Source organism: Pyrus communis, chromosome 10 (genome assembly GCF_041283825.1).
Source record: "Pyrus communis isolate YQ-2024b chromosome 10, ASM4128382v1, whole genome shotgun sequence".
NCBI classification, from domain to species: Eukaryota; Viridiplantae; Streptophyta; class Magnoliopsida; order Rosales; family Rosaceae; genus Pyrus; species Pyrus communis.
This window is the reverse complement of record NC_142574.1, coordinates 16763389-16825576: the sequence shown is the minus strand read 5'-3', so window position 1 is coordinate 16825576 and position 62188 is coordinate 16763389. Positions and strand designations below refer to the sequence as shown.

General features: G+C 38.8%; 2 protein-coding genes and 1 pseudogene across 2 annotated transcripts; 2 read left to right on the top strand and 1 right to left on the bottom strand.

The window, feature by feature from the left end:
* Positions 1 to 19979: 19979 nt before the first annotated feature.
* LOC137728232 (uncharacterized) lies at positions 19980 to 21633 on the top strand (annotated as a pseudogene).
* Positions 21634 to 38469: 16836 nt separating this feature from the next.
* LOC137730207 (uncharacterized) lies at positions 38470 to 41375 on the top strand. Its single transcript, XM_068469278.2, has 3 exons — positions 38470 to 38600; positions 38820 to 38910; positions 40330 to 41375. Exons 1-3 carry the CDS (start codon positions 38539 to 38541, stop codon positions 41119 to 41121), a joined length of 945 nt encoding a protein of 314 aa, XP_068325379.1. The 5' UTR covers positions 38470 to 38538; the 3' UTR covers positions 41122 to 41375.
* A 2105-nt stretch (positions 41376 to 43480) lies between these two features.
* LOC137728749 (uncharacterized) lies at positions 43481 to 47927 on the bottom strand. The gene is made up of 5 exons (XM_068467506.2): positions 47351 to 47927; positions 44701 to 44997; positions 44345 to 44563; positions 44065 to 44193; positions 43481 to 43929 (listed from the first exon to the last, which is right to left on the bottom strand). The coding sequence occupies exons 1-5, from the start codon at positions 47594 to 47596 to the stop codon at positions 43717 to 43719; spliced, it is 1104 nt and encodes a 367-aa protein (XP_068323607.1). The 5' UTR covers positions 47597 to 47927; the 3' UTR covers positions 43481 to 43716.
* Between the last annotated feature and the right edge of the window lie 14261 nt (positions 47928 to 62188).

Below are 62188 nucleotides of genomic sequence, written 5' to 3'. Positions count from 1 at the left end.
CTCTGATGAAGTGCCTTCGACACAGTTAAAGATCAAGTAACCACAAGACAACTATGATGCCTCATGTCAAATGACTGCATTGCATTATCCCAACCATGAGTTCTCATGTGACATAAGTATGAAAACTCCTTACTGATCGCGTTCAGTGGACTCATTCTCTATTGAGCACCTACATACTTATCATGGTGTCAATCGCACCAATGACTCGAGACCAATCACTCTCCTGGAGAGAAGATATAGCATGTACTGATCTTAATAGGTCATCAATGTCCAATTGGCAATCCTATAATCAAGAACGCTTAGGATATGCAAAAGAAAATGGTCTCATGAATCTAACTTTTTAAAATCACATTCTCCTAATTACATATTTCTTGAATTAATCGTTTAAGGGTATAAAATTCAAGGAGATGGCTTAAAATAATAATCTTTGCCCTTAAATTAAACTAGTTAGTTAAACATGTCATCCTATTATTGGGTTTAGGGTACAATTCCAACACTCATCAGTTACACCTTTGACAACCTTTGCTACCATGTCTGTTTCTCTTAAGAATAAGTTCATAGTATTTATAGGTAAAGAATTGGGTTTGGTATGGAAGACCTAATTTCAATCCCGTAATTTGTGGGATTAGGTTCTAATTTGATTTAATTTGAGCTAATTATTTAATTAAGCTCTTCACTAAATTAGAATCTTTAATTTAAGAAATTAAATTGTAATTGATATAATTTGATCGAATTAGGGTTAATTTGTCCCCTTTTGTATTTGATAAGTTAGACTAGTTGGTTTAATTTAGTTATTAATTAAATCAGAATCGTAAATTAAATCAAAATCAGTAGTTTGGAATTAAACCAAAATTGAGGGATTTGATCAATTAGGGTTAATTTGCTCTTTTTTACTTAATTTGATTTGTTTCACGGATGGCTCAGACATCGACATGTGTCACTCTTGATGACTCATTCGACTTTAATACGTCACGCGTATGTGCGCAATTTGGCAAGACCCATGATGTGCACCACATAAGCCCTAGCGAGTCAAAATTTAATTTGTTGGTGAACATTTATTTCAACAAAATTTCAATATTTATATGGCAGCAAATCTCCACCATCTTCAATCTTGACGAAATTGTACGTACAAAACAAATAACACCTTTAATCAAAGACCAAAGTTTCACGCACCCACGAGGTGGGGGGTGGGGGAGGTGTTTGGCCAATGGATCTCCGATGCCTAAGTCAATAACTCTGAAAAAAAAGTGAAGTTTAGGGTTTGTATGGTTGCGAAAGCTTACCAAAATCTGGAAGATATGAGGTATTTATAAGGAGGTGGCCGGCTTAAGTGTAGGGTTTTGCCCTATGTTGGGGGAATTTTAGGTCAAGGTGGACTTGGGCTTTGAGAACATCCTATTGTCTCCATTGGTTCGGTTTCATACCAAAACCTGGAATATCTCGAAAGAATTAGCATATCTGAGGAAATATCTCAGTTGGATCAATGACTTGAAGATAGTATGATTAAGCAAATAATGGCTTGCTCAAGTAAGGCATGGTGTGGAAGTTAGAAGTTCATCAATTTAACATGTTGAGAGAGAGTTAGCATGGTTGCATGGCATTCTTGGCTGAACGATTTGGACTTTCCTAGGGTGATAACAAGGGTTACGATGGCTAGGATTTTTAGTAGAAGGTTGTGGAAAATACTAAGGTTGCATGGATCATGATTCTTAAGGCTGAATGGATGTTTATGGGCTAATGAAGTTCTCTGGGTATGTTTCCTGGGTGGTGCTCCTTGGTTCTGTCCCTGTTCTCCCTCCTCCTACTTAATGGATCATGCCCTCCTTTTGTAAGTGAATGGTCCTGCTCTAGGCTTCAAAGGGATCTCCTTTTGTGGTTTGGTCTTCCCCTTCCTTTCTCCCTAGCTTTCCTACTATTTTCCTTTTGGTGTAAGTTACATGTACTGTTGAAACCTACATTTTGCTTCCTCTCGAGGCGCGGCTTTCCTGCGCTAGCTTTCAGCATGCACTACTTCAAGTAACGTGCCTCATGGCTCTCGGGCATCGGTTGTTTGTGCAAGCTAGGAAAGGAAGGTCAACATTAAATGCTTGACTTGCTGGGCTTAGAGTGCCTTTAATGTTGGAATCTAGTTTAGTCCTAACTAAGAGGGTTGGCTAGCTAGGAAGAGGCAAACTAAGCTAGTTCTCTCTCAAACTTACCCATGCGGAATACAAAGGTTATGGACTTGGACTTTTGGGCTCCCAAGCAACCCAAAGTCTTTCACAATCTTGACTTCACCTAGGCCCAATGAACTTCTGCAACCATACACACTACAATTCACTTGAGAAGCCTCGTGCATGTGACTTGGGCTTGAATAAAGGGTTGCACGACAATTGGGTTTCAAGGCTTGGTCGGGCTTGCGTGTGACAGTTTTTGGCCTCAACACCCTACATGTGGCGGACCAAGGTTATGCATCCATAGGAGCAATGAGGAAATAATATTCCCAATATATCAATTAGGAGATAATATCTTGGGATGACGATGGAAGTATCCTTGATTAATTATGATAAAGATTCCTTACTTGTTTGAGTTGATCTTCAATTGGGAATGTGTTAAAGATATTATTTAGTAATTAATCCTATATTCAATGCCGTTGACTTTTCCATGTCATGAGCTAGGGAGTGTTGAGATGTCGTCGTCCGCTGCTTGAACTTCTAGGGGTACTCAGCTGTGTGTGGGAATATAGGCGTGCCTTGCCCATTTAATGAGGCCAATCTTGTCTTCTTCGAGATACAATCCACGTGTCGCCTTCAGGATTTTTGGGATCATTTTTGGCTCCACAGTCTACAATATTCTATGTTAATGATATTTTTTTGAATTAAGTACCTAAAACCCTTCAACCTTTTAGTGTAATTCTAAATTGGTCTCAATCTTTTTAAACATTCTAAACAAGTACCTAACCTATTGAAAATGTCACATCCGTTAAAAATCTGCTAAATTAACTAGGGTTTACTTTGCCTCCAAAATCAATACAAAGTCATGGAAGCATAACCTCCACCACCCCATAAGGCCATCACCTCCAAACCTAATGCAAAACTACCAACTCTGCCCTACAACTCAAGTCATCAACATTGAGAAGAAGGTCATGGAGGTTGCTTAAATGGTATGTACTGCCATGATGCGGCCACCACCATCTTCACCGCCCACAAAGAAGAACTTGAAGCTTTCCGAGCCAAGAATTGATGAATGAGGAAATCGCATGAGTAGAAACATGCTCCTTGAAACCCTATCTGAATTTTTAACCCTCTTCCATGTTGGAAGATTGCCCTTCTGATGTAATTTCAATTTGGTTCCTTTTTCAATTCAATTCAATATTTGTTTGATCATTGGGTTCCATATTTTATAATCTATGTTTGAAATTTAGATTTTGAAGCAAGCGATATTGATGTTGACCATATATACTCAACTGGTGGGTTTTGCATATAATCTATGTTTGAAAAATTTACTGGGCTTAGCGGATGTGATATTTTCAATAGGTTGAGTAATTGCTTGGAATGTTTAAAAAGGTTGAGACCAATATGGAATAACACTAAAATGTTGAGGGTTTTTAGGTACTTAATCCTATTTTTTTTATACAACAATATTCTATTTTAAATTGGTGAAGAAGAATCAAGTAAGGTTACACAATAGGTTAGTCGCTAACTAGGTATTGAACTCAACACAAATATAACACGTCATCATCATCTATGTGAGTTGAACTTGAAAACTCTCACTTATAGCTAGTTATAAGTGAAGAGAAATATCATAACTCCGTAATAATAAGTGGTCTATGTTGTGTTTGGTTATCAATATCGTAGAACACCTTAGTATTAATGTTATTTGGTTTAGCCAAACTTGCTATTATTTTGTAGTGTATTTAATAGTAGTCTTTTGGAGCTTATTTGGTGGGCTAGTTGGAATATGTTGTGACCAATTAAATTGGACTTGAGTCCAATCCTTCATTTGTTGTTTAAAAATAAGAGATTGACAGAACTTGATGTGACGAGTTATGAATCCACAATAGAGTAGGTTGTCTAATCTATTTTTATATATGGTTTACAAGTTCTATCTTACATTGCTCTGCCAATCCAATTTTTTACCTAAAGTCCACTCTCTCTTCCAACCCACCAAACAGGCCTTTATAATAAAGGGTAAACGAAGAGTTTGTATTTAGATGTGGATGAATTCACGAGTCAAGTACGTATTAGGCTTTTATGGTTGAAAGACCTCGTAGCAAGATTATAAATAAATAAAAGAACCCCGTTTCGTGAGAGAACTGGTACTATTACTTTATGGCAGAAAATTTGCATAAATACCACCTGGACTTTTAGAGCGATCAGTGAGCAAATACCACATACACTAAATTTTTGTTTATAATGATACGAAAGGACAAGAGACTGTCAAAGAGGATGCATGCATGTATATATTAATTAAGCTGAGATAGACACTAATTAATGATGATAATTGAAGAAAAATAAAGAACAAATTATGAATTAAATAGCAACAAATTATATATGATCAGGAAAATAGTGTGATTAACATTATCCATTGGCATTAGTGTTACATTGTACAATCAGCAAAAACATTAATTGGAAGATAATTACAGTTCACATATATGTAAAAATCCTGTGAAAACATGTACTAAAAAGTAAAGTATTTGTAATCAAGAAAACCATCAAGACCACAGAGCTGCATGGAATGGCTTACGTATGTTGTTGAAGAAAAACAACTCACACACACTCAAAAAGCAGGCATATGGGGAAAAAAGTTCATATTTATTTTTTCATGAGTACTGTGTAAAAACTAAAGTTTGGGAGATGAAAAATATCAAAAGAAGGAAGAGGAAATGTGATGGTTTGGGTTTGGAGTTACCATTTGGCAATGTTGGGAAAGTGTCTGATAAGGGCATCTCACAGTTTTCCCCATTGAAATATACTCTTCTGGGGAAGGCCCGTCCATTTTTGAATGTGAAGGAGTCTGAGTTCTTTTCCAGAAGTATCTCTGTTGAGACTGAACCAACTTCATCCTCAGTAGTTGTAATCAGCTCTTCATTGAAGTAGGGTATGCCCAGTAGAGGGCAGGTGCATCTGCAAGAGTCCTTATTGGTTGAGAAACTAGAATTTGTTTGATTAAAGTTGTAATAGAATATATGCGGTAAAATTCTATTGTCAGACTTATGTCACCAGACAGAATGTAACTTTCAACCGTCAAAAGTTGCCTATTGACTGAGGGTTTAGACTATCTTGTGAGTCTTGGCCAAATCATAATCAATCTTCGGCCTCTCTATCTAACACCGTAGCAAGGTAACCTCACAACATCATGGTTCCACGTCATGTGAGAATGTTGAGGGGAAAAGAAAAGGTTGGTTTCTAAAGTATTTTGTCATATGATTTGAAAGGATACATGAATAGCAACCCATAATGGCAAACACGGTACATTATGTAGTTATTCGACTATTTAGCAAGACAAGACTGAATTTAGATTATTGATGAGGATGATTCTATTTAAATTTGTGACCCAGATTCACAATGAAACACGATATAAACATATTTTATCTACTTAAACTTAATCTACAAAACCAACTTGATCATGTTCAACATTTCTTAGTTTTACTATCAATATTATTGAACAAAAAGTAAATAAGTACCTCTAAACCTAGCATGAAGCATTATACTGTTGAAACTGTATGCTTTTGTTTCCTCGCTCAGACCAGGGTGCTGACCCAGTACATTCCAATTTGAGAAGTTTTTCATATAGTTGTAGTTAGTAATTGTAAGTTTAACTCCCCAGTGAGTCAAGTAGTTAGTCTTAACATGCCAGTGAACACGAATTGGGCACATACGATCAGTGCATTTCACCGTGTCGAGACCATCCCCAAAATCAGATTCTACTGAGGGTTGCATGTTATCATAAAGAGGAGAGAAATATAGAAACGAAGGATTAGTAGAATTCAAATTAACTTGCATATTTGAAGTACAAAACTTAACAGCGCACCAAATGCATGTATCCATCTTTTTGTCTGTAACTGTTATGCATCCACGGCTACACTTGGGCCATGATTTGATCCCAGGATTGTAAAATGAAGAGAGTGAAACACAACAGACTGGAGAATCGTTAGCTAAAAAACTGGAATAAGTGCATGTTGCTTTCCATGTTCCTGGAAACAAGTAATTGGTGATGTATTAACCTGACTATATATATAATCAACGATTTTGATTCACAAATTGTCAAGCAAAAATCTCACATTCCATATCAACAAGTATATGTAGGGTACATAATGTTCTCTTAGTAGACTTGTTTCTAAGCATATGCGATATACCTACATTAAAAGACTTTAAACATGGACCACACATACGTTCTAACAAAATTGACTAAATCCAGTTTTCCAGTCTTTGACATATGCATTTTATGTTATCAATTAGTCTGACAACAGAACAATTTCATTTGTATATATGCATGTATTGGCCAATTAAAATGCTTACTGAAAACTTGACGTTGGCGTCTACCCCCAAAATCCCTAGAAACTGTCGGATCAACATTCAAAAGAGGTCCACAGGTGTAACCAAGACCTGGTGCCTTCAAAGTAAGATTGAGAGGTGGATGTCCGTCAAGAGGTTGCCCTCCCAAGTTTCCAACATTAATTCCAAAGGAAGAGAATGACTTGGAGCCCAAGCATCAAGTACACCGCCCGTGCAGCAGTCCTCCGATTTGTTCTCCGACAAGGCATCTGGCGTGAGATCAAGTATTTCAGGATTTTTCTTGCAGGATTGTGGTATATCATTCTTTTGTACCGAGCAATTTCCTTGATCATTAGCAAACGCACCGCTCATTGACCAAATCACCTCATTCTGTTGCCAAACCCATCCAAGCTACCAACCAGGCTTGTCCACATGACGATACTGATAGAAATTTTGGATGGTTACTTTTGCTTGCACCAAAAGTTTCTGTTACTAATTTGCATATTGGTATTATGTAAGTTCGAAGACTTGAGAAATCCAAAAACAAATATACACTAATATGATAAAGATGTTAAAAGGGCAATCATCAATTCTAGATGTAAAATTGCAGCCTCGTACTTTTCCCAATAGTATTAAGGGTCATATATAAGTGCTATCTGGATAAGCACATGAAAAGGGCTTCTTCAATAAACACTTCCAATTGCTTTTCCATTAAGGACTAGCGGCTCGTTAGGAATACTTTTAAAATTACTGAAACCGTATTTGGTAAAATTGATTTTGAGTAGTGCTTTTTGGAAGAAGCACCAAATATGTGTTTCTTGCAGGAAGCGTACTTAAAGTGCTTTTCCAGGATCCATTTGGATTTTTAGTAAGAGTTGGTTTCAAAAAAAAATTTCATCAAAAGCTCTTTTAGTCATATATAAAAGCACTTCCAAACGAGCCGGACTTCCAATAAAAATTTAAAAATGTTTCTAATAACAAAAATGCTTATGAGCAGAAGTGCTTCTGAACAACTATAAATGGTGCCTAAAACAATCTTTTCCCACAAATATAATTGAACAAAAACTCCATGTAGGGTTTGAGCAGAATCACAATATAGTATACTAACCAGACAACCATCATCTGTCCAATCGTAAGTGTCTAAAGTAATCGTGAAATTTCCATTTGGATCTAAGGGGCACTGTTCTAATGGCGCTAGGCGGCTAGCCATAGTCCTAATTAATGTCTAAGCATTTGAAATTAAAGAAATGGCGCTTAGACCACCTAGGCACCCACCTAACCCATCCAAACTCGCCTAGGTACCTACCTAAGCACCTACCTAGGTTGCTGAATAATTAAATGAACACACCTTATATGCTTGTTCCCTATGTTTTCATTATGTTCCAATACTTCATAATATATATGTCATTCTATTATGTAGTTTATGATGAAATTATATATATTTTAAGTATTAAACAGACACTTATTTACACGAAATGTAATGGATTTACTTAAATCCGCCTAGTCTGCCTAGACCCCGCCTAGGCACTAGGCCCCAGCCTATCGTCTGACTCGCGCCTAGCGTCTTTTAGAACCTTACTAAGGGGTCATAGCAATCTACAAACCAAACAAAGCATCATCTAATTTAGCCAAAACCATTCCCACCCAAAATCTGAAACAAGAAGCAGCACATAGGATTATGATCAATATGATGGCTCATGTTCATGCCTGATAAATTGCACATAGCAAATAACAACATGGACACCATTGCAAAAGGCCACAAGCAAAAATGGATGAGAGCCATTTTTGGGTTTGGGAATAAGCACAAGGTGGAGATGGAGGTTGTTATAATGTAATGACTAGCAACCTGTTACCCGAAGTTGACTTTATAAACACGAAGTTAAAGTTCTACATCAATCTAGAAGGAAACCCAAATTCCTGTAACATTCAAGATTTCGGTTGCTCGAATCAAACAAGAAACATCGAAAATATCAACTGTATATGAGCAAAAAAATCCAATTGAACTAGTTCCTTGGAGATGGTGAAGCCCGAAAATACCATGTTGTACACATTCTGTTTGGGTTAATATTTGAACATTGGACTTAGATGAATGAAAGCCCAAGGATGCCAACTAAAAGGGGACTTGCCTGAAGCCCAACACCAAGCCCAAAGGCAAAGTGAAGCCTTCTCAGCCAAGATATAAGCCACATGCTTACCATTGAAGTGACAAGTGATGGAGACTAACCTGCTACTAGACAAAGAACACTTTTCAGTGGCATTACAAGTAAAAAGCTGATGACTTACTACCCGCCAAGTGTTTTCGGGCAAGAACAAAATCACAGCAGTTGGGCTAATTTGCCTATAAAAGGAGGAAGAGGTCCCAGAGACAAGGACACTCAACCAATTAAACAAACAAACATACAAACTTTGCTCTGAAGCTAGATTTGCATCCAAAAGCTAAAATCAATCCAGATTCAGTCATTTTTAGCGACAAGCTATCTCTTGTCTAGTTTAAAGCTTTGTTATCTCCCTCAGTGGCGTAGTATCAATTCCATTGTGTAAACTTGTTTACCACCCATCCCTTTATAGCACATAAACCCCTGTTAATTAAAAGAGAAGCGATTGCAAAAGGTTCAACCTTGCCAGACAAGGTGAAATCTTGCCCGAGGCTCTATGTTTGTTTTCTAAATTTGTAGATCTATTACTTAATGCATTCTCCAGTATGTATTCAAGTTATTTCCATCAGTTTTCCTATCTTAAGATTTCCATTTGCATATGGATCTGGTTAGTTTAATGGATGTGTTGTCATTAAAATCAATCAAGAACCACGTAAATGGCTTAAAAGGGCCTGGACTCCCTTCATTTAACATACAAGACTATGAACTAAAAGTCCTTGTTTACAAGGCAAAAAAAAGAACTTAATGTGGACTTAACCCACCAATCCTTTGATAACAAGAAGTCTGAGTAATTTGGGGCGCAAGTATTCAATTAAAAACACACTTGTTCTACATCTGCTATACTGAGATAGCAGTGGCATGCTTAGCACTTAGTTAGTTTTGATTACGAGCCTCAAGACCTACACCTAAGACCCCACAAAGGCACCTTTCAGAACTAACTCTATCATCTTCTTGTAGCACATCAACAAGTAAGAGCCCGGCTACACATCCAAAGTGCCAATCCCTTGGGGAGTTGTGCTGAGGTCCAAGGATCATTCTCCAGAGAAATCTTTGTCCGAACATAGTTTTGGCATGCCCAGTGGGACATTGATAGTCTTGTATTCCAAGAATAAGAAGGAAGGAGAAAACCTTCAGGTGGAACATAAAATACGGGCCACCCCAATGTCTACCAAGATCAAGCATGACAAATCATCTAGAGGATTTTCCTTCCCTACAAGGACCAGCTATTCTAGAAAGCCCGACTTCATCCAGGAAGGTAACCAATGAAGATTTGCAAGCTACCATGGTACAAATGCTGAAAAGTATAGAGAATATCACTCTGGAAACTAGAGGAGAAGTAACCAGACTCTGTTCCTTAAGTCTGCAAAGAAGATTATATATGGAGTACTCTACTCCAAAGAATGGTTATGCTAGGGAAATGATAAGGGAATAGAGCCCTGAGAAAGAACCAGTTATCCCCCTATTTCATGTGCTTGAGGAGAAGAGGGATAAAGGAAAAAACAAGGAAAGATCTAGAGCTAAAAGCGAAGTTGCCTGACCCTCTATTATTTTCACTTGGTAGCAGGGGGCAGAGCGGGCAAGAAAGAAAAAAGTATGGGATGCCCTATTTAATCGGAGAATCCAGTGGAAAAGGCGAGCCTACCAAGGTAGACAAGGCTCATCCTTATAGGCCCCCACCATTAGCCAGTAAGGGAGGGGATGCCAAGTGGAGACAACCTGACCCAAAGAAGGAAACCTTTTCGATTAATAATCACAGCCCAAAATGAGGAGCCCCACATACCCCATACAACAATACAGCTAATCAGTAGCTTAGAGATGAGTTAGCTGAGTTAAGAAGGATGGTGGCCTAGAATGCTCAACCTCAGGTTCGCTCGTTGTTTAGGATCACTTACCAAAAGCCATACTCGGAGTATATTGATGAGCATAATCCTTTTCCACTCAACTTCAAGATGCTTGCATTTCCCACTTTTAGCGGGGGAGGATGGCAGTGTATCCTTTAGAAATCACATCTTCAAGTTCTCCAATCATTGCATGGCATTCGAAGACAATCCTAATTATAAGTTAAGATTGTTTGGGAACTCATTGGTTGGCCCAGCATCTCAATAGTATTCTCTTTTGCCTCCCAATTCTATTGCTAACTAGAGGCAAATGGAGATGGCTTTCCATGAGCAGTTCTATAAGATGGAGCCCGAGATGTCTATCAATGACTTAGTGGAAATGAAGCAATATGAACATGAATCTACAGAAGACTTCATGATGAGGTTCATAAGGACAAGAATGAGGTGCCAATTCCCTATCAATCATGCCCAACTTATATCCATTGCTCAGAAGGCTTTGAGGCTGCTTTTGAGAAAAAAGTTTTGTGATGTACAATTTAATGAGTTGCAAGAATTGGTAATTGCTGCCACAAAGTATGAGAATCTGTTCCTTGAACAACAACAAGTGAAACACTCATCTAAGGTGCCTTTTTTTTTTACAAAAGTAAAGCTGCAATTCACCAAGTAGAGTTTGAAGAGGTAGAGCTAGAAGAAAGTCATGGCTATGGAAGAGAAGGGGTGGACATGTATGCGGTAAAGATGACTACCCCCTTCAAACCTTTAATAGTAAAGGGGTTAGTTCAACTAATCAAGGATCAGAAAGTGGTGATGAATGATGGTGGATTTATCCCTATGAAGCCCCCTAAATACCAGAGTTATTCTTTTGATTTAACCAAGGCCTTGGAGATTTATGAAGTGTTGGTGCGGGCAAAAGTGATTGTGCCCGATAACACCAAAAAGATGCCTAAGCCAGAAGAGCTAAAAGGAAAGAAGTATTGCAAGCTGCACTATACCTTAAATCACTCCATAACCAACTGTGTTTGGTTAAGGGATTGGATATAAGACCTAATAGTGAAGGGAAAGTTATTGTTAAAAAAAACCACAGGCCAATATGATGATTGACACGGATCCCTTCCCAGAAGCCCTAATAAACATGATCAACCTAACTTGGGCTGAAAAGGGGAAAGGAAAAGCCATCTGGGAAGTGAAAGCAGAAGGAAGGCAAGTTGACAGACCAACATAAGGAACTATCAAGCTGCCCGAGAAACCCAAAGCAGTTATAATTAAAGGGTTAGTGTTGCGTAGCAAGTGCCAGTGTGAATGTGAGTTAGAAGTTCCAGTATCAGGAGTTATTATTGATCAAGAATTGATCAGAAGAAGAGAGAAAGAGGAACAAGAAGTCCGCAGAAGTATCATGGGGGTAGTTGAGAAAGAAACTTCTAGAAATGTTTTCCAAATGTTGAGGGGAGATTCTCAACCAAAAGGCTTATCAGAGGTATTCAGAAATTATGAAGCCTCCGAAGAGGTGGAGGACAAAGAAGCCAAAATACTAAAATGGGTGGATTTAAGGCCTCCCCCAACCAAGTTACAATGATGTCAGAATGAAGGGAAGAATAAAGTGCATTATATCCCCATTCACCAAGAAACATTATGCCTGACTCAGGCGGAAATGGTACGTAGTAGGAAAAGATGGGAGGCCTGTCAAAGAAATAGGAGCCTCTATGATCAGGAGAGTTTAGAGGCAGTACAAAGCCCACATGAACTCATTAAAAGTCCTTGCCGCCTCAGAAACTTTTGGAAATGTGAAGTTTGAGAAAGTACCTTATGAGGGAAGAAATCAACTTCCTTAGAGAAGCAAAAATGAGGTAGAACAGGCAAATAACAAGATTGAGGGAGAATGAGATCATGTGCCACAGAGCCCTTATCCTGGGAAGTACAGAATCCTAATGAGAGCTCAAGAGGACATGGTAATGATACCAACACCAAGATGGATCTCGGAGCCAATATGTTTTGGAACTATCTCGCCTGAGAGAGGAATGCCTCCACCATTGCTGGTTGATACTCTCTATGAAAACCTAGTGCAGGCACAGAACTTTGGCATAACTCGAGAAGAAAGGTTACCCGAGCTGATGTTTCCAAAAGAAGCATAGGCCTGGTTAGATGAATTCATAGACCACATTAGGGGCAAGAAGGAAGATCTACCTGGGCCTACCAACTTCCATGTAAACATGACCGTTGTTCTATCTGCCATGCTTTGTCCCAATAAACATGATCAACTTACCACAATGGAGGGTGATTACTTTGCAATAGAATCTATGATGGCACATGTCAGTGTTGAAGAAGTGGGAAAAGAGGAGTTGGGCATAATAGGTTTGCTGGAGCTCACAAAAAATAGCCCGAGAGAGTATACTTAGACAGAATAGTCTTCAGTTGCCCAAGTTTGGTTCTAGCTAACCATTTTAAGCCTATATATGTAATTGCTTATCTGGAGGAAGTACCCTTCAAGAGGGTTCTGATTAATGGAGGAGTTGCGGTCAATGTGTTACCATATAAGCAGATGAAAATGGTGTCTAGAAGTGAGAAAGATCTCATCCCCACAGATCTAACAGTTTCTAGTTTCTCTAGAGCCTTCACTAAAACTTATGGGATATTCCCCCTGGTGGTTGACTTGGGCTCTAAGCAAATCTTGCTATGCTTCTTTGTTGTGGATAATACTTCCATTTATGGAGCTTTACTAGGCCAAGATTGGATTCATCAGAGTCTCTATGTACCTTCCACCCTACACTAACAGGCAGCAGTTTACCACGAGGAATGAGTCATGAAACAAAGATTTTGGGAAATGGTAGAAGCCAAGTCATGGCCATTCTTCCCCACTGAAAGTGTGGTAAAAGCTAGTTTTTATAATCCTATATTGAGATTCTCCAGTGCTTAGGAGCTGATGAAAACGGCCGCCGACTAACATGATGGCCCAAAAGCTTTTGGAGCAAGGATTGTTCCTCACAATGGAAGAATGAGATAGACCCCATATTGTCTCAACTCCCCAACACCAGTAATGTCAGAACAAAGAAGAAAAGACTAAGTAGTTGCAGTTAGGCCTATTGGTGTATGAGAGAGAAAGAAAGTAAGAAAGAGAGACCTTAACCGAGGAACAAGAGAAGAATCTTTAAGCAACCAGAGCAAAAGTGAAGAAAAGTTTTTTGGAAGAAAGTTGGAAGTAACCATACAAATGGTTGAATGCATATATGACTTGGATGAGCCTGAAAACTTGCCCGAGAATCCAAAGTTAGTTGAATTTTTGTGTGCAGAACCTGACAAGCCACCACCAGAGGTATAAGACCCCTTAGAAACCACTGATTTAGGGACTAAGGAAGATCCAATGCCTATACAGATCAATGGCCTATTGGAAGTTGAAGGTTGGGCAAAGATAGTCAGTCTTCTGCATAAGTTTAAAGACTGTTTTGCTTGGCATTACACTCAGATACCAAGTTTAGATTCAACCTTAGCAGAGATTGGGAGGATGTCAAACCTATGACGCAATCACCACGGACGATGTCAAAAGAGATTGAAGAAAAAGTTAAAGAAAAGATTAGGAGGTTGGTAAAAGCTGGATTTATTAGGCCTGCCAAATATGTCGAGTGGTTGGTCAACATTGTGCCTATATTAAAGGCTATAACTAATGCGGTTCATTGTTGTGTTGACTATAGAAACATTAATGGAGCTACGTCTGAAGATGAATATCCCATGCCCATGCCTGACTTATCCATAGATGTAGTTGCCAAACACAAAGTCTTATCTTTCATGGATGGGAATGCTGACTATAATCATATAAAAATGGCTAAAGAAGATATGCACAAAATAGCTTTTATGTGCCCAAGTCATGTTGGAGTGTATGAATACTCGGTAATGTCATTCAGGCTAAAAAATACTAGAGCAACCTATCAAAGAGCGATGAATGCCATTTTTCATGACTTGATCAGCCATACCACGGAAGTATACATTGATGACATCTTGGTGAAGTCTAAAACTAAAGAACAGCACTTGGTAGACCTTAGACAAGCCTTAACAAGAATGAGGATCCATAAGCTGAAAATGAATCCAAAGAAATGTGTTTTTGGGGTAAGGTCGGGCAACTTTTTGGGATTCCTTGTTCATCAAAGACGTGTAGAGGTTGACAAGAACAAAGCTTGGGCAATAATAGAATCACCTCCTCCTACCAACAAAGTACAGTTACAAAGGCTGCTAGGTAAAATCAACTTTCTAAGGAGATTTATTGCTAACTTGGCGAGCAAGATTTAGCCGTTAACTCTTCTGCTAAGATTGAAAGAAAAGAAGAGTTTGAGTGGGGCCCACCACATCAAGAGGCTTTCGACAGCTTAAGGGCTTACTTGACTTCTCCACCAGTGCTCATGCCACCTTAGAAAGGGAAACCTTTAAAACTTTACATTTCTACCTCAAAGAAATCAATGGAAAGCTTGTTGGTTCAAAACAATAAAGGCAAAAAAGAACAAGCAATCTACTACCTTAGTAGAATCCTTACTAAAGTAAAAACAAGATACACACCATTGGAGAGGTTATGTTTGGCTCTATACTTTACTGCTTGCAAGCTAAGGCATTGCATGTTGCCTTACCATATCCACATTATTGCTAAGACAGATGTGATCAAGTACATGTTGTCAAAGCCAATGCTGACTAGAAGGATTGGAAAGTGGATTCTAGTACTATTAGAGTTCAGCTTTCAATATGTGCCTCAAAGAGCAATCAAGGGACAAGCAATTGCAGACTTTTTGGCTGAGCACCAGGAGTCTTAATAAGAGATTATCAACATCCCAAGAAGTTTAGATGCTGCCAGTGTGTGGATCTCATTAAGCAAAGCCTTCTCCGGCAGAAAAGAATGGATCCAGCAAGAGATAAAAAGAATAACTAACCTTTAGATCACTCATTGGAGACTGTATTTTAATGGTTCTTACACTCAAAATGTTGCTGGAGTTCGGATTGTCATCATTGATCCCAAAGGTACTCACCATTGTTATTCATTCCTCCTAGATTATCAAGAGACTACCAACAATCGAGCAGAGTATGAGGCATTGATAATTGGCCTGGAAATCTTAATAGAGTTAGGGCCAACTAAAGTTCAGGTGTTTGGTGATTCAGAATTGGTGATCAATCAGTTAAATGGAGAGTAAAAGTGCAAACACATCACCATGGTAGGTTACTGTTTGGCATCTACACAACTATTAAGCTATTAGGGCACTGAAATATAGTCAGCCATATCCTCAGAGAGTCAAATGCAATTGCCAATGAGATGGCACAATTGGCTTCTAGAGAACATATCTAAGAAAAGAAGTTTAAAGGGGATATAGAAGTTCAGAAAAGAAATCTCCCGTCTATCTTTGAAAGGGGATTCAACCTAGATGTGATGATTGAAGAAATGGAGATAAAGGATTCGATGACACTTATTATTTAGTATTTGAAAGATCCATCTTTCCCCACAAGTAAGAAAAATAGACGACAAGCAACTAAGTATGTTTTGTGGGAGGAAAATCTACTAAGAAAGACTCCAGATGGACTGCTGTTGAAGTGCTTAGTTTAGGAATACTTAATGAGGGTAATGGCTGAAGTATATGAAAGAATCTGTGGGGCACATCAAGCTAGAACTAAGATGAGATGGTTGCTTATAAGATATGGCAATTTCTGGTCCGAGATGGAGAAAGACTGCAAAGCTTATGCCCGAGGGTGTGAAGAATGACAAAGACATGAACCTCTCCAACATGTGCCCTCAGTACTCTTGAACCCTGCGGTCAAGCCTTGGCCCTTTAGAGGGTGGGCAATGAACTTCATCGGGCAAATTTATCCAGCTTCTAGCAAGGGACACACGTTCATAATTGTAGCCATGGATTACTTTACCAAGTGAGTGGAAGCTTCATCTGTAAAAACTATCACTTCAACTGCTGTCAAAAAGTTCATTGAAACCAAAATCTTACACAGATTTGGGGTGCCCAAAACAATTGTCACAAACTGCAGGCCATCTTTTATTTCAAGGGAGTAGAGGAGTTTGCAAGTAAGTTCAAGATAAAGATGATTCAGTCCAGTCTTTACTATCCTTAATCAAATGGTCAAGTAGAGGCTAATAATAAGATCTTGGTGAACATTATTAAAAGAATGGTGGCCGAGAGTCTAGAGAAGTGGCATGAGAAATTTGGAGAGACTTTGTGAACTTATAGAACTTCCAAGAGGACAACAACTAGAACTACTCCTTATGTTCTAACCTTCGGGCAAGACACTGTACTCCCCATGGAGATTAATGTAAGTTTTGTAAGAATTCAGAACCAATTTGGGCTACAAGTGAGGAATACATTCAGGCTATGTGTTAAGAAGTTGAGGACTTAGATGTAGCACGTATTGAAGCTTTAAATAAGATTCAAGAAGGAAAGAAAGATGTTGCTCGAGCATACAACAAAAAAGTAAAATTAAGAACCTTCAAGGAGGGGAGTTAGTATGGAAAGTAGTGCTACCTTTGGGAGCTCAAATCAGAGGCTTTGGGAAGTGGAGTCTGACTTGGGAAAGTCTTTTCATTATCAACCAAGTATTAGATAAATGAGGATATTACTTGGTAGATGTGGAAGGAAGCTTACAGAGGCATCCAATTAATGCTAAGTGTTTGAAGAAATATCACCCAACTTTGTGGGATGTTAGGGATTGTTACATTGAAGAAGTTTATACATTGTAAGAGATTCAAAAGTCAGATTATATGCTCATCATAGTTGAGTTTCAAGGAGGAAATGCAGGCCAAAGTGGATTAAAGAAGTCATTTTCAATTCATTGAATGTTGAACATAAGAATCAGCTCAATAGTTTTACATCTTTGGTTAAGGCAGCTATTCTAGAATGTTATGTTTGTATAACAGTGAAGATTCTACCCAACTCCTCCAAAGCAATGTTATTATTAGCTAACTGTGCTTCAGCATCTTCAACTTCAACATTTACTTTCTTGACCTTTTCAATCTTCTAGTGAAGCTAGTTGGTTAAGGTCACTTGTTTGGCATTAAGTACAGACAATTGTTTCTCCAACCTCTTAATTTCAGAAGACACCTCTATAATCCTTACCTCCATAGCAAAGCTTTCTTACATAAGTCCTACCAAAGTCTTTGACATTGATCCTAAAACCAACAAAGTCGTGGTAGTTGATCCCGAAGCATACACATATGATGATGAAGTGATTAAGAAAGCAGAAGCTATGGGGAAGTCTGGGCTTATGGATATCAGTCCAAAGGAAGATAGCTTTATATTCATAAGTGGAATCTACCAATATAATTAAAGCTGCTTGGCTACTCCTCAATGACATAGAAGTCTTAAAACAAAAGCTGGATGCAGTACGCCTTTCTATACTGTCGAAGCCAATGAACAGTCGTGGGTAACGTCCACAATTATACCCAAAGGCCTCAACCTGAAGAACTGCACCATATCCAGGATGGTTGGGGACATAAGGCCCATCCTGAAGTCAAAAGTGTTGGTGCCCGAGTTCCAGAAGAGGAGAGTCGTAGTAAGCAACTCGGGCTTAGCAATCACAGTCAACTTGGACAACATTATCAACTCATAAATTTAGTTATTCATCTATTTCCTTTTAAAGATCGGCTCGAGCTCGTTTATGCATTATGTTTATGCCTCATCCTTCATGAGTGAGAAGCCAGGATGGTGGTTTGACCATTTAGAAGACGAAATGCCCAACTTAGCCTAAAATGGGTTGGGGGTATACCAATTCTCCTTGGGCATATTGTTTTCTATAGCTACAGGGACCTGAGAAGTCCATGCAAGCCCCAAGAAATGTACTCCTCCCTCCTCGAAGAAAAGTTCAGTATGCAGGCCTGCCCAAAGACAATGAAGGTTGTTGAGCAAGCGGCGTATGGCGGAAATCCCCTCACCAGTCTCACAGGGAGATTGAGTTCGAGCAACTTTGGGTGCCATTGGATGATTTCGAGGAGAAGATGGGAAGAAAATCGGAATTAGGGTGCAAGAACTGAAGAATGAGAGAAGTTTCTAGAAATTTTGAAAGCTCTGAGAATTTTGGGATGTTCTGGGAATTCAAAGGTTTGAAGTTGCTAAGGTATTTAGCTAAAGGGTCTAAGTGAGAATTATATAGTAAGTGGTTACTTAATGATGGAATTCGTGGGTTAGTGCAAAGGTTTAGTAAACAACGGCTTTGTTAAATGGTGCAAGTCCCGAGTAAATGAGGGCAACGGTTATTTAATCATATTAGCGTCTTGGGTTCCAGACTCAACAATGATTAAAGGGGGCATTGTTTGGGTTAATATTTGAACATTGGACTTAGATGAAGGAAAGCCCAAGGAAGCCGACTAAATGGGGACTTGCCTGAAGCCCAGCACCAAGCCCAAAGGCAAAGTGAAGCCTTCTCAGCCAAGATATAAGCCACATGCTTATTGTGGAGCCAAAAATAATCACAAGGCAACACGTGGATTTTTGGACAAAAGAGGACAAAAGTACCCTTGAGGCATAATTGGATTCCTACGCATGAGCAGTGGGTAATCATCCCTCAACCAAGTCAAAAGTGCCCAAAATAGGTAACGATTCAAAACCTATCTCATCAAATCCCTTCTACAAGGTAACTCCCAAAACCTATTTCATTCTATATATTTTTTACCTCATTTTCCCTTTTTTAGCTAATCAATTAGCTAATTATCCTAATCATTCCATAACTCCCCAAATAATTTCTTTCAAAATATGTTAATTTGTCAATTAATAGATTTATTACCTAATTAATCTATTAATGACTAATTAACCACAATTTACAACCAAAAAATACCTAAATGGCCGGTCCCTATTCTCCTAATAGGGCCGGCCATATCCCTATATATAGCTCACCATTCTCTCCCAAAAATGACTCCTAATTCTCTTGCTAAAATTCTCTAAAATTCTCAAACACTCTCTCTAAATTCTAACTTTGGCTTCGGAGGTTCTTCAACCAGAGCGCCCCCCCCCCCCAATCCATCGTGGGCACGTGAGACTTTTGGCCTTGATCAAAGGTGTTAATTGTTTTGTAGGTGCAATTTTGTCCAAGATCAAGGAGGAAGAAATTTGCATCCACAAATTGGTGCTTTCATTGAGAGTTGAAGTACACACACTCGTAGAAGACTCTCACATAAAAGGTTTTTCTCTATTTTTTCTTGTCCATTTGTATATTTTTCGTACGTTCTTATTATTAGAATTTTCTATATGCAAAGATTCTTTGATAAAACGTAAAAGAGAAATACAATGGCTAGAAATTTAGAAAATTCCACAAGTGAAAATTCCAATATTCAAGAAATGGGACCATAGCAATCCACGAGGCTAAATGTGATCATAAGTGGAGCGCCACCACCGCTACAGGGCTCCACCATGGCAACCACCGCGGTGGCCACCATGGCCACCACTCGCGGCGAGGTCCATGGCACCACCACCACGGCTCGAGCTGTGCCATCTAAGCAAGCCCAAGCCATGCCATCCAAGGCCCACGACACCAAAACCATGGCCTAAGCCATGTCACTCCAAGCCAAACGCGAGCCAAACGTGTTGCCAAGTCGAGCCCTAACCTCGCACCCATGTGCGCTGCACGCCGAGCAGCCTGCTCTCGTGGCCCAGTCTGCTCCTGTGGCCCAGTCTGCTCCCGTGGCTTTCCAAGCAACCCAAATCGATCCAAGATTAGTTTAACATTCCCGGCTCCAAATTTTCGGACCAACTATCGAACTAGAAGCATTTTCACCACATTCTTTTGCGGATTTGACATTTCCTAACTCAAATCTCGTGCTTGGAGTCTACCACACTTCCACAGCTTAAGGAGACACATTTCTTCCAAGCTATTCTAATCCAAATGGAGAACAACACTTGACTCGACAAGTCATAGAGTTAACGAGCGCCCTCGCACATCAAGCGACCTTGGTGAACTAGCTTTTGCAACGTACCGCGATGCAACGTGCCCCAAACGAGGTGTCTCGAAGTAGGACAAGGACGAACAAAGAACCCCTCCACCAGCGTCCTAGCAAGCAACTACTCGACCAGCCACGAACCGAGCGTTTGAGCAGTGTACACTCTCGATTGGGCCCCCAAGATAGCGTACACTCCGGTTTTAGCGCGCGAAGGAGCGTGCACTTTCGGCTAGGCCCACAGACAAACATACATTCACGATTGGGGTTACACTCCGATAGTCAACATGAGCAACCTTTCAAGCGAAGTGTTCATTTGCGGCTAAGCATACAAGAAGCAACCTTCACCTCACACTGAAGTAGGCATCTTGATGGACGGAGAGAAGCAGTCACTCAATTTGGCTCAAGTTCAACCGGTAGCCTGCGAAGAACTCGCTCGCTTGTTAAGAACGCACAACATGCACCGTATTCGCGGTATAGATGAGCCAAACACATAGAAGAGCAGCCTAGAACAGCAAGTCACGACTGAGGGTAGCCGAGAGCTCTGCTACCTCCAACAAAGTCAAATTCAGGAAGAAGTAGAAAGACTCTTGACCAAGCGATTGTGTGATTTCCAACGCAACAAGATCACCGACAAGGCACTACGACGAAACATAACCAACATAAGCAGGTCACCATTCACGGACGAGATCGAGCAGGCAGAGCCTCCACGCAAATTCAGCATGCCACATTTCACATCTTTCTAAGGGGATGAAGACCCGGAGAGACATCTAAAGCACTACCAAAGCGCAATGATCCTCTATCGAAACAATGACGATCTCCTGTGTAAGATATTCGCCACCGCTCTACAAGGCGAGGTGCAAGATTGGTTTTACACCCCGCCGCCACAATCTATCCAGAGTTTTGACGAACTTTCTTTGGTTTTCACCAAAGAATATTCATCATATCGCTCGATTAAGAAGAAGTCTGACCATTTGTTTAACGTCAAGAAGAATCCAAAGGAGTCACTTCGAGACTATATGAAGAGGTTCAAGGCAAAGAAAGCAAAGATAGTCGGATGCAATGACTCAATAGCTAGAGCAGCCTTCCAAAAAAGACTTGCAGTAGACCACCTGCTATTCAAAAAATTGATCATGAAAGAAGATCTAACTCTAGCAGACTTTTTCGCTCTGGCAGAGAAGCATGCACTTTGGGACGAAGCTCGCCAATGCACATTCAAGGACTTGAAGAAGTACCCGATATCACATCCCTATTATCCAAACCGGAAGTAGATGAGGACTTATTCATATGTTTGACGATATCTGAAGCAGCAATCAACTCACCATCATGCGAGAAGAGCTGGGAGCTCGAATACCTGTATTCCACACTTCAAAAGCTATCCTAGATCCTACCAGAAATTCAAAAGCTAACTTTGGCGATAGTTGTTGCAACCTAAAAGCTTAAATTTTACCTTTAAACGTATGCAGTCATCTTCATAACGCATTATTTCACCCAATCTAAACTCGCGAGGATAAAAGCGTAGACCCTTGCTAATGCAAAGCTTTCTGACGAGCGCAACAACTCAGCCCAAAAGACACGCCAAAAGCAGACAAACACTAGAAGGACACACTCGAAAGCAAGTTTTGTCCTCGTCGCCCCAAAAGATTATACATAGGGGCAACATATACCGGCAGTTGAGCACTACCTCCTGTTGTGCGTCACACGGTCCTAGCCGACCCTTGCTCCACAATTTAGCTCTAGAATGGTCTAATATCGACAATTGAGCATCTCCTGCTACGTGTAACATGGTCCCAGCTCCACGACTCCCTACCATGCACCAAGATGCTAAAAAGTTAGTGCAAAAATGCGACTGCTGCCAACACTACAAGCCAATACGAGCACTACCTGCCAGCGAGCTATACCCGTATACAAGTCATTGGTTGTTTATGCAGTAGGCAATCGACTTGGTAGGACTTATGCCGTATGCTACTGAATGTAGAGGCATGATAATGGTGGCAACCAACTACTTCACTAAATGGGTAGAAGCAGAGCCCAAGACAACCATGACTCAAATGGACATAGAGCACTTCATATGGAGGAACATTATTTGCCGATTTCGCATCCCACAGTTCATCGTCACTGACAACGGCCTGCAATTCGTGGGCAAATGTGTGGTGAAGTTCTTCCAAAAGTATGGCATCAAGCATCATATGTCCACGCTGAGATATCCTCAAGGCAATAGGTGGGCTGAAGCATCCAACAAGATTATCCTTAACTGCCTCAAGAAACCCCTTACCAACAAGAAGGGAAAATGACCAGACGAAGTCCCCGGATATCTATGGGCATATCGCACCACCAAAAGATGAGCAACCGGTGAGACTTCTTTCTCTTTGGCATTTGGCTCAGAAGCAATCATTCATCCCAATGTAATCAAGTCAAGAATCACCGCTTTACTACCAAGCATTGAGCAGAACAGTAAGGAGATGGCCACAAACTTAGATATGGTAAAGGAGAAGTGTGATCAGACCATCACCCGCATTACAGCGTACCAGCAGCAACTCCTCTCCAGCTACAACAAAAAAGTCGAGATCATGCAGTTCCAGCGTGAAGATCTAGTCCTAAGAAAAGCCTTCATCATTACCCACAAAGAAGGCTCAAAAAAGATGGATCTCATCTGGGAATGTCCGTACAAGATCAGCATAGTAGGTGGCAAGAGTAATTACACCTTCGCCACCATGAAACGACAAAAAGACCGAAAAACAATGAAGCACCTACAATCTGAGGAAGTACTATGTGTGACTTCCTACTACATCAAAGCCCGAAGACTCAAGCAGGTCGACAGGGACCACCTCACAAGCCAATGATTATCCAATTGTTATGCAGTTCCTACCTTACAGCTAAGTTCTTGTTCGTTTCACTCGTTTTTTAAGGAGGAATTCAGAAGTAATCACAACTTGGCTCGGCTACATACTTACAACAACTGATCACTCTTGCACTTCAAAAAAAGATCGCGCCCTTCTTAGGAACTCATCGCAGGAATTGCACCCTCGGATGAACCAATCATGCTCTCCAATGCGAGAGGGTAAACCAATTCCCTAACACCTACATGAGTCAGCTCTCCAAGATGGAAGGATAAACTCTACACTCCGAATATCTAGACGTGGATGAGCCTGGCTGCCCTAGTATAACTAGATACATGATGGTTTGCGCCGGGATTCTTAGAAGTAGCCACAATGGTCTTTTTCAAGGCTTAGCTAACTGAAGGATTTTGGGTCTTTTGGCTTAATCCGTAGAGAACCGGGCCCTAGAGACGGAGGGAGTACATTACGCAGTGTATCTGATAGACGACTGTCTTGGAACCCTAAAGCTGCTACCGAGTGCACTAAGGTAGCCTATAGTTTCCAGAAGACTGTTTACGGCTTGCCCTTCGAGCAGTAAAGTCATGCTAGACTTTTACAACCGCACATTCTTGTGAAAGGTTAAACAAGCTAGCGTGCATATACGAAGCTTTATTCACTGTTGACATGCTACGTAGTCGATAAGCTTCACCTCTGCCAAGCGCGGAACAACTTATACCAAGTCCTAAAGTGTTGTGATACTTACTACGCAACCTACGAAATTGGAGAAATCTAAGGTTAACAGCCTAGTGGTTACGCGGATTTGTCTTCTTCTGTAAGTAAGGCATCCGATTGCCAACACTACAGCTAACAACTTTGCAAAGTTCTATGCCAACACTTACGGCTGTATAGACTACACGAGCCTGTCTGCTTATAGAAAAGTAGCACACCTGCTACTGGTCTATAAAGTCTAAAGGTTAGGGCATAAACAGAAGAAGCGAAGATCAAGAAAATGAAGGAATGATGCTATAAACAACTTGAAAAGGCCAAAGGAGTTCAAGAAAAACAAAAGCTACAAGGAAAAACAAAGAAAATCCTAAAGGTTACCTAGAAGACTACACTTCAGCAACTTCAACATCCCACGACTACTCGATCGCCACACCATCAGTAACCGCGACACTTTTAGCAGCGACATCATCCAGCGCTTCAACCCCGGCTGCTCTAGCTTGGGCACCAGCATCTCCGGCTACTTCACCAATAGAGGTCTCAAAAGTAAAGGTAAGTAAGTCTTCCAGAGAAATAGAGAAGGTCTCGAAACCTCAAGCTCATCCTTCTCACCTTTCAGCTACTTAGTTTCCTCGAACAAACCAACATAGACGTGCTGCAACTCATCCACTTCCTCCTTCAAACTTTCGTTGATCTTCAGTATACCTTGAAGTTCAAACGTTTGGGGTTCAATCTTATCAACGATTCTCTTGAAGTGAGTCACTTGATTATAAGCAACAATCAACTCTTCATCCTTTACATAAACAGCAAAATGAAGCTCAGAAACTGCAAACTTAAGATCTTGAATCTAAGGTATGTAACATCCAATCTCCTTCTCTGCACTTTTATACTTAACTTGGATCGCGTCAAGCCTAGTGTTCAAGTCAACGATCTCTTGGCAAGCGATCTCAAGCTGCAAAGAAGTGGGGGCAGAAATATTAGACCTCTTCAAAGCAATGAGCTCAAAGTTCAACTTCTTGATCTCCTCAGTTGAGGAATAAGCTTCAGTTGCCATAGTCTTCATCACCTCCTTGGCAGCCTTGCTATATATGCATCATAGCAAGCAGAATAGTCCTTCTATATTGGGTCGTATGCTTCACAAATGAACTTGGGCAAACAAACCTTTCTAACGCCATCAACAAACTTGGCACAAGCGTCCATGTCTTCAAGCATATATGGTTTCAAGAGCACACAGATCTCAGCAGTCTCCCTAGAAGTAGGCTTAATGGATTTCTCACAGCTGCCCACGCGAGCAGTCTCCTCCTTCCCAGCTAGCGAATCAGTCTTAATAGCAGAGGGAGTGGGCCTTAGCCCCACTTTAGCAGCAGAGTCCACCTTATTACTCTTCATAATAACAAGCCTTTCCGAATGAGAACCAGACTTAGCTCCCAACGGACGTCTTAGCACAGACTTCAGCACTAGGGGCATGACAAAACCTCTATAATGAGCAATACTATCAACAATCAAATTAGCTATTCTCGACATAGTAGGCGCCATAGGTTCAGATCTAGCAGCCTTATTTTTCTTCCCATTGGAAGAAGTCATGTCAATCACGGGCCTTTCAACAGTATATGAACCCTCACGAGCAGCGGATGAAGTCTTCAATTTTTTTCTTAACCAACACCACTTGAGCAGACAGAGAAGATCTTTTCTTTCCACCTTCATTCACAGTAGGCTCCACAATAGCGATCAGACGAGCCAAAGTATCCGCCTTTATCCTCTTTACCTTCTCGAGAGAAAGCAACCCGCATTTCTCCTGGCAAAGAGAACTAATTAGCCAACGCTGTTCATGGTACTCAGCAGGGGAACTCAACCCATATTGGCTTTTTCCTCATTTTTTTCTCTCAGACCAACAGGTAAGAGGCCTGCATGCACAGCATTCCAGCAGCCCATGAGGCCATCGACCTCCTCATCTCTCTCAATCGCCGGCCTAGCCCCTGTCAGGTCCAAGAAGCCAGAAAACATGAGCCATATGACTCGCCTAGCATTACGCCTCAACGCCTTAATCCGTGGCCCCAGCCGCACAAGTTACCCTTGGCTCTAGCCAAGCCAAGCAGCCCAAGCAGTGGTCCCTACCATAACGCTTCATCGGCCTATGTTGAGCTGACTCCTGGCCCCTACCAGCAGATGTGCCGCACCACCTTGACAGCTGCCCTGTGACAGCATTATCCAAAAAGAATACAAGAAAAATTAAACTTTTCTTACCTCGGTGTGGCGCGGTGAAAACGAAGAAAGTAGCGAAAGACGATTCTTTGCACGGGCAAGATGTAGAAGATTGCTAGAGGAGAGGGAACAAATATCCTCTAAGTTCTCTCTCTTGTAGGGTAGAATAAATCGCTCTCCAAAGTTGATTTAATAACCCACTTAAGGTGGGCTTAAATAGGCTTTGAGAGAAATTTATTGCCCTTTCCTAAAAGGATCTATTTTCCTATTAAAAAGGAAATCTACATCAAAATAGGAAGCAATCCTACATTTCTTAAAGCAAGAAGATCTCTACAACTGCTGCCCTTTCCTATGAGTAGCCCAACAGGTGTAAGGGCATTTGTGGAGCCAAAAATAATCACAAGTCGACACGTGAATTTTTGGATAGAAGAGGACAAAAGTACCCTTGAGGCACAACATGATTCCTACGCGCGAGCAGCGGGCAATCATCCCTTAACCAAGTCAAAAGTGCCCAAAATAGGTAATGATTCAAAACCTATCTCATCAAATCCCTTCTACAAGGTTACTCCCAAAACCTATTTCATTCTATATATTTTTTACCTCATTTTCCCTTTTTAGCTAATCAATTTGCTAATTATCTTAATCATTCCATAACTCCCCAAATATTTCTTTCAAAATATGTTAATTAGTCAATTAATAGATTTATTACCTAATTAATCTATTAATGACTAATTAACCACAATTTACACCCAAAAAATACCTATATGGCCAGTCCCTATTCTCCTAATAGGGCTGGCCATATCCATATATATAGCTCACCATTCTCTCCCAAAAACGACTCACAATTCTCTTGCTAAAATTCTCTAAAATTCTCAAACACTTTCTCTCTAAATTCTAACTTTGGCATCGAAGGTTCTTCGGCCAAAGCCCCCTACCCATCCATCGTGGGCGCGTAAGGCTCTTGGCCTTGACCAAAGGTGTTAATTGTTTTGTAGGTGCCATTTTGTCCAAGATCAAGGAGGAAAAAATTTGCATCCACACTTACCATTGAAGTGACAAGTGATGAAGACTAACCTACTACCAGCCAAAGAACACTTTTCAGTGGCATTACAAGTAAAAAGATGATGACTCACTACCCTCCAAGTGCTTTCGGGCAAGAACAAAATCACAGCAGTCAGGCTAATTTGCCTATAAAATGAGGAAAAGGCCTCAAAGACAAGGACACTCAACCACTCAAACAAACAAACATACAAACTCTGCCCTCAAACTAGATTTGCATCGAAAAGCTGAAATCAACCCAGATTCAATCCTTTTTAGTGACAAGTTATCTCTTGTCCAGTTTAAAGCTCTGTTATCTCCCTCAATAGCGTAGTATCGGTTCCCTTGTGTGAACTTGTTTACCATCCATCCCTTTTTAGACATAAACCCCTGTTGATTAAAAGAGAAGCGATTGCAAGAGGTTCAACCTTGCCAGACAAGGTGAAATCTTGCCCGAGGCTCTTTGTTTGTTATCTAAATTTGTAGATCTATTACTTAATGCATTCTCTAGTATGTATTTAAGTTATTTCCATCAAGAGTTCCATTTGCATCTGGATCTAGTTAGTTTAATGGATATGTTATCATTAAAATCAATCAAGAACCACGTGAATGGCTTAAAGGAGCCTGGACTCCCTTCATATGAACATACAAGACTATGAACTAAAAGTCCTTGTTTACAAGGCAAGAAAAAGAACTTAATGTGGACTTAACCCATCCACGACAATCCTTTAATAACAAGAAGTCCGAGTAACTTGGGGTGCAAGTAATTGACTAAAAACACACTTGTTCTACATCTGCTATATTGAGATAATAGTGGCACGCCTAGCACTTAGTTTTGATTGTGAGCCTCAAGGCCTACACCTAAGGCCCCCCAAAGGCACATTTCATAACTAACTCTGTCCTTTTCTTGTAGCACATCAACAAGCAAGAGCCCGATTACACATCTAAAGTGCCAATCCCTTGGGGAGCTGTGCTGAGGTCCGAAGATCTTTCTCCAGAGAAATCTTTGCCCGAACACATTCATCCTATATACTTTTAACATATTTGGAAGCTCCATCTTGTCTTCAAATTCCCTTTCAACTAGACTTACTAAAAAGGAGGACTGCATAAACTTATGCGTCACCCTACATAGGATTAAAAAAAATTAAGTAAACTCAAACTGTTCATGTTAATCATGTAATTCATTGCAGCATACTGGTGACTTTTGATGGATATATCCATGTATTTGGATTAAAAAGCACTCATTTCTTGAATATTAGAACGGTCTTCTTCTCCTAATTGAAAAAGGATAATAGTACTATGTTACATTTATAAAAATAATAATAATAATAATAATAATAATAATAAGTGTTGAAAGAGCCCTTCATAATATATATTTTTTTTTTCATCCGATAGTGTTTTATAGTTCCACGGCCCGGCTAAGTACTAATCAGGCCGGCCCATCATTTATTGTTCTAATGAATCATAAATTCTCTTTGCATACCATTTTTCTTAAACAAATCATTTATCTCACACGAACATTTCATATAACTCTAAAAGGAACCATAGATTGATGCTAACATGCCACGATCCTAATATCCTCTGAACACTAGGATGGGCACGTGTTGGCCAACACTCGAGGGTGATGAAACCATTTTAACATGTATGCAATTTATAAAGAAAGAACGAACATAAATAAAATATGTAAATTTATGAATAATGACATATGCAAATGCGGAAACGTGTTCAAAGCATACAACTAATCAAGAGTACTGCGAAAGGAATATTATAAATAGATACGAACAAAGGAATGGGTCTTACACCGAGAGGACTCGAAGATACTGATGCGGGAGTGCTTTGACGTTAGGATCGTATGCCTCGATTCTAAGTCCTTAAGGGGGCACAAAACAAAGTATGAGTAGACCAAAGTTTAATATAGATAATAAAAATAATAAGAAAAACCGTCTTTCTTTCAAGCATACTAACTCCCTATTTTGAAAACACATATAGGATAATAGGTAATAGGTTTTCCAAAAACCCTAGCATGCCAAAAACATTCAGAAACCATGTATGTAGAAAACATTGCTCAGTAATGGTAACATAGTCGCTCGAAGGGAAATCCATAAAACCTTCGTAATTCATAACATAGTGTACTTAACTAGGGGTATCATAGTCGTCCGAGGGTGAAGGTGTACGACACTGGGTTACACTAGTGAAGAAACATGGTAGGTTTCATCACTCGAAGGTGAAGCTGTATGACTCTGGGTTACACCAAAGAAGAAGTATACATAATGTGGATGCAAATTTCTTCCTCCTTGTTCTTCGACAAAATTGCACCTACAAAACAAATAACACTTTAGGTCAAGGCCAAGAGCCTCATGCGTCCACGATGATTTTTGTGGGGGGGCGGGGGGGGGGGGGGCATTGGCCGAAGAACCTCTGATGCCAAAGTTAAAATTTAGAGAGAAAAACTGTTTGGAGAATTTTGAGTATTTAGTAAGAGTGTAGACCCAGGTTTTTAGAGAAAATGGGGTAGTATATATAGAGTATGGGGGGAGAAGGTGGCCGGTCCTTTGGTGTTTTTTTAGTGTATTTTGTGTTAATTGGTAGTTTAATTAGCCATTAATAGATTAATTAGGTAATAAATCTATTAATTAGCTAATTAACATAATTTAAAAGGAATGTTTTGGGGGTTACCTTGTGGGGAAGATGGATGAAATAGGTTTTGAATAAATACGTATTTTGGGCACTTTTGACTTGATTATGGGATGATTGTCCATTGCTCGCGTGTGGGAATTTTGGTGCTCCTCAAGGGTAATTTTATCCTTTCCACCCAAAAATCCACGTGTCATCTCTTGATTTTTTTTTTGGCTCCACAAATGCCCCTACACCTACTGGGCTGCTCGCAGGAAAGGGTAGCAGGTGTAGAGATATCCAACTTTGATGCAGATTCTTTCTTGGACTTGGAATTAGATTCTTATAGGAAAGGGAATAAATCACCTTCAAAGCCTATTTAAGCCTACCTTAAGTAGGGGATTAAATCAACTTTGGAGGGCAATTATTTATCCCTACAAGAAAAAGAGAAAGCTAGAGGATATTTGTTCCCCCTCCCCTAGCACTCTTCTTTGGTTGCCCGTGCAAAGAACTGTCTTCTGTTGATTTCTTTGTCTAGTTCACGCCGCACCAATGTAAGAAAAAATTAATTCTCCTTGTCTTCTTCTTGAGAGGTGCTGCCACAGGGCAGCCGTCGGCTGGCAGGGGCCAGAAGTCGGCTTGGCATGGTCCAAGGAAGTGGTGTGGCAGGGGATATGGCTTATGCTATAAGGCTTGATTGAAGCCAAGGATTTGCTAGGCATGGGGTGAGGAAGTGGCGTGGCATGGGCAACGGTTTGGGCTGCTTGCCAAAAATGAGGAAACTACTTAAGTTTGATTTCTCAGTTGTTAAGTGCAAAAGTGGTTGATGCCCCCTAGCCATTTATTGCCTAGTTGATCTTTAAGCATTTGATCTTTTGAGCTAAGTGGCATTCTCGCATTAGAGAGCTTACCCAGATGGGTGTCGAGGAATTAGTTTACCATCTTGCACTAGAGAGCAATTAGTTTACCCTATTGCATTGGAGATTAATTAATTTATCCTCTCGCACTGGAGAGAAAACCCATATGGGTGTCAGGGAATTGGTTTACCCTTTCGCATTGGAGAGTAGACCCATATGGGTGTCAAGGAATTGGTTTACCCTTTCGCACTGAAGAGCAGACCTATATGGGTGTCGGGGAATTGGTTTACCCTCTCACACTGGAGAGCAATTAGTTTATCCTCTTGCACTGGAGAGCAATTAGTTTATCCTCTTGCACTTGAGAGCAAACCTATATGGGTGTCAGGGAATTAGTTTTCCCTCTAGCATTGGAGAGCAATTAGTTTATCCTCTCGCACTGGAGAGCAAACCCATATAGGTGTCGGCGAATTGGTTTACCTTCTTGCACTCGAAAGCAATTAGTTTATCCTCTCGTACTGGAAAACAGACCAATATGGGTGTCGGGGAATTGGTTTACCCTTTCAAACTGGATAGCAAACGCATATGGGTGTCGGGGAATTAGTTTACCCTCTCACACTGGAGAGCAATTAGTTTGTCCTCTTGCACTAGAGAGCATATAAGTTGTTGTCGTGAATGCAACTAAGGAAAGCTGGACTGCTGGGACAATCGAAATAATCCTTAACCTGCGAGGTCATGTTTGGCGATCTGCTTGAGACTTCGAACTGCTTGTGGACCTCGCATAAGGGTGTAAATGCAATGAGCTACTCCAAAATTATTGTGCCATCATTAGGTGTTTCGTTGTGTGCCCTTTTAAGGCTTGGTTGGCACGAGCCACAAGGCAAGATCAGCATGGCTGGGACCCGTGGTGCAAGATTGACACAGTTATGAGCCATGGTGATATATCATTGGCTGCCGGGAGCAGGCTGGGCCACAGGAGTGGGCTGCTTGGCAGGAGCAGGCTAAGCCACGAGAGTGGGTTGCTCGACATATAATGCACGCGGGTGCAAGGCTTGGGCTCGGTTTGGCAAAACGTTGGGCTCACGTTGGGGGTGAAGTGACATGGCTTGGGCCATGGCCTTAGTGTCTTGAGTCGTCTTGGATGGCACGGCTTGGGCCGTGGTGGTGACACCATGGACCCCAGCACAGGTGGTTACCGTGGTAGCCGCCGCAGTGCTTCCCGTGGTGGAAACTCGTGGTGATGGTGCCGCTCCACCTATTGTCACATTTAGCCTCGTGGATCGCCGTGGTCCCATCTCTTGAATGTTGAAATTTTCATTTGTTGAATTTTCTAAATTTCTAGGCATTGTACTTCTCTTTTACGTTTTATCAAAGAATTTTTGCAAACAAAAAATTTTAATAATAAGAACGTACAAAAAATCTACAAATGGACAAGAAAATAGAAAACCTTGGATGCGAGAGTCTTCTATGAGTGTGGGACTAAACTCTCAATGAAAGTACCAATTTGTGGATGCAAATTTCTTCCCGGTTGTTCTTAGACAAAAATGCACATACAAAACAAATAACACCTTAGGTGAAGCCCAAGAACCTCACACACCCACGATGAATGGGGAGGGGGGCTTTGGCCGAAGAACCTCCGATGCCAAAGTTAGAATTTAGAGAGAAAAAGTGTTTGGAGAAATTTGAGTATTTAGCAAGAGTGTAGACCTAGGTTTTTAGAGAAAATGGGGTAGTATATATAAGGCATGGGGGGAGACGGTGGCTGGCCCTTTGTGGTGTTTTTTAGTGTATTTTGTAGTTAATTGGTAGTTTAATTAGCCATTAATAGATTAATTAGGTAATAAATCTATTAATTAGCTAATTAACATAATTTAAAAGGAATGTTTTGGGGGTTACCTTGTGGGGAAGATGGATGCAATAGGTTTTGAGAAAATACATATTTTGGGCACTTTTGACTTGATTATGGGATGATTGTCCACTGCTCGCGCGTGGGAATTCCGGTGCTCCTCAAGGATAATTTTGTCCTTTCAACCCAAAAATCCACGTGTCGTCTTTTGATTATTTTTGGCTCCACACATAACACATCGACTCAAGCCCTGGCTAATGAAGCTGTCCAACACTGGTTTTTCCAGTGAACTTGGGAGTATGTCATAAATATCTCAGTGCTATTCAAACTGTGTCCTATGGCCATAGACAGATACATACTCGTGTTATGTGTATGTGTTGTATGATTACCCACTAAGTAAGCATGGATAACATAAACATATTCTTTCCAAATCATATCATTGCAGCTCAGTAGCTCAAACATCGTATCATAAATCCATAATAAATAATATTCGTAAATCCGTAATATTTCATAAAGCATAAATCCAACAATTCATAATGTTTCATAAAACGTAAATTCGATAAATTATAAATATATTTCATGAAACGTAAAATCAGGAAATCATGCTTTTCATGAATGCAATCCTATTATTTTATAAAATCATGCAATTTGAGAAGGGGTCCACTCACAGATATTCCATCACCGAAAAATTATGCAAACTAGAGAGGACGGGGTCGCCACTAACAAATGCACCTAAGCACATAAAAGAACCAATTAATAAAACCTTACTAAGATGATTAAATTTGGGAAACTAACGTCATATTCAGATTTGGGACATTGAAAAACCTAAGAAGGTACCTCGAGTTCATCCACGTGCCACCACAGTACGTTGGCCCGGGAAGCCGTCACACACCGAGTTGGGTTGTCGGAAAGTTGGCCGAAAAAATGGTTGACGCCGCTGTGGACGGTGACAGAACATAGTACCTCTGGGGAGGTGCAGGCACGACGCGCCCATGAGTACGGGCATACTCACCTTTCTCGCAAGGCCTGAAATTGGCTGGTTTCTACGCTTAACTTCCAGAGCTCCGTTTGAGCTCAATTCTCAACCATTTTCGAAGATTCAAATGCCAAAATGAAGCTTGATACAAGAGTACCAAAGTGAGACCAAGTCGTGGTCAGAGTTGGTTGAAAAACACTTACAAAAAAGGGTTCCCTCACCGGAAAACTGAAGTAGTTATCCCCGAGGGTTTCCTGCATCCAAAACCACACCACGCCAATCAAAACTATCATAATTTTTTAAGCTCACCTTCGTCGGAAATGGCGAGGACTCATTGAGAAACTTTGTGCACAGTGGTTACACAGTGCAGCACAATAGAAAGGTTTTGAAGGGTTTTTCTGCCGTTCTTGGTCTGAGGGTCTAGCAGGGGCACAAGGATGGCAATGATGGGGTTATCCTTGTTGTATGTGTGTATGTGTGTGTGTGTGTATCTCGGAGAGAAGAGAAGAGTGCAAAAAGATGAAAGGGAGAGAAAGGGAGAGAGAGAGTGTGTGTGTGTGAAGGGAGAGAAAGAGAGTGATAGAAAGAGAGGGAACCGAGGAACAAGGAAACATATGTGGCCCTAGTGGCTCACATAACTAGGCCAAACAAGACGAAACGGGAAAATATCCTGCGAACGTAAAATTACCGAAAACCCCTAACATTTCAAATTCCATAAAATCTTCGTTCTAGCTCCAAATTCAATTATGCTTGTGCCCACATGTTCATAGCAATGAGTACTGCCAGGATACGCCAAGGAAATGAGTCTTACGAGACATGACAAGACGGTCAACAAAGTCAATGTTTTTGCCTGAATGGGCATTTTGGTAAAATCACACCTTTAAAATTATAAAAAAAATTAGGGACGAGTTGTTACAGATGCCAAAGCTGATGTCATTATATGTGATGAAGATACCGAGTTGGAGTTGTGCCCTAATTTACATTTAATTGTGGATTGTTGTTCTATACCATCGATATTGGAGGGGTGTATCGAACTTGAAACCTCAAATGTTAAGGTGCACTTTTAACCAAGTAGGCTACAATCCCCTAATGCATTTGAATCTAGATTAACTACTTGGAATTTGGAAGAAACTCTCATCTTGCAGTATCAATTCCAAGTAGTTTCAACCCAACATCATATAATGAAGATACCAAGTTAAATTTTTGAACACATCGCCATAACCTCCACAACTTAATGGAGATCAAAATGCACATCAACATAGGTCTTCTTTGAAATTGATCACATGCCTTATGCATAGCCTCCACATCACACTAGTAGAAAAAACTATTTGTGCAACGAAACTATACTCGAAGAAACACGTTTCGTTGCATTATGGGACATTGCGAGGCGAAACTAGGATCCCATTGCGCAAAAATGTGTTGAGCAAAAACAAAAATATTAAAAACCTTATGCGACGAAATAAATAGTCACACAAAAGGCCTTTGCATGACAACACCTACAATTGCTCGTGCAAAGGCCGAGAAATTTGGTGACAACATATCGCACACCGAACATTTTCCCGCCAAACCTTTACGGGAGCAGTTTTTATCACATAAAGTTATCTTGAAATGGTCGATGACCCATTTAAGATGAAGTATTTACTACAAGGTTGGTGCGATGAAGGATTCGTTGCGCAAAGCAAAGTTTTGAGCAAAAAATTCTTTGTCGCACAAAGTGAGTCGGTCAGCATTTGAAGGCGAATTATGTACTGCAGACTTTACGCAACGAAATCTTCGTCCTGTAAAGGTCCCACAGGTTCTTTAAAATGACAGATTCACTTTCCCTTTTCATCACACCTTTTCCCAAAACCTTAAAGTTCCCCCCGTTTTCTTCTCCCCAAACCCCTCATATCCAAATTCTTGTTTTAATTTTCTATATGATGGCCGATTTTGCTACTCCTCCAACTAAGAGATGCGAGGGAGAAGAATCTCGGAAAGGAAATACTAAATTTTATATGGATTTAATAATTTTATTTTTTCTTGTAAAAAATTATTGGATGAATTACTTAGTTTGATTATGAAATTTATATTTTTTCCGTATAGAAAAAACTAAGAGAATGTCGGTGCAGGCCCCAATGGTGATTGATGGCTTGCCTAAGAAAATCATTTAGGAATTCAGGGAATCTAAGATGGAGGTGCACACCATGCTTATGCACGACGTTGGAGTACTAGTGCAGAACAAATGTTCTACAGAGTGAGCGTCTAGGAAAATGGTGCAAGAGGAGTTGAAAAAATCTATGTTGGATGACATATCAGTAAGTGTAAATTAGTAAATTAATAATTTTCTTTGTTAAATAGTTTATTATAGTGCTTAATAATTAATTATTTTTTGCATAACAATGTAATTATATTATTGACAAAACGGACCCAAACTTGGTGAAGTTCATCGATGGCCTCTTGGGATGTTTCCGAGAGTGGAAGTATGACGTCGAGCGATGTGCAGAAGAACAATGAAATCCTGGAAGACCAACACAGTAGAAGTGTTATTTAATTGTTATGCAAGAAATATATATATTTTTTTTTTAAGTGTGTATTTGGGGACAGTATTTCTAAAACTTCTTTAATTTGTATTTGGATTAAATTGAGTTTAAGTAATCATTTGGTTAATTTGATTTATTCGGTTAATATAATTTGATTTCAATTTTTATTTGGATAAATATTGAATTTAAGTATTTGTTTGAAATTTTGAAGTTTATGTAAACAAAGAGTATTTTCTAATTGTTCTTCTGTCAAAGTTTAATGAAATCTAGAATAAACTTTGACAAAAAAAAAAAAAAAATTATAGAATACTCTTTGTTTACATAAACTTCAAAATTCCAAATAAATACTTAAATTCAAAGTCCTTCGTCGCACAATTATTTAGGCGAATAACCTTCTTCGTTGCACTAAGTTTGAGAGGCGAAAGTCGATTCGTCTCGCGAAGTTCTTGCCGCACAAAGGCTAAGAAAAAACGCGGGTGGATTTGGCGCCAACATGTTGCTCGATGAAGATTTGCCTGCCAAACCTTATGTGACGAGAGGATTCGTCAGGCAAATTTTCGACATTATACATTTTTGCGCGACGAAGTTTATTTTTATCATCAAATTGCTCAACCGCAGAGGCAGAAATTGCAAAATATTTTGTAGTAGTTGCTTGTGAACCTCCCTCCCTCATCAACTTTCTTCATATCCACCCTCCCTCCCTCCATTTCTCTCACATTCATCCTCTAATACTTCCTCCATCTCAATCTCCATATCTCATCTCCCTACATTGATCTATCCCGCTCTATTTGGTAACAATTTGATTTTGTATTTAAAATTTTCATTATGAATTCATACTAACAATATTAAATTTGTTTTCTATAGAATTGTTGTATATGATTATCTATCGGTGAAAAACAATTTTGGAGGAATTTTCTTTGTGTTTTTATTTTTTAATAATTTAAATAATTTATTTTATTTTGTATTATGTTGTCTTTAATTTATTTGTACGTAAACAATTTTGTACGTGGTGGGGCAATTCAACCCAATTACCCTATCAATTGAAGAATGGACGGAGTTGCTTTTAAAAATGTGTTCTTTTAAATTTGTCTCTGTAAGATAAATTTTTTAATTATTTTAGAGAATATCTTGAAAATGCTTTGCTCTGTAGTGCCACTTTAGAAATGGTGGCACCAATCGATTCAAATAAAGTTTTTGCCGTTTGATGAGAAACACTTACAATTTTTGTTTTTTGTTTTTTTTTTTTATCAAACGATAGATTTTGTTTAAATATTAGATTAGTCACCAACGGCGTTTGATGAGAAATGCTTACAAAATTCAAACAAATATTTTAATATAATATTAGTTACTATAATATATAATTTCTAACAACTTCAGCTCAGTTGGACATTCAAGTCTCATTGATGTTTGTCTAAGAGTGGTGCTATTTACCTGCTCATTTTTATCTCTCACACATTTCTTTCAATTTCCGTTGCCAGATTGAAACAATTCAAGAAGACCAATGGATATAAATTAACAAGGATATGAACTGCCTATAAATATAACAAAACATCATATATAATTCACATTCATATAAACAACGGAGATAATTATTAACACTGCAAAATATAAAATATATTATGCAAAGGGAACACATAATAACTGACACACCTCGATCGAGATCAGGGCATGCTGGCCGTCACATCCCACATCGCCCAGGGGAGTGATCTTTATATGTATATTCCCATCCCTACCTAGCACGAGGCCTTTTGGGAGCTCATTGGCTTCGGGTTGCATCGGAACTCCGAAGTTAAGCGAGTAGTGCGCGAGAGCATTCCCATGATGGGTGAACCACTGGGAAGTTGCTCGTGAGTTCCCAAAAACAAAACCGTGAGGGCGTGGTCGGGGCCCAAAGCAGACAATATCGTGCTACGGTGGTGGAGCGGGCCCGGGAAGTGGTCCCGCTCGGGCCGGGATCTGACAATTTGGTATTAGAGCCTAACCCTAGTCGTGGTGTGCTGACGAGGACGTCGGGCCCCTAAGGGGGGTGGACTGTGACATCCCACATCGCCCAAGGGAGTGATCCTTATATGTATATTCCCATCCCTACCTAGCACGAGGCATTTTGGGAGCTCACTGGCTTCGGGTTCCATCGGAACTCTGAAGTTAAGCGAGTAGCGCGCGAGAGCATTCCCATGATGGGTGACCCACTGGGAAGTTGCTCGTGAGTTCCCAAAAACAAAACCGTGAGGGCGTGGTCGGGGCCCAAAACGGACAATATCGTGCTACGGTGGTGGAGCAGGCCCGGGAAGTGGTCCCACCCTGGCCGGGATGTGACAATAAATTTTTGGGTAGGGTATCAATAATAAGTTTGGCATTAGAAAGTAGTGTACATCACATAATAAATAAGTAGGGTGTAGTAACCGGCCGGCCGGAAGTCTGGTTCAAAAAATTAATGGTAGATTGATATAGAATTAGATTTTTTTTATATCTAACAGATATTTTTGTCTGCCTGCCCAATACACATATCTCCAAACTGACTGTATATATATCTACATACATATTTTGAACTCTCAAACTCAATAATTATTTCAATCCTATACAAAAATGGAGCAAAACATCCCAGTTGCAGAAGATGAGAGAGTTCATCCCTTTTCTTCCTCACCAATGCAAGTACCACATTCTTCCCAACAATTTTTTTTTTTTTTTTTTTTTTTTTCCGATTATGTCAGTTGATCAAGGCAGTGTGTATTTATCGTCTTTGCATCCGGTTTCGAATCTTTAATTTCATATATTAGAATATTTTAGAATACAATTTCGTTTTATAAAAAAATAAAATTAGAACAATTGTTTAGTGTGCTATGGTTTTTCTGCAAATGGTTTTGTAGGTCAGAGCACTGGAATATTGAAGAAGCGAAGAAGCTCAGTCCTTTCACTTTGAGTCAAAAGTTGGGCTTCCACGAGTTATTTTCTTCGAAGGTTAGCATATATTAGGAATTAATATTTACATTAGTGATGACTTCATAGGAAATGATTAAGCAATTTAAGTGCAACGCTTGTAACTTTAATGAATTCATGTTCCTAATTAACTTATAAGATTATGGATTAGTTATAATTAAATGGTTCTTACAACATGTATCAGTGGATTCAAAGTCACAAATAGGCGTAACCTACCGTTAAAGGGTGCATCTTAATCAAGGTTCTAAAAGGCGATAAGAGGTAGTCTGGCGGGGGGGGGGGGGGGCCAAGGGCCTATGCGGTTTTTTTAATTTTAAATAATTTTTTATATAACATATAAATAAATGTCTATTTATACTTTAAAAAAAATACATAATTGTATTGGAATCACTATTCTTAAAATCTCTACTAGCACCGCTTCGGCCCCAACTAGGCACTAGGCAATTAGTCACCACCCCAATTAATCCCTAGCCGCTTAAAAATTAAGAAATGGCACCTAGACCTACCTAGGCATTTGCCTAGACCTGCCTAGGCGTCTACCTAGATCTGCCTAGGGCGCCCGCCTAGATCTCCTAGGAAACCACCTAGGTTGTAACTCTCAAGTAGATAGAAAATAGATAACTCTCATTTTCCATTTTATTTTTTCAATAAATTGTAAGAGACTTGTAGAATACTTGGATGAACACTCATTATATATTTGTTTCTCATATTTTTAGTATGTTCTAGTACTTTATATTCTATATTTTATTCTATTTTGCAATTTTTGTATCCCAATACATTTATCTTTTTTAATATAAGTAGAAATTTATTTGTATGTTATATAATAAAATTAATTAAAATAAAAAGAAAAAACCGCCTGGAAGCCTAGACACTAAGCTCCTGTCCGCCGCCTGACTAGCTTCTAGTGTCTTTTAGAACCTTAATTACATAAATTGCAAAATAGAATGACATATAGATATAAAGTAGTCTAACATATTGAAAAAATGGGGACAAGCATATAATGAGTGTTAATCCAAGTACTCAACAAGTTTATTACTATTTATTAGAAAAATAAAATGCAAAATCAAATTTATCTATTTTTTGTCTAAGTGAGAGTTACGGCCTAGTCGGGTGCCCATGAGGCTAAGCGGGCGCCTAGGCAAGTCTAAGCGTCATTTCTTAAGTTTCAAAACTCTAGGGATTAATGGGGCGGTGACTAGCCACCTAGCGTCTAGGCGAGCCCTAAGCAACGCTAGGCGGAGATATTTAGAACAGTGATCTTAACACACTTGAATGTTAGCAAGTTAGCTAGAGCAGTGTACTCTTATCTGAACTCAAATTCCAATCTCTCTCTGCATATTTTAGGTTAAATTAGATTATTGGAATATCTGATACGTATTCTGTTAAAATTATGAGTAGTATTACTATGCTCAATTTGTTAAGTTTTCACCTAATTGGCAGGTTTGGAGAGCATCTCTGGCAGAGCTAGTTGGCTCGGCAGTGCTTGTTTTTGCTATAGACACAATAGTGATCTCCTCCTATGAGACCCAAACCACAATACCAAACCTCATTATGGCAATCCTCATTTCCATCACAGTTGCAATTCTTCTCCTCGTCACCAATCCCATTTCCGGCGGTCACATCAACCCCGTTGTAACGCTATCTGCGGCACTTCTCGGCCTCATCTCCCTCTCACGCGCTGCCGTCTATATCTTGAGCCAATGCGTCGGGGCGGTACTGGGTGCCCTAGCACTCAAGGCCGTGGTAAACAACAACATTGAAGGAACATTTTCACTTGGAGGTTGCACCCTCACTGTCATTGCCCCAGGCCCACACGGGCCTATCATAATGGGCATTGAGACCACCCAAGCCCTTTGGCTTGAGATATTTTGCACGTTTGTGTTTCTCTTTGCTTCGATTTGGATAGCATTCGACCACCGCCAAGCCCATGCTTTGGGCCGAGTTGTAGTCTTCTCTATCATCGGAATAGTTGCGGGCCTCCTTGTTTTTATCTCAACCACCGTTACCGCCGCAAAAGGGTACGCCGGAGTCGGGATGAACCCGGCTAGATGTTTCGGCCCCGCACTTATTCGCGGGGGTCGCCTCTGGAACGGGCATTGGGTATTTTGGGTAGGGCCTGCTATTGCTTGTGTGGCATTTTATTTGTACATTAAGATCATTCCGCGCCATCATTTCCATATGGAGGGCTTCAAGCATGATACTTTGAACATGGTGACGACACTTTCTAAGTAAGAAATGGGTTTGTAACTATTAATGGATTAGATATTATCACTCTCAATTCGACATATCTTTGGCGAATAAAATATAGTTGTGATCAGTATCTTCTTTAGGACTTGCATATAAATACTCATGTATTTGGATTAGTAATTTTCCTTTTATAATACGGTACAGGTTAAAGTTGGATCTTTTTGGAATTAGCATTCCTCGAGGATCCTCGTTGTAATTTATTTTGAAGTGCTGAAAAAAAAAATGATATTTTTGGAGTATCTTGTGTATTAAACTCCTGTCTCTCATCAAATGTAGGTGTTGGTTTCCTCATAATTATACTAGTGAGTGTGCTTCTTAGAGAAGATGCTTGTTTATCAAGTTGTCAATGTGAATGACTCATAATTGTTGATTAGTGTACATCCTGAAAGATGAAATGGAGAAGGATTTTCATTTAAAGGGAAGTCATTGTGGCAGTACCACAATCACGCACTAGCTTAAAATCATCCTCATATATTTCGACTTCCACGTCCAAGTATCAACCAATCTAATTTACATATTAAAATGCATGCATGGCCGCTGCCTACCTTCTTGGAAGAGCAAAAACCTAAGAAAATATGGAATTTTAAATTTCCCCATCTTTCGGATAAGTACTAAGTACCAATCTTCCTGGCAACTTCCCTACAGCTTATGTAATTAATGGAAAATCCTTCTACCCTGAATACTTGTTTCAGTGACCAATAGTGGTTAGAACTCGCAATATATATAGTAGTCTGTTCTTCTGTATTCTTTTGGTTTTTTATACAGAAGCCCTTCAACCATTTTAGTTCCTTCATCAATTTGAGGCAATGGAGGAGTTTTCCATAATCCAAAATGAAGCTGATAAAAAAATTACCCAAATCAGTTGGTGGAAGTTGTGACATGATCGGTGCCCAAAATTCCTTGGGGCCAAAGCTTCTTGCTGCAATTGTTACCCATGAATTCATTTCACCAAAGGTCAGCTTGATTTATATTTTTGTGAAGTCCGTTCTTTGACGGATATTTTATCGTCAGTGTCAGATACATTTGAATCAATAGTGTTGTTGATGTATCGATAAGACGTCCTTGATGAAGAACGAATGTCATGTCGAGGGAAGAACTATCCTATTAGGACCACAAAAGTTCCAAATTTTCTCATAGGTAAACCATAGTGTTCTCACTTTAATTTACGTGTGCCTCTTGATCCAAATTGTTTCAGAGATGTGAAGAGCAGCTCCGACACAATTAGTAGCAACTGCTTCTCCAATGTTCACCCTAACCTTTTCCATCATGCTTGGATTCAGCTGAAGTTGATCCCAAGCTGCTTGTCCCCCATTGCCGTCTTCACTATAGCTTTCCTCTTCCTCCACATTTTGGCACAATGTTTTGCGTTTCTTATAATCATCTAAATAGGTTTACATATATAAACACTAAAGCGTTCATTCTTTTTTATTATGTAAATAAATTTATAGGTTTACATATATATACAAATACCAAGCAATGTGACATTGTTTTTCACACACACAGGTTTTTTTTTTAAACTCAATTTTCTAAATACTTAACTGTTTTACGTTATAACATCTAATTATATCAAAGAACAACATAACCAGTTTTCGAACTTTTTATATTAAAGAATGAAATTTATTGTGCCCAATGGTGGTATAGTGTTAGTGGCGGTTTCATTTAATTTGAATGGCAGTTGGAGATTGGGCATCTGTCGGCAAGAGTATTCACCCTTGATCTTTTGTAATTGTAAACCAGAAAACGGAAAAAATGGAAACCGAATATATTTTTGTTTTCGATTATTTGCTTTTATTTTAATAAAAAAACGGTTTACATGCATTTTGGAATATGATCTTTTTTTACTTTCGTTAATTATTCTAAAATATCTATAAAAATTAATAGGCCTTATACAAAAGTTATGTGGGAACACTACATAGTGTAAATGTTAAAAAATAAAAAACAAATAAATAAAGTGTGTAAATAAATATATGCAAGGTTTTCTATTCCTATTTTTGATATTAAAAGTACCAGCAGTCTAAGTAGGGGGATAAAATACACGCTAGGAGTACATGTATGCACAATAAGTTGCTTTTTCATTTCTATTCAACAATAACACAACAAAACCTTATCCCACTAGATGAAATCGGTTATATGAATCCTAGAACGTCATTACGCTTTTTCATTTCTATGAACAGTAAAAAAAAAGACATCAACAAGGTAAAAGGGTAAATTCCGAAGATCGTGAGGAAGAATTTAGCACAAGATTCTTTTACATCTAGTAAAGGCCAATTAACCAAGTAGAGTTACCATGCACTAACAAACTGGCAATTTCTGGTTCCATTTGCTTTGGTACCAATTTCACTCATTAGCTCAAACCCTTAAATGTATTCAAACATCAGAAATCAGTGACAACATATATAGTGGTGGACATTGATAAGTGTTGGCTCCATCTCTAACTAAATTTGCACACTAAGAGCATTTCATTAACGTGATTACAATACCTAAGAAACACAGAATCTTGTAGTAGTAACCATTTCTTCATCAAAATTTTACTGCCGCTTTTATTGTTGTTACACTTGACATATCCACGAGAGCTGTGATCTATAACTCGGGAGTTGGCTGCAGTAGAGTAGAAGAAGCGTTGAGGGGCTCGTGGACAACCGAATTAGAGTGAACTGAAATCGGATTTCCCTCCAATTGCAACATGATACTCCCCAGGATTTCAGTCAGTAACTTCTTGAACTCGTCTTCTTTAAGCAGCTTTCCGTCATCTGCGTTAACCATGTTGAATGCATCCTGCACAACCTTATCCATCTGCAGATTTTCATTGTAAAAAATTTATGAACATCTGCTGAAGGTATAAACGATCAAAGTTCAGGAAGCACTGAAGGAAGAAGCTGTCTGAGTTTAAAATCAAATATAAAGATGGGTATGCTATTTAAAGAGAACCTGCTCAACTGCACCAAGTGGTGGCAGACCAGCTGTTGGACCTACTGCTTCCAGCGCCACGCGCAAATAGTCCTTGGATAATTTCCCATTGCGGTCTCTCGGAACAGTTTCAATAGCTGCATTCAGTGTCTGCATTTTACAACAGATTGTAATAAGCGATTTCAGTGAGTCAGGGCACTGTAAGCGAAATAGGACATACTTAAAAGAGCATAGATTCCGACAACATTTGTGAGTATAATTGGTCAGAAGCAAAAAGACGAGGGATTTTTATGAGGCAAACCTTGTCTAATTCAAACTTGTTGGACAACAGTCTCTTGATGTCGCTTCCATCAAAGTCATTTTCACTGTGGGCTACAATCACAGGTTGCTCCTGAAGACGATGAGCCACAAACTCTGCTACTTTCTTGAATTCGGCTAAGAATGTTTCTTGAGAGACCGTCTTGTCCAAATCATGGCCAGTGCATGACTGCAGAGCAGGTTCCACGATATTGCTGACAACCTAAAGAACAAAAGTAACCAACGAAGAGGAAAAGACGGAAAAAAAAGCCGTTAAGAATGAAAATGTTCAATGCAACATGTAACTTTGTAGGGCAAACTGCTAGTACTGAAAAATCTTAATTAGAGAAGACCAACTACCCAAGAATCTGATGAAGGGGGCATCCCTTGTTCAACCGTGAGTTTTTCCAAAGCTTTGATTATACAGTCACGGAGGGTTCCATCAGCTGACTTTATCTCAGAATAAGTAGCCATCATCTCTGATTCAAAAGTTGGCCCATCGATGAATTCTAGGAGGTCTTCCCCATCAATACGGAGGATTACAATAGGGTCTCGCTTCAACCCAGCAGCCATGCCTAGTAGAATATCCGAAAGAACCTCTTTGAACTCAGTCTTGCTCACTTTTTGTTGTTTCCCATGAGTGAATTCATTCAGTACCTAAGAACATTGGAACAAAACAGTCAATGTTGTCCAAAGAAATCTGGTTTACTGGTTTTGCTCAGTACATGTTTATACAATCTACCAATAAGTTTTCTAGTATGGACATCACTCAAGTCACACACATGGACATGAGAGCACCTGCGACCATTGGACCAACACGTGTAGAGGTGTACTCTCAATTTCCAAAGTAGGATAATACTCTCAAAAGTTATGTCCAATCTGATCTTTACTTGCCAACCCTAAGATGTTAACTGTCAATTTAACTGAAAGCTTCTTCGCGATGCAACATTGTATTGGCTTTAGAATTATTCCGATTCCTCGATTATTCAGCGTGCTTAACAGTGGTGGCATTACTTTAGTAAGATGTCATGTACTTGTACTAATATAAAGTGCAGCAACATTATGAGATGATTAGGTAAGGTTGTTACTTTGTTCAAAAGCAAGCCCCCTCAAAGAATACCTTTTGACTTCTACTCCCTTCCCCACAAAACCACTGCCTTTTGAAAATTTAGGCAGGCACCGGCCCCATCATACAACATTATAGCATAATATTACGGCTTTCGTCACACTATATCTTCTTGAATAATATTAAGTTTCGACATAGTTCTTCACCAGATCCCTCTCAGCATAAGAAGATAAAAGGAAATAATTTTCTAAGCTAAAAAAAAAAAAAGTAGGAGAGGGATGTCGAACTGAAGAGTAAAGTCATATAATAAGACCAACAATGCTAGGTCATCGGTTGGATTCTTCTGGGGCTATCTAGAAATGGAAATCCCAGTATACAAATAGACCAAACAAAGCAAAGAACAACAATCTCCTGTTTTAAACATTAAAAATAGACGCAACAAATTTGATAATACCAAAACCACGCAATCAAAAGCTCGAAAGTCAAGATCATACGTAGCATTTTTATCTTATTAAGATTGCAGCATTCCATATTAGAAGTCTAAATTTGATTTGAAAATTTAGTAGATTACTAGAGATTAGCCGGGCCATAAAAAAAAGACTAGTAAATATTAGAGTCATTAGACAATCCAGAAGGCAATCTTGCCAAGAATTAACTATTATCTGTTTAATTCAGCACAAAATCGCAGAAAACATCATTCAATCAATAATCAACACCAACATAATTATACAGCAATTCAGTACAAAATCAAAGAAAATGGTATTGCAATTACAATTTTGTTAAGTATTGTTCCATCAAACAACATTTCTACATAATTACTATATCACACCGTTTCATATTGTGTAGTTAGATAGTGAATTTGAACCATTTTTAACGCGTAGCCTTACTTGTTAATTACAAGTTTCCCAACCTAGCTCATTTGAAATTTATTTTTAAATGACTGAAACTATTTTTGATGAAAATGTTCTTAAACTAATTTTTTTTTAAAAAATCCAAATGAAATCTGAAAAAGAACTTGAAGTTATTGTTTGCACGAAGTACATATATTGTGCTTCTTCCAAAAGCCACTAATTTGATTAGAAAACAGTTCGCCATGTTGGCGTACAAATATGAGTTTGACAAGAAAACGCTAGTTATATATTTACAAGCAGATAGAGAAAAGAAAAATGGTAGTGAATATAATCAATAGATGATCGCTGTGCGTGGCAACGTGGGAGAACGAGTAGAGCATATAACATGCTAGAATTAGAATTATTTAACACAAAATCGATAGGGAATCAGTCGAGAAAACCAAATCTTTTTAAATTAGAGTGTATTCAATTGGGACTAGAAAGATTTTAATTCTTTTAATGAATTTAAGGTTATTCAATCAAGATTTTATGAAATTTAAAATATATTCAATTAATATTTTAAGATAATTTATTAAAATTCTTAGAAATTCGGATGTATTTAATTAGGATTTTAAAGAAGTTTATAACATTTAGAGTTTATTCAATTAGAAATTGATTTTAAAGAATTGGAGAAAGTTGAGGAATTAGAAGGAAATTGAGAGATTTTGTAATGTATTTTAAGCATCTATGAATCCACTTCCCCTAAGATTTTGAAGGAATTAAATCAAAATGTTATATAGAATCTCTACAAATAAATTAAACTCTATAAAAATCCATAGATTTATAAATCCGTTAAAATCTTTCAAATTCTCAATTGAATACACCCATGAAAAATGATTTCCGCACATCCTAATTGCAAATTGCAGAAATAAAAAATAGAGCGAAAATCATTTTTCTTAAACCAAATGGACTTTTATTGAGGATAATATGCGCAACAATCTAACACGCCACGTTAGGTTTCACGCACCCACTCAAAACCAATTGATAATCGGCCGCAGAACACGAGATCTTTCAACACGTGGAAGAAGAATAGGGAAGAGGAAAAACTTAGTACCTCAGAATATATGTGATCGGAGTCGGGGGACGAACCCTGAGCCGGCAAGCCAAGAGCAAGGCCGATATCGGCGACAGCAGGGTGGAGCTCGTTCAGAGAGAGGTGGCCGTCTCTGTCCCTGTCGAGCTCCTCAAACTTATGCTCCACAAAGTTACTAAACACCTCCTCGTTCCCAACCAATTTCATTATATTTGAACCGTCCACCACCTGCCCACCACCACTCCCACTTCCACTTTTCTTCTCCATTTCCCCACCTTTCCTCTCTTTCTTGTGAGCTTGCTTTTCTTATTCCGCCCGATGGGACTCTCGTGACTCACGCGAGTTCAAAGTGCTTTTGCCAAAAGAGCTGCTTATTTCTACTTTAGCTTTTTTCTGGCTCGCTCTGTTTTATGGTGGGGAACGGGTTTTCTCTTCTGAGTTCTGGCTAAGGCTTTAAATATGAGAGAGATTGTACGGCCTCTTTATATGCTTAAACGCCGATTAATTAGGCATGTTTTTGGCTGGCTTTCGTTTTCAAGACGTGATTTTTTTGGGCCCTTCCCGAAGCATGAGAGGAATGGATAAGAAAGTTTTCATCTTTCAACTATTTATTCTTTAAAATTTTCCGACTAAGATGAAAACAACTAGTTTTTGCTTTGAAAAAAGTCTACCACGTTTTTTTAAATAAAAATAAAAAAGGTAACACATTTAAGTGCTCATCTCTCTCCTGTATGGTTGACAAATAAACAAACAATAATCTAAACTATCTACTATTATATAACCTTCTTAATTAATTAAAAGAGGATAAAAAGACTATTTAGTCTTCTATTACAAAAATAAATAAATAAAGAGCAGCAACATATTTTCATATAACAAAATTTTATTGTTTTTTATTTAAACACACGTGCATGTGATTTTGTCATGTATCAAATTCTAAAAAATTGAAAGGAAAAAAAAAACCACTCTTCCTACTCACATGTTCAGTCATTCTTTCAATCTCTTTTTTCTTTTTTTCTTTTTAAAAAAAGAAATAAAAAGTTCACACAGAAAGTGTGATGACATACGATAGTATTAGATAAATATAGGGTGTTTGATTTTGAATATCTTACAAGGGATCGATTCCACAAATTCCACTTCTTTCTTTGGTGGTGTTGCATTTCACCTCTTTCTAATTCACATATGAGAAACATTAGCATATCCCTTTAATTATATGCAAATTGCAGAAATTATGCACGTCATATTGCCTTGGGATTTAAATGCCAATTCCAAATGAAAACGCATCCCTTCAATTATTCTTTGAGAATATAATTGGGCATTATTTCTCCAAATTGTAATATAATAAGAACCTTGTTCTAACCTTCAACACATGGCACATAAACTCTATTTGTATTATTGCTTAACACATACTTTCTCAACACATAACCTCTTTTGCACAATTAGTCTGCTATATATCTATCTCGGACTTGCAAGGTAAGTTTCTACACAATAACTACCTAACTAATCGTCCAATCTCATGACAAGTGTCAATCATCTAATAAGGGTTCCATGATCTAACCGAACATACACCTAACTCTTAATTTGGATAACCCATCTTAGTATCCTATCATTACCCCACCCATAGAAACAGACCTTGTCCTCAAGGTTGAAAACAAGGAAATCTACGCTTGAAATTGTCATACTCTTCCCATGTTGCATCCTCCTTGCAATGATTCTTCCAATGAACAAGAACTTCAGGGACCTGTGAGTTGGCTGTGGTGATCACACGATGCTGCAGAATGGCTAATGGGGTTGCTTGTAATAATCCTTCATCCTTGACATCAGGGAGCGTAGTAGTAGGAGTCACACCCACACCCAACTGCTTCTTCAAATATGATACATGGAAGACAGGATGTAATTTAGAGTGAACTAGAAGTCTGATTTTGTAAGCTACTAACCCAATCTTCTCCTACTCCTCAAACGGTCCATAAAATTTCGATTGTAGCTTATGAAATGGATGACTAGCCAAGGACTGATGTTGCTAACGAACAAGCCGTAAGTAGACCATGTCACCCACTTCTAAAGTGCGTTCGGTACGAAGTTTATCCGCCTATTGCTTCATTCTACCTGAGCAGCTTCCAAAATAGACTTGAGTTAAGATAAAATCTGCGATCGGGTTTGTAAACATCTATCGACCATATCCAATTTGGTTGTGCCAGATTCATATGTTGGAATTGTAGGAGGAAGTTGGCCATACACAATTTCATATGGTGTGAGCTTCAAAGAAGAGTGATAAGAAGTGTTGTAACTCCATTCAGCCCACGATAACCATTTAAGCCATTTCTTTGGTTGAAGGCTGCAAAAACAAAGCAGGTATGTTTCCAGACAACGATTGACGACCTCAGTTTGCCCATCAGATTGGGGATGATGCCCCGAGCTTAATCATAGTTTAGACCCTTGTAATGCAAAGAATTCCTTCCAGAAGGCACTGAGGAATATGGGATCTCGGTCACTAACGATTGTGGCAGGCATTCCGTGGAGCTTGAATATGCGGTCCACAAAAACTTGAGCAACGGAATGGGCTGTGTACGGATGCGACAGTGCCACAAAATGGGCATATTTAGAGAACCGATCAACAACTACAAAAATAATAGTCTTCCCTTTACAAGGTGGCAACCCAACAATAAAATCCATGGAAATGTCTGTCTAAACAGTTTGAGGGATTGGCAGAGGGTTGAATAGGCCTGGAGAAGACAAGGTTTCATATTTATTTTGTTGACACACCTGACATTCAGCAACCATTCTTCTAATATTAGTCTTCATGACATGCCAATAAAAAGAGCGAGAGATTCTCTTGTAAGTCTTAAGAAACGCGGAGTGTCCCGTCATCAAGGTACTATGATGTTCATGAAATATCTTATCCCTCCAATTGGTCATCGGACTCAACAAAATTCCGTCGTTATGCTTAAGAAAACCATTATCGTAATGGTAGGAATAGGAAGATGTATCAGCAACACTATGCAACACAAAGGACTCCTTGAGTTTTGAAATAATCCAAGGCTCCTGTTCCAAGTGTTGACGCAAGTCGTCTAACCAACCCATATAAAGATAAGAAATAGCACATAATTGAGCCTCCGAATGCAGGTGAGACAGTGCATCAGCAGCTTGATTTTCAATGCCTTGTTTGTACTGGATTTCATAATCGAATCCCAAAAGTTTAGAAATCCATTTTGTTGGAATGGAGTATGAGCCCTATTTTGCAAAAAGAATTTCAGACTATGACGATTTGTTCATATAACAAAGTGGTTGCCTTGAAGATAAGTTTGCCATTTCTTAATAGCATGAATGATTGTAAGCATCTCCCTTTCATATGCCGACATAGCTTGAGATCGAGGCCCAAGGGCTTTACTTGTAAAAGTTATAGGTCTGCCGTCTTGTTGTAAAACAGCCCCAATGCCCATGTTAGATGCATCTGTTTCGATAACAAATGTCTTCGAAAAATATGGAAGAGTTAGAACTGTTGGAGATAACATCACTTCTTTAAGCTGATTGAAAACAGCTGTAGCTTCTGAATTCCAATGGAATGCATCCTTTTTTGTTAAGGAAGTTAGTGGTCCACAAATTCTTCCATACCCTGGTATAAGCTTACGATAATACCCAGTTAGACCCAAAAATCCCCGCAAGGTTTTAACTGATACAGGTAAAGGCCAATCTTGAATGACTCGGAGTTTAGAAGGATCCGGTGCGACTTCATTTCGCGATACCACATGACCCAAATACTCAATCTGTGATTTACCAAAATTGCATTTTGATTTCTTCATAAACAATTTATGTTGCTGCAACACTTGAAAAACTGTACTGAGGTGTCGCAAGTGTTCCTCCCAAGTAGAACTGTAAACTAAGATATCGTCAAAAAATACGAGAACAAAGTGACTAAAAAATGGTCAAAAGAGTTCATTCATTAAGCTCTGAAAGGTTGCTGGAGCATTTGTGAATCCAAACAGCATCACCAAGAACTCATAATGTCCATTATGAGTAGGGTGCACTCGAATCTGATGGTACCCAGCCTTTAAGTCCAATTTGGAGAAGAACTGAGCACCCCATAGTTCATCCAACAATTCATCAATTAATGATATGGGATATTTATCCTTGATCGTCAACAAATTCAAAGCTCGGTAGTCTATACACATTCTCCAAATGTTACCCTTCTTCCAGACCAACAAAACAGGGGAAGAGAAAGGAGTATTACTGGCTCGGATAAAACAGAATCTAATAGCTCCATATCACATTTCTCGATCTCAGATTTTTGCATAGGATTGTACCGATAAAGCCTTGCACTAGGTGGTTTACTTCCTTCCAACAATGGAATCTTGTGATCTTGTGGTTATGAGACCGTGACAGAGGCAAGTTGGCAGGTATTTGAAAGATTGATTCAAACTGAGACAATAAACAATCCAGTTCAGCTTGCTGACTGGTAGATAAATCTGCCATGATAGCCATTGCAGCATCCGGAGCAATAAGAAACAAAACTACTCCAAAAGAACCTTGAGTCATCAGCTGTTGTATGTGACAAGCTGTCACTGACCTTGGTGCAAGGGGAAGAGAACTATATAAGCAATAATGGTGTTGGCCTAAAGTGAATTCCATCTTTAATCTCTCGAAATCCAAGAGAATGGGTCCCAAAGTTCTCAGCCACTGAGCACCTAAGACAACATCACAACCCCCCAACTGCAAAACATACAAATCCGAGATGTATTCATAGTCTTGGATATTAATTTTGACCTGAGAACAACACCCTATATTGGTCATTGTACCACCATTGGTGATCATCACATCAAACTTCTGAAGTGGGTCTATTCGCCAACCCATCTTCTTGGCGAAAGCAAAGTTGATGAAATTATGAGAACTGCCCGAGTCGAAAGAATCACTGCAGGGCAATGTTTAACAGACCTTAGGACCTTCATAGTTTGAATATTATTAGGAGCAGAGACACCGTACACAGCACAAGCAGTAATATGAGCATTCGATAATTCATCACCCTCATCCAACACAGGATCAACATCAAAAATCTCTTCAGATCTATCAGACAAATCAAGTAGTAGAAGTTGCTGATTTTGGCAAACATGCCTTTTAAACCATTTGACAAGACAATAATAGCAAAGACACTTTTTCCTGTGTTCTCTAATTTCCTCAAATGTCATCTTTTTAACAGTGCTCTGTTTAGGGAGATTAATAGAAGAATTCGAAGTACCTGAATCCTGATAGGTTGGTGTAGCCTTATTGCCAACTGAATTATGCCAACAAAAAGTTGGGGCTTTTGAGAAGGACCGGATCTTGGAATCAGCAAGCTTGGCATCAATTTGTAAGGCTAGATCCTGAGCTTCATAAACATCCAATGCCCGCAGAAGCTTCATATCGTGACGGAGCTCCGGTTTCAATCCCCCAATGAAACAACATTTAAGCATTTCTGGAGCAATCTTATGGATTCTATTGGCCAGACGCCGGAACTCTGTGATATAATCCCTCACTGACCCAGTTTGCTTTAATTGAACCAAAGCTTCCGAGAAATCCTCAAACTCCGAAGGGCCGAACTCTCGACAGAAAATCTAAACAAAATCAGGCTAACGGGGAAAATGCTTGAGACAATTCCACCACTGAAACCATTGAAGAGCTTCATGATCAAGATGAAAAGACGCCAATTGAACCTTGCGATCGTTGACGACCGAGAAATAGTAAAAAAAATGCTCTGCTTTGTACACCCAAGATAGGGGATCATCCCCATCAACAAATCTTGGAAAGTCAAGCTTGATTAGTGGTTAGCGAAATTGAAATTGAGAATCTTGATGGCTGAATCGAGGATCTTGACGCTAAAATTGAAGATTGGGATCAAGATTCTGATCGCTGTAAGTTTCATTTGAATCAATGGGATTACCCTCTAATTCTGACGGACCCCCACGATCGCGACCCTGTTCCTGTATGGTAACAGAATGAGATTCGATCAACGAAAGACGAGTCACCATGGACACCATGAATTTGAACATTTGGGCTGTGAGATTCTGAATGATTCTTCAATTCTGGAATTCAAAGCTTCAAGGGCAATGACACGAGCATCCATCTTTGTGGCATGAGTGGTTGCTCTCAGCATACGCAAGGGAAACGTGGGATCGTATTGGCTGATACCAATAATAAGAACCTTGTTCTAACCTTCAACGCATGGCACATAAACTCTGTTTGTATTATTGCTCAACACATACTTTCTCAACACATAGCCTCCTTTGCACAATTAGTCTGCTATATATCTATCTCAGACTTGCAAGGTAAGTTTCTACACAATAACCACCTAACTAACTAATCATCCAATCTCATGACAAGTGTCAATCATTTAATAAGGGTTCCATGATCTAACCGAACATACACCTAACTCTTAATTTGGATAACCCATCTTAGTATCCTTTCATAATAGTTATCTCTTACCTCATAAAGAAAATAAAAATAAGAAAAACCTTACAATCTATGAGGGCATAAAATACTATTCCTCCACTAAATGTTGTTTAACTTGTAATTAGAAAAATATATATGAATAATACTTGGATACTCAAAAAATAGATGAAAGTTGTTACTCAAAATTATTTCTTGTTGATTCATAAAACTTTGTGTTTATGATCAGACAACGTTCATATAATAATTATTCTATAAAGATCGTCTCTGCAAAAAATCAATTAAAACTAAGGACAATTAGTCATTGAACTGTGTAAAAACAAAAAAAAACGAAATTGATAAAGCACTACGAACCGTCTATGTATTTTGCTAGAAGAGATTGACTAAATGATCTTGGTATTCATTCATTTTTTCATAGATGATCACAAAATTCACTGATTCGTACACGAAAATTTTTGAGTAAAAATGCCTATTTATTCTTGAGGAGTCGGGCATTGTTAAAACAAAAGATAATGCTAGGGAGACTAAATTTGGAGACTAAATTTGCAAACTAAATGATGTGTCACCGAAAAGAGTTGGTAAACTAAATGAGCACATTTCCAATACTTAAGTAATAAACTAATTATTAGCTTCTATGTCGTATAGTTTTCAAAATGTTAACTATAAATTTAATCTTTTTAGCATTATCTTAAAAAAAAAATTCCAGATGGTCGCTCTTACTTTCTCCCACATCTTCCACGTCAATTTTTTGGTCGGTGCAGTTCTTTTTTTTTTTGGGTGGACAAAAACGCACAAACTTAAAAATTAATAAAAGTAAATTAGAAAAACAGTTACATGCATGAAACAGAAGCAAACAAGGCCTATGAAAAAAAAGATGGATAAGGTGGTCTGTGCTCACAAATTCAGATGTGTTTGGATTTCGACACATGGGGCGATTAGGGAAACTCAACCACCAAACCCAACAGATGACTGACGAACCATGTGGAGCCCATAGGGTTGAGATTTTCACTTTTTACCTATTTTGGTATGCTCTTATTCACCCGACACGTCGGTCCGCCAGCTAATGTACATGGATTGGGTGTCATACATGCATACTCAACATGTGGAGTGTACCTGATAGGCTAAGGATGAATTCATCATGGATGAATATGTGATGGCTCATTGATGATAACGAGGTGAATTTCATGAGAATGGACAAGGTGCTAAGGTCATCTCCAACCGATTAAGCTAGAAAATCATAAGGCTAAAAATAATCAGAAATGCCACGAAAATCTTCTCTAATCAAGGGCTAGGCCAAATGGTTCGTGGGCCCATCAAGCCAAAAACACCAGGCTAACCGGTTGGCCTAAAAGAATCAGCCAGCTTGCCTTGGGCCGGTCCATTTTTTGAACTCCAATGGCTACCTGGCGTTAGCATGACGTCAGCCAGCAACAGGTGACCGTTGGATTTGAAAAAAAAAAATTTCGGACAAAATTTTACAAAAAAAAAAAAAAAAAAACAAGAAAAAATTTCTATTTTTTTCTTATAAATACCTAAGTCATTCCTACACCATTTCTCACATAATTTTCATCATTCCATACTATTTTACTTCATTTTATTTCAATTATTCACGTTCTATTCTTTACCTCTTCCAATAATCTTTCCTTCAATTTTTTCAATAATTTTCAAATGGTAGCATCTGCAATGAAAGGTAAGGCTTGGACCCGAAAAGAAGATGAAGCTCTTTGCAGGGCTTATAGATGGGTCTCAGAAGATAGTGTGAGGGGGAGTTCTCAAACAAGTGAAGGTGTTTGGACTCGTACGTCCAAAAAGTACTATGAGTTCTACGAAGGCACATTCCACCGAATTCCTGAAACCATGAAAGTTGTTCTTCAAGATGGAAAAAATTATCTTCATCCAAGTTTGAATAAATGACATCAAGCAGTGTTAAAGGCCAAAAGCATACATGAAAGCAGAGCTAATTACTACAACGAAGTAAGTGTTTTCACAAGTTATTTTAAATATTTAATTTATAAATTAATTTCCTTTAATTTTTGTAATTATTTTTTCTAGGTACGTCAAGTGGAGGAATTGTATATAGAGGACAACTCAAAACGTTTTAATCATCACGGTTGTTGGGAAATTTGTAAAAGGTGAGTGTTATTTGAAGATCCACCTCAAGAAAGAGTTGGTCCTATGCTGGTGTTCGGAAATGCATCCTCAAATGCAGTTGGGGATGAACATGGATCTCCTACCATTCAAGAAACAAGGGTAGAAAATCCGTCTTCTGGTGAAAGTTCCATACCTAGGGCTATGGGACGAAACAAGGCCCGAAAATTGAAGGAAAAGGGCAAGGCAAATGATGATTACGCCTTTCAATAGGAAATGGCATCCTCATTGCGATTAATGGCGGAGCAAAATGCCATTGCCGCAGAAGAAAGGAAACGTTGGCACAAAGAATGGGCAAAACAAATTCAAGAAGAGATGGATGATAAGAACATGCAAATGAACACTTCGGATTACACTCCAATGAGTAAGGCATATTTGGATAGAAAAAGAGGGAAATTATGGCCTGACGGAAGTTGTTTACATCCGACTATAATCCTACAATGACGGATGATATGATGATGATTATAGACTTTAAATTTAAGTTGTTGTAGTCTTTAAATTGAAATAATAAATTATGTTTGGCCTATGGCCTCCTCAGTTGGAGATGATTTTTTGCCACAGAGTTATGTTTGGCCTATGGCCCTTAGGTTCCTCGGTTGGAGATGGTAAGAAATATGGAATGACACTGTTCATTAAAATATTAATTTCTTGGAGGGCTATAGGGCTAAAGGGAGCCCTCTGGCTTTCCTTAGGTTGGAGATGGCCTAACGTGGCGAGTTACTGTATTAGACTACAGTTATGCGGTAGGACTTCGTTCAAGTGTTTATGATATGTGAGTTCGATTTTCAAGGGAATTGGGAAACATATTGTAACGAATTCAATTATATTATGACACCCAAGTTAAGTTGCGTGTCTTCTTACTCTTTTCGTCATTTGATACTATTACTCTTTTTATTTGATTTTTGACATTTTTGAATTGCACGATAAAGCTGAAATTCTTTTGTGAATCTTCCTGACACTTGAAAGGTGAATTGACGTAGCAAAGTTACTAGTTCATCCCTTTAAAAAAAAAAAAAAAAAAAGAAAAAGAAACAACCATCACATACTTTGTTATAAGCGAGCACAAGTTTTTTTGCATTGATTTAGTCTGAGTCATGGTTTAACTTTAAGTTAATAATCACTTATTTTATGACCATTTCTTTCTCTAATTTTTCCTCGGAAACCCTTTTTTTTTTTAATTTATTCATTTTTAATAACTTTATTTCTAAGCCATCTTGAAAAATTTTACTGTAATTTGCCAATGTTCTTTCACTATCAGAAACTACGATTTTGGGCGACGAACGTTTGCTTGACAAACAAATTTTCGTCGGGAAAAAAGTTATTTTGGTTTGGCTGACAAAAAGAAAATTTTGGTTGGGCAAAGGTAGTTAACGTTTTGATTTTTTATAGACATTTTAGATTTCGAGGGGCAAAGTTAATTTTATAGGGCAAAATTTTCATGACAAGGGAAAAAATTGGCACGCATTATGCTAATTTTTGTCCGATCGAAAAACAAATACGTCATTGGGCAAACCCCATTTCTTTAAATTAATTATAAAATTTAATTATGATTTAGGGTTTACAGTTCGTCGGGTAAAATGTAATATTTCATCAGGCAAAGGTGAGGGACATTTTGCATATGCAATCCATTCGATGATCTTCACAATCTGCGAAATTAATTTTAACAACCCAACGGTCAATGTAGTTGGTAATACTCTGAGATGGCATATGCCAAAAATCACCCAAATAAAAGTTTCTGGGATTAGGTAACGAAACAAAATCATTTGATGGTTAGAGGCGTATAATCACGATTAACAGTTATTTTCGCTTCAATTTTGATTTTTTTATAGCTACACTCTTTGACCCTAGATTAATACAATGGATAGACCTGGTCATCAATTTAAAATATTTACACTGGTAGTTACCACAAAATATTACGTTCTACTTAATAGAAGTATAAAATAAACTCTAAGTGTTTGTTGAACCTATTGTTTTGACGAGATATTCAGTCTACGAAACTAATTGCCACAGTCCAACTATCAAACTTGTTTGAATATAGTTCAAGATCACATACACAAAAAATGACCAAAAACAAACTTTCAGGGTTTAGGTATCGTGACGAAATCCTTTGACAGTTAGAAACGTATTATCACACTTTAATGATTATTTTAGCTCTGATTTTTATTATTTTTTTACAACTACACACTCCTCGACCCTAAAATAATACAATAAACGATCTCGATCATCAATTTAAGTTTTTACATAGGTGGTTACCACAAAATGTTACGTTCTACTTAATAGAGGTATAGAATAAACTCTAAATGTTGTCGAATCTATTTTTTTAATGAATACGTAGTCTACAAACCTAATTTCCATGATCCAAACTATCAAACTTGTTTGAATGTAGTACGAGATTGCATACACCAAAATCACCAAAATCACCAAAATCACCAAAATCACCAAAACTAGCAATTCTTATCCTAATATACAATTAATGCTCCTAGTATATAACTAATCCTCCTAGTATACAACTAATGCTCCTAGTATACAACTAATGCTCCTATATACAATATTAATTATGAATTGTTGTAGGTCGTTTAAAGAAAATCCAATTAAAATTTTCCAATATGAAAGTTCACATAGATATATCCAAGTAATACAAAGTCTATTAGAAAAGATCTTCTAGATCCCAAAGGATTCATAATCTATCTCTACTTAGGATTTGCACAATCACAATAGGTATTAGAACATGTGTCATAACACTCCCCTTTGAATGTGCAAATACTGAAGTAGATGGCATATCAGATCTTCAGGATGCAAGTAGAACGTACATAAGGGTATGTCTAACCCAGGATGGGTGACTCGTCAAAATCTAGTCAGGTAGCAAAAACCCAGTGGGAAAAATGCTCATAAGCGTAAGGAAAAAGAGTACAAAGGTCAAGTGAGTATACTTCTGGACACTCCCCATGAGTTTGACAGAACTTCCAATTGAAACTATAAGCATTGCAAATGAGAAAGTTACGCATACCAATTCCTCGGACAAGCTTCTAGGAGGTAGACTTCGACAGTGATGTCGTGTAGACACAATATGCTTGGCGTTAACTTGTTGGATGTATCATGATTTGGTCAATGCATACGACATTGTCTTCATGGATCGTTGTTAAGACTCAACAATGGATGAGAATCGCAGGGAGTTCGAATATGCTCAACAAAAGTTCTTAACCATGTCTCTCACGTGATAAGATACAATGAGTCTTTGAACGATTCAAAGGTTTTGCAACAAAAGGCCTATTTGGTTGACCTCCAAGATATTGCAGTGTTTCTTAATGGTAAAGATATAACCATTCGGGAATGTACCTTGTGCAGTCAGATGGATGGTCTGATTCAGTGAATCCCACAAGGTAGGTATCATTCCAAAGATCAAAGGGGTGTGATCTATTCTGAGATGCATAAGGATAGATAAGCCCAAATCCATAGTAACAGAAAAATGTCTTTAAAATTAATTTGGTGGTGGCGTGTAGGCGCAGTGTTGTTTTATGCCGAAAGATTATCAGGACAAAAGATGTCTGATCTAATGCATTTGAGCTAAGTACAACAAACGCCCATTGTACTCAAATATAGTTACCTCACTTTCCAATATGAAATCTTATGCTCTATACCCTCCGTAAAGGTTTGATTTGCATCTAGCATACAGACGATCATGGTATACTTAGACGTAACACCTTCTGGATCTAGTTCAACTAGTGGACCAAAATATCAACAGAACTAGCTCGAAACTTCAGTTCGAGGTAATGTCAAATTTTCCAAGATCATTCATCCTAAAGTTTGACTTCAGGTGCTAGTCAGTTTTCTCAACATTAGCAATTTTGGATTTTGTACATAAAGGGGCATATATCCCTAACTGATCAAATATTCACTTAGACGGTAGGCCACATCTACTCAGATAGTTATGCATCCTCAAAGTGAAGGCCCCATCAGAACCTAGATGGTGTTCTTGTGGTCTAGAACTATTTGAATTAGTACATGTAAGTCATTTGGAAACTCCATGTAGGTTTTGTATTAGGATTCCAGAGATACTACAACCACGTTTGTAATGCTACAATCAATCATATAGCGTATGAGAGAAGTCATGTGCCACAAGGCATTATTCGCACTATTTCATTCATCTCATTCATCATAGATTGATTCTTCTAGTTGACCAATCATTTCTACGTTGACATTAATCAATGGAACACGGTTCGTTATCGTCGCTTTTCATTTATGTTGGTAGTTACCATATAAATGAAACATCATCTATGATAATCTTATTCCAATTCCATATCTCATCTAAACTAGTATACTAAACCAAGAACTTCATGTCTCAAGAGTAATTGGGATTTGATCTCATAGGAAGAAAAGGATTGAGATAGCAATCGAGGGGCATATTCGTTCGTGCCATGTTCCTCCAATTTTGCAAAAATGAATCCTCGAACCGAGTGATCTGCCATGCTTCTAGCGTAGGATCGATTGATTGGCTAGCCACCAATGTATAAAGGTCAACCATAGTAATGGTGTTCTTTCTTTTGGGGACGAAGGTCCGTCGTACATTTGGTACATTCATCTTTGCATGCACACTTGCAACTGGTATATGTGATCTTGTCACTTTTGCTAGATTAGAGGAAGTGCCTGGTTATACTCTGATGATCTAGATTAGAATTGAGATGAGATATAATGGGGACATCCATGATAATTCGCGTCATTCTTTTAGGAACGTAGACGTTCTTATCTCCCCCTAACAGTAGGAATACTGTCTCATAAAAGTGACAATCCACAAAATGAGTAGTAAAGAGATCGTCTGTCAAAGGTTCTAAGTAACAAATATTAGAAGGAAAATCACAATTGACATAGATTTTCATCCTTCCCTAAGGACCCCATTTTTTTCTTTTGTACGTAAGGGTGGCGCAAATGGCACATAGACCGCACATCCAAAGACGCGTAAATGCGATATGTCGAGTTCGTATATGGTAACCAAGTGACACACACTTTATAAGGTTGTGATAGGCCTCAGGTGGACCAACATGGTTGCTTGCAATATTACATGGTCCCAAGTAGAGATCGGGAACTTAGTACGTATGTCCAAAAATCGAGCAATCATTTGAAGGCGTTTAATCAATGCTTCTGCTGGGTCGTTCTGGGTATGAACATGGGGTACTTGATGTTTAACTTCAAAACCCAACCGACATGCAATATCCATCGAAAGTTTTCGATGTAAATTCTCCAACTTATCCAATCAAATAGATTTGATCAAATAATCAGGGTGGTGAGCCTTGACCTTGTTAATCTGAGTTACCAGTGTGGATAATGCAACTTGTGAACAATAGGCACACATGTGACCAACGTGTAGAAGCATCAACCAATACTATAAAGTATCTAAATGGTTCACAGGGTGGTTAAATCAGTCCACAAATGTCCCCTTGAATCATTTGTAGAAAAGATGGAGGGTGTTAAGGCATGATACATTTCCAGGTATGATGTCTTTACTTTTGGTAAGAGGATGCCTAAAACAGCGCATCACGGATCATCCTAGATATCCCAAACGTACATCCATAGCAAAAATTCCTTTGGAATCTCGGGCTTCTGGCCAGTTATATAGTGGGCCTGAATGGGTGTAATCCACTCGTTAAGCGTTCCATCTTCTCTAGAATATGCTTTTGGCTATATTCATAGGAAGTACAATATGGTAATATGTTAAAGAATTTTACTCCATTTTCTACATTGGTTTCAATATGGTAATAATGTTCTCAAATATCCTTAAAACTCAAAAATGCGTTCTTCCGAAACAAAGTGAGTATAAGGCTTCCCCTTATGGTAAAATTAGTATCACTGGACAATATGGGGCAGTGCCATGCCACACAATTAGGTTGGATAAGCCTGAAAGGATTGTCAGGGGATGATTAGGTATGAAGTTAGCATAGAACCAGATAGCTAACTTCTCCATAAAACATACCTAAGCATGAGTTAATTGTATTAGTCACATGTGGTAATTTTCATTAATTAACTCTTATTCGAGAATAATAGAGATATTTAAACACCAATCTTAAATCTGAGAACAAAAGAAACTGTTCACAAAGTAAACCAAAATGTACTAGGAGGTTCGGCCAATATGGCATTCCATGTCAAATTTCGCTCGCCAAATGTGTTAGGTGGAGCAAAATTAGTCTCATAGATTGACTACGGGAATGGTATTCCTTAATGACATTGGTAGAGGCACAAACAAGTGCAGAACCAATGATCTATTTCAGCAAAACACTATTAGATTCTACAGGGTTGAGGTTCGGG

Bases quoted from the DNA above. Each gene is read 5' to 3' on its own strand.
- LOC137730207 (XM_068469278.2), top strand. From the start codon at position 38,539: ATGGAGCAAAACATCCCAGTTGCAGAAGATGAGAGAGTTCATCCCTTT. The intron at 38,601-38,819 runs GCAAGTACCACA...ATGGTTTTGTAG, and splicing joins CCCTTTTCTTCCTCACCAAT to GTCAGAGCACTGGAATATTG. The intron at 38,911-40,329 runs GTTAGCATATAT...CCTAATTGGCAG, and splicing joins ACGAGTTATTTTCTTCGAAG to GTTTGGAGAGCATCTCTGGC.
- LOC137728749 (XM_068467506.2), bottom strand. From the start codon at position 47,596: ATGGAGAAGAAAAGTGGAAGTGGGAGTGGTGGTGGGCAGGTGGTGGAC. The intron at 44,194-44,344 runs GTTTGCCTCATA...TGTAAAATGCAG, and splicing joins ACAAGTTTGAATTAGACAAG to ACACTGAATGCAGCTATTGA. The intron at 43,930-44,064 runs GTTCTCTTTAAA...GAAAATCTGCAG, and splicing joins CACTTGGTGCAGTTGAGCAG to ATGGATAAGGTTGTGCAGGA.